Source organism: Malania oleifera, chromosome 4, assembly GCF_029873635.1.
Source record: "Malania oleifera isolate guangnan ecotype guangnan chromosome 4, ASM2987363v1, whole genome shotgun sequence".
Lineage (NCBI taxonomy): Eukaryota > Viridiplantae > Streptophyta > Magnoliopsida > Santalales > Ximeniaceae > Malania > Malania oleifera.
The window spans coordinates 116059429-116131517 of record NC_080420.1 but is presented as its reverse complement, the minus strand read 5'-3'; the positions used below and the strand labels follow the sequence as shown (position 1 = coordinate 116131517).

Below are 72089 nucleotides of genomic sequence, written 5' to 3'. Positions count from 1 at the left end.
ATTTGCTCCATTCTACTAATCACCCAGGTGCCATACTCATCTCCACTCTTCTCAATGGTGACAATTATCTACCCTGGAAGAGGGCTATGAAATTGGTCTTGAATGCAAAAAATAAATTTGGTTTTGTTAATGATACCCTTCCCAAACCAATGTCCCCCTTAGTAGAAACTCAATTGTGAGAACATTGCAGTGATATGGTCTTATCATGGATCTTCAACTCCATTAATCCATCTATTGTTCACAGTCTGATCTATCATGAATGTCCCCGTGATGTATGGATAGATCTTGAGAATTGTTTCTCTCAAATCAACAATCCTCAAATTTTCAAACTGAAGTGTGACATTGCTACTTTTATCCAAGGCACCATGACCGTTTCTATGTATTTTACAACACTTAAAGGTTATTGGGATGAACTCTCCATGCTTGCCTCCGCACCGAAGTACACTTGTGGTGCCTTAACCGAATTAATCCGAATGCAAGACACTGAGCGAGTTTTTCAGTTTTTGATGGGGCTACATGACTCATATGCTTCCATACACAGCCAAATTTTGGCCATGGATACTTTACCTTCAGTCACCAAAGTATATTCAATTTTGCATCAAGAAGAAAAACAGTGCCTTATTCATATCTCTAGCATTCCAACAGAATCTACTGTCATGGCGGTTCCTCATAATTTTTCTCATTTTTCTGATAACAAGGGGCAAGGTCGTGGTCATCCAAAATGTGACCAGTGTGGTCGTAATGGTCATTGGAAAGCACAATGTTATAAGTTGCATGGTTATCCCAACAACAAGTTTTCATCTCGTGGAACACCCGATAAAAAATCTGGTTCTTCAATGGCTGCAAATAATGTCACAGGTTCTTCACCTTCTTCTGAGATTGCTGTTTGTGGTCTCACCAACGAACAATACTGTCAACTTTTGGATCTCTTATGGCCCTCAAACGCCAACCCTGCCAACTTTGCCGGTAACCGCGCCTCTTGTCATTCTGTTTCTTTTTCTAATACTGAATGGATTGTTGATTCAGGTGCATCAGATCATATGACTTCCAATTTGTCTTCTCTTGACAATGTTCAACTCCTTACTCAGCCATGCCCCATTAAGCTTCCTAATGGTGACATTGTTCCAATAACTCATACCGGCACTATGCGTTTTTCTCCTAATCTCTCTCTTTCTAATGTTCTTTATGTGTCTTCATTTAAATTTAATTTATTATCCATCAACAAACTCACCACTGATCTTAATTGTGTTGCTCTCTTCTTTCCTACCTTTTGTGTTTTTCAGGACCTATCAACGAGGAAGCTGATTGGAACGGGTGAAGTATGGGATGGATTTTACCACTACAAACCTCTGTCCGCCTCAGTTTTCCATTCTCAGCATATTTTTGACAGCACTCTTTGGCATCAACGTCTTGGTCACCCTTCTATTTCATGTCTTTCGAAAACTTTAAATATTTCTTGTTCTCATTTGGCTTATGATGTTTATGCTAGAGTAAAACACACTCGTTTACCTTTTTCTTTGAACACGAATAAGAGCACATTTTGTTTTAATCGGATTTATTGTGACATATAGGGTGGGGTTATACTACAGTTTCACTTTCTGGTGCATATTATTTTTTAACAATCGTGGATGACTACTCACGTGCTACATGGGTTTATCTTATGCACATGAAACTTGATACTTTTACTTGCCTTTAAAATTTTTTACGCCATGATTAAAAATTCAATTGCACCATTAAGCATGTGCGAACTAATAATGGTAAAGAATTTCTATCCACTCCACTTCAAACATTTTTTCATAATCAAGGCATTCTTCATGAGCGCACATGTATGGATACCCCTCAATAGAATGGTGTTGCTGAGCATAAACATCGCCATCTTTTTAATATGGCTCGGTGTTTACATTTTCAAACTAATATTCCCATCTCTTTTTAGGGTGAATGCATTCTCACAACAACTTATTTAATTAACTGCACTCCTTCACCCAGTCTCAATCATAAGTCCCCTTATGAACTTCTTTTTCAGAAACCACCATCATATACACATTTGTGAGTGTTTGGGTGCTTGTGCTATACCCAAACCGCTCGCCAACATTGCGATAAATTCTCTCCTCTTGTTCTTCGATGTGTTTTCTTAGGTTATCCTACTCATCACAAGGCTTATATGATCTTGAAAACAAAAAAAAATTTCATCTACCGTGATGTCACCTTTGAAGAAAGTGTTTTTCCCTACCATCTCATCCCTCCAATCCCTCCATCTTCTCCCATCCTTCCTCTTCCTATTCTTGATATACACCCTTCCTACACTTTACCTAACCAACCAACCACACCTAACCCTAGCCCCTCATCTATCCCTCATTCTTCCTTGGTCTCCTCCCTAACACCCTCACCCCCTTCCCCACCACCCCCTCTGCCAATCTCTTCATGGCCCAAACGAGCTGTTACACATCCCTCTTACTTGGATGATTAGATCTGCCCAATTTTACCAAAGTCCTCCACGGCTTCACAAGTTTCAAGATCTTCCTCTGGTACGGTTCATTGTCTCTTCTCTTTTTTATCTTATCATCGTTTTTCTCATCCGCATTTGGCTTTTCTTTCTATTTTGTCCCAACATCTAGGACCCACCTCATATTCTCAAGTTGTGCTACACCCACATTGGCGTGATGTCATGACTTCTGAAATCCAAGCCTTAGAAGCCAATCATACATGGGTTCTTCAACACCTCCCCCCTAGAAAAAAAACCAATTGGCTACAAATGGGTGTTCAAAACAAAAATTCGGGCCGATGGATCCATAAAGTGACACAAGGCTCGCGTGGTGGCCAAGGGCTACACTCAAGTAGAAGGTTTGGATTACCATGACACCTTTGCTCATGTTGCTAAACTTATTACTGTTAGGTGTGTTCTTGCAGTGGCTGCATCTCGGAACTAACATCTCCTTCAATTGGATGTCAACAACACTTTTCTTCATAGTGACCTCGATGAGGAGGTTTATATGACCCCTCCACCGGGTTATTGCAAACAGGGGGAGACTCAAGTTTGTCGTCTTCAGAAATCCATTTATGGCCTTAAGAAAGCCTCTCGCAATTGGTTCTCTAAATTATCTTCTGTTTTACTTGCTGAGGGTTTCACCCAATGTCAGACCGATCACTCTCTCTTCACCCACTCTCAGGGTCAGTCTTTTACTCTCCTACTTGTTTATGTTGATGACATTCTCCTCGCAGGCAATGATCTCTCTGATATTAGTACTTTCAAAGTTATGCTAGCTCAAAAATTCAAACTAAAGGATTTTGGAAAACTGAAATATTACCTTGGCCTCGAAGTTGCTCGCTCTCCCACTAGCATATTTCTTAATCAATGAAATATGTTATTGACATCCTCAATGATAGCGGTCATCTTGGTGCTCGTCCTGCCAATTTTCCCATGGAACAAAATCTCAAGCTCAATAATACTGATGGTGATCTTCTCTCCGATCCAAGCTCGTTTCGGCGACTCATTGGACGTTTGATATATCTCACCATCACCTATCCCAACATTGTATTCCCAGTCAACATTCTCAGTCAATTTATGCATCAGCCCAGACAACCACATTATGATGTTGTTGTCCATGTTCTTCGCTACATTAAGGCATCTCCAAGCCAGGGCTTATTTTTTCTTACTACCAACACTCTTCAAGTCTCCGCCTATTCTAATTTGGATTGGGCTAGTTGTCCCCTCACTCACTGCTCCACCACTGGTATTTTCATTTAGTTGGGTACTAGTTCAATTTCCTGGCGCACTAAGAAACAACCTACAGTATCTCGCTCCTCTACCGAAGTTGAGTATCAAGCGCTTGCTTCTACTACTTGTGAACTTACATGACTCAAGACCCTTTTAAATGATCTCAGTGTATCGCATTCCCAGCCTATGCTCCTATATTGTGACAACCAAGCAGCTATTCACATTACCCAGAATCTTGTTTTCCACGAACGTACAAAACATATAGAAATCGATTGTCATATTGTTCGTGAAAAGTTATGGGCTTACCTCTTCTTCACTAAGCATATTTCTACTCACAATCAGCTTACTGATATCTTCAGAAAAGCCTTGGGTCATGAACATTTTCTCGACTTATCACACAAGTTGGATATTACGGATTTCCATGCTCCAACTTGAAGGGGAGTATTAGAAATATATATACATTTATTCTGTAATTATTATAGAGTAGATATTTAGGAGTAATTTTGGGATATTATTCCTGGACTCATGTATATAATAAATACACATTTGTATTATTGAATAATATAAAGAAAATTCCTTCATTCAAATTTACCAGCAATGAACTCAGAGACTATTTTTTTTTTTTTTTTTAAATTTCGTGCAGTTGCATCAAATTATCATTTTTGCTTGGCATTTGGCAACCATACCTAGTCTCCACTCGAGGAATTTGTGTCCATATATCTTGTTTGTCAGACCGTCTAAAACCTTCTTTACAACAAACATATTACCTTGAAGTTATCTATTGAAAATCTTTCTATTTTTGAATGCTAAATCTCATTGTTTTTTTTTTACCATACTCATTGTAAAAGCTATATAGGCTACTTATTAGAATTGAATGTCATTCCTTAATATGTACATAATCGTCTTTTATCCTAGAAGAATAACAACAAAAAATAAGTAGAATCACCCTTGACATAGACAATAATGTTTGAATATTTAAATACAACATATCATGATGATTAGAAATCATAAATTTAAACTAAAAATATTGCGCAACAATACTAATTCCCTTTCCTCAACAATTTTTTTTTTCTAATGCCTTTTCAATTCTAGAGTTTGAAATGTTTGACAAAACCCTAGATTAAAACATATAAGCACACAATACTTTAATGACATATCATGGATACTAGATATCATTCATTTAAATTAAAAAAAAAAAAGTGAATGACTTTACTAACCCTTATTGAACAAAAAATTTTGCCTACTTGTTCCCGATTCTCAAGCTAGAAAATTCCACTTAGCACTTTATTAATCATTCAATTAATACTTAATACAAATAAATAAAGTTACAAGGTTGGTAGGTTTACACTGATTAAATTCTATATTATTGAAGAACAGTTGATCACACTATTGAATCACATGCTGTGCAATATTAAGGAAAAACATTATTCACCAAACTTTTAATTTTTTTGTGTAGCAATCACCTAGAAGCTTCATATAAAAAATTTGTAGCCAAGCAAGAAAATGTCATCATGAAATCTATTCACCAAACTTCAAAATTCCTTGTGTAGAAATCATCCAGAAAACTTCATGAAAATTGCAACCAAGCAAGAACTTATTCAAGAACACTATTCACCAGACTTTAAAATTCCCTGTGTAGGAATCACCCTAAAAATTCATGGCTTGGTTGTCATGGTCGATTGATGGTTACATGAGTTGTTTGATTGATGATTTAATGAAAAATGAAATATGTTCCTAAGACACATAAATTCGAGAAATAATTTCCAGCACAAAAAATGAGATATGTTAGTTTGTTATAGCTAGGGACTAAAGGATTATTATTATTTTTTAAGTTAATGACTCTCATTAAGTTGAAGAAAAATAGAATTTAATCAGAAGATAAAAAGTATGTATGAATTTGAGATAAATGATCTCAAACGTTATCGATCATTCATTAGTTTCTGGATATTTAAATTTTGAATTTTCTCGTGATATTTATAATTTTCTCGTGATATTTATATTTATAATCAATAGGATAAAGAGATTCTTGTCGTGAACACTACTAATAATTTTATGTTTGTGAATTCAAAATTTGAATTTAAATTTATGTAAATTTAGATCAAATGAGGTACAATATTTTATTGAGTTTGACTCAAATCTATGCAAATAAATCCAAATTCAATGCATGAAATTCGTACTCTTAAACACAATTAAACTACTCCTAAAAGGCTAAAGCCAAATTTTTGGAAGTCCTTAGGTGACAAATTTCAAAATGACCAAAGTACCCTTGATTGCTCTTCTTCTTAATTGTTTTTTTTATTACATAAGAACTCCAGCCACTAACAAGCCCTTCAGACCCCCTAGTGCGACACCAAACTTACGGATCAGCGTCCTCCCCTTAGGTCTCGCTGATCAGGTAAAGTTTGGAATGCAGACACGACTTCCGTGCATTAGTTGGACGTTCGACCAACCCGATCCCCAGGACACATCTCCATTACCATCCATAGTCCCCGCTGACTCACAGAGAACTCTCACCATCAATGGTCCCCGCTGGCTCACAGAGCGAACTCTCACCATCCACGGTCTCCGCTGACTCACAGAGTAAATTCTCATCATTCACAGGTACCGCCAGCTCCGTGAGTGTATTTACCTGAAATTGAACCCCCGATGCTCCTTCTTACGTGCTGATATCTTTCCACCGCTCCATGCCCGTGGGACCTCTTCTTCTTAATTGTTAATCCCTATTTATCTAAGCAAATTATATACTACCCAAAATGTCCTTGTTGAACGTTTACCATTCAATTCCAATGTCATCCATATCAAGAAAACTTGAACAATTACATAACCTTCGGTTTCCCTCCAACATTTTAATTTCATAAACTAAATGCTACAATTATGTGTAGCACAATTACAACCTTTGAGCATCCATCTTTAGTGACATGTTTGTTTCATTCAACTATAAATTAATGCTCAATTCATATTTCCTCTGCAAGAGTGCAAGAGTGTTGAGGAATCTTCAAACCATTTGCTTACACATTGCATATTTACTACTTTGGACTTATTTTTTGAATTTTTGTAGTATTATTGGATTATCCTCGGTTTTATTTTAAATTTCTTGCGTAGTTGACATTTAAAGAATATTAAGGCCTATAATTGAAAGTATGATATTCAATTCTCCTAACTATTTTTTGGGAGGTTAAGAAGGGGAGTAATTGACATAACTTTAATGAAGATGAGTTCGACTCCCAAAAAAATATTTTTTTTTATTTTAAAAAATTTGTTTTCTTGGGCTCATTTAACCCAAGAGTTTGAATCTTTTTCGAATCCCTTATTTATTGTTTTCTCTTTTTATTATTATTATTATTATTATTATTATTATTATTATTATTATTATTATTATTATTATTATTGATTTTCTTTATTCTTGTATACCCTTTATGTGCTTGAATAACATTTTTACCTTTGACCAAAAAAAAAAAAAATTGATTTGGGCAAATAACTTAAATATAAGCTTGAGAATTTAACACTAGAAAAGATCCAACAAATGGTATGGTGTGCATTAATAATTTTTTATTTGTGATTTTATGATTGTGGTGTAAAAGTGATTTTTTTATTGACTTGTCTATAATTTATATTGGAGAAAAACAATCCTGTAAGAAATTAGTTAATTTTGAAACTTTTACATTAAGTAAAAATATGGATTAAATGATTCTACTAAAAAATTCAATTTCTTTTGATCTTCCATCAAATATACATTTCAATTCCAACTTCTTAATATTTCCCAACTTCAAGTTCTATCAACATAAACATTATTATATAATTTTCTAATTCAAATGTCTTCCGTTAACGTATTTGTTGTATATTTCAAAACCATGATATGACATGAAATGATTGATGCCTCTGGATTTAGAAACTATATAAACGTGTATGATTGTAATGTAGATACTTTCAAAAGATTCCATTTACAGTTTCGTTTACATAAAACTGTAGCCGAAATTACACGAGTTTGACAACTTTTGTTTTAAATTTGCATTAGTAGTCATTACTTCTGTAATCATTTTTTTCCAGTATGTTTTTTTCTAAATGCACAAATATTTGTGCTTAAACATTAACAAATACATACTTTTATATTCTAGATTTAGAAAAATTTATATGTGGTTGTTTCCTTGATTACAATTTGGCATTTGTAGGAGGTAAAATCCCAAAAGCTCTCTCATGTCATTCATATGATACAAAATCTAAAATAATTTTAGTAAGGTAGTGTTGGACCATGGATTTTGAAGGTTAGATTTGGATTTCTGTGGATATATTTTGAAGAAGTTTAATACAAATCTATACAAAGTTTTGTTTAAATTCACACAAATCTAAATCCAATGTCTCAATTCTAAGTGTCGAACATAAAGTAAAGGTAGTCCAATTGAATTTAATATTATAATAAGATAATTGAGTTTCTTGTAGGTTTAACAAGCCTATACAGAACAGAAACTTAGGGTTTGTTTGGTTTCATTGTTGTTTTCTATTCTCCATTTCTGTTTATGCACAGTGAAAAAATATATTATAAAAAATATATTGTCAATTTTCTATTTTTGTTGTTGGTTTTCAGCTGTTATTTTTTTCAATTATTTTGTCAAATTGTTGCCAAAATTTTTAACATCCAAAAATATTTTTTTAGACAATAAAAATTAAATGATCATATGAAATTAAATATAATTAAAATAAAAATATGCATAAATTTCAAAAAATAATAATAAAGTCAATTACAAAATACTTTTACTCTTTTTCAATTCTCATAAAATTTTTATTGTAAAACAATTAAGTAAAATAATTATAATAAATTTTATTTTTAGTATAGTAAATTTTTTAATGTGATTAAGTTTTTAATTTGTATTACTTTTGTAAATGTTAATCAAACAGGTTGCTAGTTTTTAATTTTTAACTTTTGTTTTTGATTTTTGGTTTTTGTTTTTCTAATTTCTGATAGTGATACCAAACAGTCCCTAAAATATCTTAATTTTCATATCGTTTATGACCATCAGGTTTACGTAAGTAAGCAAACCAAGTTTATTCTATATATTTATTATTTAAAAAAAGATTAATATTACAACAATAGTCATTTGTGTTGTGGGTGATTCCACATGAAATAAGGGAAAGAAACATGAAAGTCATGTTGTGTCGGACACCCCACTTGTGCCAAATACCAATACTACAACTATTGCTATTGAATATATAAGAAAATTAAAGCAATGCAGAAACTAATGATAAAACAATAAAAAGAAACAAGACAAGAAATTTACGAGGTTCGGTATAGAATTACCTACATCCTCGGACGCCGATGATCAATCCACTACTTCTTGACAAAGTACAACTTTGAGGTGTGTTTTACAAATGAAGAGTTGAGCTCTTTATATAACTTCAACCTCAAATCTAAAAAACACTTCTCTCCAATGTGGGACAAATATTATAAAAAATTCAAAACAACCTTTTATACTAATGTGGAAGTATTCTACCAATGTGGGACAAAAAACAACAAATCTCCACCTTGATGATAAATTCAACAAATTTTTTAGTCACAAATATTTTCTGGAGTTCCACATCATCGGCGCCTTCCAAAAATATTCAGATTTGCAGGATATTGATCAAGTCCAAACAATGTTTGAACTTGATTGTTGTCACAATCTTGGTCAACATATCTGTGGGATTTTCAGTTGTAACAATCTTCTGAAGAAGTATCTTGCCTCCATCAATAATATCCCGCATAAAATGAAACCGAACGTCGATATGCTTCATTCGTGCATGGTAGACTTGGTTCTTTGCCAAATGAATAGCACTTTGGCTATCACAGAACACAACAATATGCTTTTGAACAACTCCCAAATTTTCAAGTAAACCCTGCAACCAAATAGCTTCCTTAACAGCCTCTGAAGCTGCCATGTACTCTGCTTCTGTTGTTGACAAGGCAATGGTAGACTGTAAGATAGACCTCCAACTCACCGGATCATTAGCAAATGTAAAAATATATCCAATAGTTGATCGACATTTATCTAAATCACCTGCAAAATCCGAATCCACATATCCAACAACACGTTGATCAATAGTATTATTTTTCTCAAATACTATACCAATATCAATTGTATTCATAATATATCTCAAAATCCATTTCACAGCTTGCCAATTTCCTTTACCCAGATCATGCATATACCTGCTCACCATACTAACAGCTTGTGAAATATCAGGTCTAGTACAAACCATTGCATACATCAGACTACCAACAGCACTTGCATAAGAAACCTGTGACATATACTTACGTTCCTCATCTGATTTAGGAGATAAAGCAGCACTAAGTTTGAAATGAGGAGCAAGAGGAGTGCTTACTGGTTTTGACTGCTCAGACATGCCAAAACTCTGTACTACCTTCTTCAAATACTGTTTCTGAGACAAACTAACTCTTCCTCTCATTCTATTTCTGCGAATCTCCATGCCAAGTATCTTCTTTGCTTCACCAAGATCTTTCATCTCAAACTCTCGATTTAACTGACTTTTCAACTTGTTGATTTCTTCCCTATTCTTTGAATCTATCAACATATCATAAACATACAAGAGTAAATATAAAAGATCCATTTTTTAGTTTGCGAAAATAAACACAATGATCATGTTTATTTCTGATGTACTTCTGACCCATCATAAACTGATGAAATCGTTTGTACCACTGTCTTGGAGACTGTTTTAAACCATACAACGATTTACCCAGTTTACATACCTAATTTTCTTTTTCAACAACCTGAAATCCATCTGACTGAGTCATGTAAATTTCCTCTTCCAAATCACCATGTAAAAATGCAGTTTTTACATCGAGTTGAACTAGTTCAAGATCAAATTGTGCTACCAAAGTCAACAAAATTCGAATGGAAGAATGTTTAACAATTGGAGAAAATACCTCATTATAATCAATGCCTTCCTTTTGTGCGTAGCCCTTAGCTACCAATCTAGCTTTGAAGTAAATATTATTTGCATCTGGAAATCCTTCTTTCTTTACATAAACCCATTTACAACCAATTGCTTTCTTACCCTTGGGCAGCTGTGATAGCTCCCAAGTCTGATTATGATGAAGAGACTGCATTTCTTCATCCATTGCTTTTTTCTACTTGTTTGATTCATAGTTCCTCATTGCTTCTTTGAAAGTGTAAGGAACATTATCATCCACAACTGGAAGTGCATAGGCCACCATATCAGTATACCGAGCAGGTTTTCGAATTTCTCGTCTTGGCCTTTGAGAAACAATTGATTCTTGTTGCTGTGAAGATTCTCGAATTGAAATCTCCTCTTCTTGTACACTATTCCCCACCGTAACTGGAAAGTTACCTTGTGTAGTCTCATTTCTCACTGGGTTTCCCAAAATTGTCTCAACCTCCACCTGTTGTTGAGTACCACGGGTCTTCTCTTCAACTCGTGACTCCTTGCGTATTGTTTTCTTCATCATCGCAAGTTCATCAAAAGTTACATCTCTACTAAAAATCATTTTTTCATCTCTAGACACCAAAGACAGTATCCTTTGACTCCTGCACTTATCCCCAAGAATATTGCTTTCTTGGCTTTTGGATCCAACTTAGATTCTTTAACATGATAATAAGTCATAGTACCAAATACATGTAAAGAATCATAATCACTAGCAGACTTTCTAGACCATACCTCATAGGGTGTTTTTCCCCCTATTGCAGATGATGGTAAACGATTAATGAGATGACACGTATATCTAATAGCCTCAGCCCAAAACCTTTTGTCTAACCCAGCATTAGACAACATACATCGAACTTTCTCCAGCAAAGTCCAATTCATGCGCTCTGCCACCCCATTCTGCTGTGGTGTATTTCGAATTATGAAGTATCGAGCAATACCTTCATCCTGACATACCTTCATAAACGGGTCACTTGTGTATTCACGACCATTATCTGATCTGAGCCGTTTAATCTTTTTGTCAGTTTGAATTTCAACTAATTTTTTCCACTTAAGGAAAATATCACACACTTCATTTTTATGCTTCATAGAATACACCCAAACTCTTCTAGAAAAATCATTAACAAGAGTGACAAAATAATGCATACCACCCAACGAAGCCATTTTTTGTGGGCCCCCATACATCTGTATGAATGTAGTCTAAAATGCCTTTAGTCTGGTGGATTGCTGTGCCAAATTTCACTCTAGTTTGTTTTCCCAGAATGCAATGCTCACAAAATTCAAGTTTGCACACCTTTGCACTCTTTAACAAACCTCGCTTAGCTAATTGTTGCAAAGATTTTTCTCCTGCATGTGCTAATCGCATATGCCATAACCTGGTTGTATCTGAACCTCCATTTTTCTCAGAAACAACAGCTGCTGAGCCAATAACTGTACTACCTTATAAATAATACAAGTTATTTTTCTTTAGTCCTTTTGTGACGCCCCGATTTTCGTACAATTTTTTTTCTTTTAATAAATAAATAATCACGTCATAAATCCACCACATCCACAAATCGGCCACGTCAACAATCCTAGTACCATTCATACGACCCAACCCGCATTGGATATCGGGTAAAAAGTATTTTATTAAACAACCTAACAGCGGAAGCCAGTATATACACATAAGTCAGAATACAATACCCAGAGTATCAACATACATAAATACACAATACTATCTCATACCCAAAAATAATACAATCCTAGGAAACCACACCTCCCTAGTCAAAACTCACCCTGTATCTCAGGGTCCTAGCTCCCTATGATCACGGAGCTCTACCACCTGGCCTATCTCTGTTCCCTGAAAAATTTAGATAATTTGGGTGAGACACATCTCAGTAAGAAGGAATAGATTATTTACAATGTGTGGCCAAATGAGTACAATTATAATACACTTTACTTTTCAAATCACCATTTCATTTGAGAAAATACACTGATATTCACATACACATAATCATATAAATATACAACACAAGCTTCTATAAGCTTAAAAATCATTTATCAAATTTAATGATTTCCAACACATATTTACACGCGAAGTTCCTGAGAATAGGGAAGATTACCCGCTCATACAGGTAGCTTCCCTCTGCCCTAACATGTTATGTAGCCGGGTATAGCCACATCTGATACCCATCAGGGCACTCACCTTACTTAGTAAGCCCTCAGGCGGAGAGTTTCACTTCGCTTTAATTATTTATATTATTAACTCACACTGTTCCATTTCTCAATTTTATTATTCTTTATTTCTCAATTTCCATTTTTTCTTTCATTTCTCATTTTAGCCAATTTTATCATTCTTTCACTTTTCATTTCCACTTTACTTTCCGGCTCATGAGTATCCTCGGTATCAAATACCAACATCGCGTCTGTAACTCATGGCCACCCTGAGGATCTTTCTATACACCCCATGCTTCCCCCCATGGTCAAGGTTGTGCGGTCCGAAGGCTGGATTTAACCGCGGTTGGCCGACCCGGTTAGATCAAATATCATATCACATATCGCGTCTGTAGTACGACTGGCCAGCCTAATACCCTGATCCGGACTCAGGGGGCCCAACAACCCTACACAATGGCACAGTCGACTGTCACGCCACACGCTCCAAGAGTCCGTGTGGTTGCACTAACACCACTCGCAACGGTACCGTGCTAAATATCATAACCATCCAACAGGGTTTACCATCACATACCCGCAATCATTATGCGGTATTGGCATTTCATCAATTATATTCTAGTATATCACAATTCAGTTCAATATAAATATTCTCATCATTTTTTGTGCACATTTCATCATCTCGTAATATCATATATCATATTTCATACATTTTTCACATTTTCCAAAAATATTCATTTCTTATGTAAATAATTTTCACTCACAAATAAATACCACATTTCATTATTTTCCAATATCAATAATTCACAAAATCCCATTTTCCAGGCAAAACATTTATACTCATATAATAATACCATATTACATTATTTTTCACTAATCAGATCAGTAATTCTCATTTCAATATTTTCTCAGAAAATACACATTATTATATTTTACACTCCAAAATATCACAATTTACAATTACTCAAATGCCACACAATTTATCTAATATTTATATCATAATAATTTTCAGACAAAATATCATATGCTCAATTTCACATCTTCATTCAAATAATAATTCTAAAAACACTGCTATAATTTATTTCCCTTACCTGACTTACTGAGAGTCTCCCTAGAATCCCAAATTCTACGTCCTTGGCGTCTGAAATTCAACTCCTGCAATTTACATTTTTCCCAAATTAATTAATCTATTTTTTCAAAATAATACCCATCTAGCCTTCCCTAGACTCCATATACCTCAAATTAATATTTAAATTATTATTTAACACCCCCACTTAATTTTCTAAATTTTGCCTGCGGGTCCCAAAATTACACCCGTGGCGCTCACCCGGGTCCTAAATTCCAGAAATCCTATTTCAACCCAAAATGCTCAATATTTTAGCATTTCTAAATTAATGCTAATTAATTAAAAATAAGCCCCTTAATAATCGCTGCACCCCAAATTTGGAGTTTTGACCCGACACTCCCACGAGAATTCCGTCCCACTAGACTTGTAGAGAATCATCCCTAAATTCTCGTGGTGGTGTCCGTTCGTCAATTGGGCTTATATTTTATAAGAAATTAAAGAAAAATGGAGAAATAACTTACCCTAGGGAATACGCTTACGCCGCTCCTACCACCGATCCGCTACGGTAGAAATGACGGCAGCGGCGACTAGAGTCCACTGGTATCTTCGGATTTTCGATTGGGCAAAAATCCGTCATGAAATTGAAGAGAGAGGGAGAGAGAACGTGAGGAGAGAGAGAGAGTGTGCAGAGGCTACGCAGGATAAGTGAAAGAAAAAGAAAAGAAAAGAAAAGAAGATAAAGAAGAAGAAGAAGAAAGGAAGAAGGGGAGGGCTTGCTGCCAAATTCCTGAAGCTAGAAGCTTTAGGAATAATAATAATAATAATAATAATAATAATAATAATAAATAATATATATTTAATTAATATTAAAAATAATATTTTTATTTAAAAAATAAAAAAAAATAAATTTTAATTATTATTATTTTTTCTTATTTTTTTTAATATCCAATTAATTAATTAATATATATTTTTTAATAATTTTTTTTAAAATTTTAATTTATTTTTTTAATTTTAATTTTAATTTTAATTTTATTTATTTATTTATTTATTATTATATATATTTTTTAAAAAAAATCTATCCACTAATCTTTTATAACCCTTTTTGGGGTTATTACACCTTTCATCACTACCAGTGCACCTGATTTAATCTTTAAGGTTCCATCTTTCAAAGTGATAGTGAATCCTTTAGATTCTTAGGCACCCAATGAAATCAGATTCTTCTTTAGGCTTGGAACATACCTAACATCAGTCAAGGTCTTAATAGTTCCATCGTGCCATTTCAACTGTATTGATCCTATTCCAGTTGTTTTACAAGTATTATCATTTCCTATAAAAATAACCCCACCATCTAATTCTTCAAAATTAGAAAACCATTACCTATTGGGACACATGTGATAGGAACAACCAAAATCCAAAATCCACTCACCAAAATAATGTGATGAAGATGTTCCAACAAGAGAAAAATCTGACTCACTACCATCATCATTGGCTATATTGGCATTAGAATGTGTTTTGCCCTTATTCTTCTGTTGTAATTTAGGGTAATCTTTCTTCCAATGCCCTCTCTCACGACAAAAGGCGCATTCATCTTTAGCAGGTCTCCCACGAGATTTACTCCTCCCATGAGATTTACTCTTTCTTCCAGGCATACGACTCTGAGAACGTCCCCTTATTGTTAGTGCTTTTGCTGTTTTCTTATGAACCCTCTGATCCTTCTTTCTGCATTCAGTACTAATCAATGCAGTACAAACATCATCATAAGTAACTTTATCTTTCCCATACAATAAAGTGGTGGTCAAATGTTCATACTCATCAGGGAGAGAATTCAGTAACAATATGGCTTTATCCTCATCTTTCACCTTTTCATCCAAATTTAACAAATCGGCCAAAATTTTATTGAAAACATTTATGTGGTCATTAATTGAAATACCTGGTTGATACTGAAAGCGAAACAATTTCTTTTTCAAATAGAGCCGATTTTCCAAACTCTTGGTTATAAATGTATCTTCCAATGTCTTCCACAATTTCTTTGCAGATGTCTCCCTTATAACATAATATTTCTGATTTTTGGCGAGACAAAGACGAATCGTACCACATGCCTGACAATTGATCTTTTCTCAATCTCTGTCACCTATATCTATCGGTTTATCATCCAAAGCAATATCTAGTTCTTGTTGATACAAGATGTCCATCACCTCACATTACCACATACCAAAATTATTGGTACCATCAAATTTCTCCACCTCAAACCGAGCATTAGCTATCGTCTTCGATGATGATGTCGAAGCCGAAGGGGTTAGAGTTCGTGTGGACAGAGTTTCTTCTACTGCTGCACTAGTTTTTGCCATTTTCTATATATTCAATAGCAACCAACAAAGCAAAGGCTTAGGATGAATAGTACGTACCAACTGTGTCTACTCTATTTTATCCTATGAAATTCCACTTTGACTAGGCCGACCTCCAGGGAGCGACTGAGCTGCAATGATTTCTGAGCACTCGCTTAGACAAGATCTTTCTTAGGCATCAAATGTAGAATCAAGGATCCTAACAGAGGAACACCTTCGTATCAACATTATTCAACCTAGCTCTGATACCAATTATTGTACCGGGCACCCCACTTGTGCCAAACACTAATACTACAACTATTACTATTGAATATATAAAAAAATTAAAGCAATGCAGAAACTAATAATAAAACAATAAAAAGAAACAAGATAAGAAATTTACGAGGTTCGGTATAGAATTACCTACGTCATCGGGCGCCGATGATCAATCCACTACTTCTTGACAAAGTACAACTTTGAGGTGTGTTTTACAAATGAAGAGTTGAGTTCTTTATATAACTTCAACCTTAAGTCTAAAAAATACTTCTCTTCAATGTGGGACAAATAATATAAAAAATTCAAAACAACCTTTTATACAAATGTGGAAGTATTCAATCAATGTGGGACAAAAAACAACAAGTCAAATATCATTGATGAATAAAAAGAGGTTGATGAAGATAACATTTTTTTTTTTACTATCAAAAAAGGAGGAGGAAGTTACATTGTGAGCATAATAATTTGGAAGATATTATAATGACTCCCAATTGATTTGTTCTTTTATAGTCAAAATATAAAAAAAAATTAGTTATTTGACTATAAAAGTTAGTTTGGATTACCAAATAATATATTTTTCCATATTTTCAGTTATATAAATGAACTCGTGGTGTTGCCAACAATAATGACATTTATAATTCTCATTTCAAGATTTTATTTTTTATTTTTTAATTTTTGAAAATTTAGATTAGGTTTTTTATTGTTCAAATAAAACATGACTTCACGTGCAACGCACATGCCTCACACTAGTTTTATAAATTATAATATCATAATAATCTATACATAAATACCATGTTTGGGAGCTTAGCATATAACTTAACTTTAGGATCTGTTTGGAATTGCTGCTACCTTTTGTTTTGTTTTGTTTCTATCAATGAAAAAAAAAATATTACAAAATTATGTTTGTTTGAACTATCAGTTTTTAATTTTTGCTGTCAATTTTTCAATTACTCGTGAAAGAATTGAAGATCATATTTATAATTTTCATTTATTTTGACAACATCTTGTCAAAATATTTTAATATTAAGAATTAATTTTTTTAGATTAAGTAATTTATTTTATGCATACCCTTTAATCATAATTAAAATTAAATAATCATATGAATTTAAAATATAATTAAAATATTTTTTTTTCATAAAAATAACAACAACAACAAAACCAAGCTTATATGATCATTTTTTCGCTAATTTATACGATTATGGATCATTCTTTTGATAGATTCAAGGATATTAAATCCTTACTATCTCTTCCCAAGTTATTTTAGATCTACCCCTACCCCTTCTACTGCCCCCCACAATAAATATGTCACTCTTCCTCACAGGTGCACTATGTGGCCTACGTTGCAAGTGTCAATACTATCTGAGTCGTCCCTCCCTTATCTTATATTCTATAAGAGGTACACCTAACTTACCATGAATATGTTCATTCCTTGATTTATCTTTCAATGTTATACCACTCATCCATCTAAGCATTCTCATCTTGACAACTTTTACTTTTTTGGATATTATATTTTTTCGTCACCCAACATTCTGATCCATGTAGCATAGTTCGTCTTATAGCTGTCCTATAACACTTTCCTTCATAAAGACTAGAAAAAATAAAAATAATAAAATTTATTGGCAAAATATTTTTACTATTTTTCCATTTATCATGTACAATAAGATTATTCTTGTAAAGTCAATTTTGAAATATAATAATTAAGTAAAATAATTTTAATAATTTTATTTTTACTATAGTAAGGTTAATTTGCATACATTTTAATTGTTATCCGATTTAAGGGTAAAAGTGCTCATTTATTTAATTAAAAATTTAAATTTATTTAAATTTTAGAAATATTAGCTAAATTGGTTGCTAGTTTTCATATTTTAGTTTTTGTCTTTAATTTTTAGTTTTTGTTTCTTGTTTTCTATTTTTTTTTTTTTGAGTTTTCAATTCCTACAAGCATTGTACCTCTAATCTTAATTTGATTTGAATTTGTGCAGATTTGAGGAGAAGTAAAAAAAAACATTGTGTTGAATTTTTTCAAATACCAAAATATATGCTTTCAAATATTACATTACTATGAATTTGATTGATTAAATGCAAGACAAAAATGTACTAAATTTTACATGGATTCACATAAATTCAAATATAAAGTATTAAATTTATGTTCTTAAACATAACTAATAGATAGTGTCTTTGCCACATACTAATAGTTAAAATTTGAAACTTTCATATTAAATGTCTTAATTTTGAATCTTATGTCTAACAAAATAATATTATGTCAGCTAGTGAAGGATTACATTATGTGATTACATTTTATCAGAACATATTTGGTACATAAGATGAATAAGGGTTCATTTAATTGAGAAAAATAATTGTCATTTTTTGTTTTTAGTTTTCTAGAGAATTACAGAAAAACCAACTTATTTTTTAGTTTTACAACATCTATTTAAAGGAATAAAAAATAATAAAAAATTCAACACTATTCACTTGTGCAAACTAAATTTATTTTTTATTTTTTAAATAATTACAAAAATATCATCTTGTTTTCTCTAGATTTGTATGGATAATTTAGAAAAACATCTTCATATTCTTCTCTATAGTTCTACTTTCTTATATAATTTTTAAAAATTAAAAAACAAAAAACAAACAACAAGTTCTTTCTATAATTATTTGAAAATCAAAAAATAAAATAAAAAATCTTCCCTACCAAACAAATAATTTATTTTCATAATTTTTAATAGAATTTTTTTTTAAAAAAAAAACTACCATCTTTATAAATATTCTTGAAAAAATAAAATTCAAAATTTAAAATTGTCCGCTCTCATATAAATTTACAAGGTCAAAAGAATCCCTCATCCCTCCCTAAAAATACTTAAAGATTGTTTGGAACCACTTTTGCAGAAACACTTTTTTTTTAAATGCTAAATTTAATATATATTGATAATAAGTGCTAAACTAGAAAAGTTCTCAAACTCATAAGTGAGTTTAGTTGTATTAAAATAAGTGACATTTAGACACTTACTTTTATCATAGGGTGCTATATGATTATTTTTAAATATATTTTAAAATAAAAAATTAATTATTTTAATTAACAACTTCATTAATAATTATTTTAACTAGTTATAATTAAAATTTAAATATTTCCTATTAAAAATATTATAATAATATTATTTTTAATTAATAATAATTTTGCTATTAATGTATGTTTGTAACATATTGCAATCATATTAAATTATGATAAAAATAATATTATTAATTAAATTTAAATCTTTAATTATTAATGTTAACTTAAATTAATAAATAATTCTTATTCAATCTATAATTGAATTATAATAACTAATATGTATTTTTAAATATATTTTAAATAAAAATATTAAAATTTTTATAATTAAAAATTTAAATAATAATTATGTTATTTTATAATTAAAGTTTAAATAATTTTTATAAACTAAAATAATATATTATTATTTTTTAGTTAACAATAATCTTATTATTAATGTATTTATAACATATGATTATCTCATTAATTTATGTTAAAATTAGTATTAATAACTATATTAAAAATTTCAATTTATTTAATATTAGTTTAAATTTATAGATGATTCTTTTTGTTAGTTCCAGAATTTAATTATATTTTATTAATAATTAATAGTTTATAATGCCAAATAAAATAAGATATGATTAATTATTAATTAAAAATTTAATTATTAGTTATTTGAACTATTATATTTAATTAATATTTATATATTTTTATTAAGTAAAAAAATAAAATATTATTTTTGATTAATAATAATCTTGTTCTGAATATATATTTATAACATACAATTATAACATTAATTTATATTAAAATAATCTTATTAATTAAATTAATATTTTAATTTTTAATATTAATTTAAATTAATAGAGACTTTTTTATTTCAAAATTTAATTATATTTTATTAATAATTAATATATTATAATGCATAATAAAATAAAATATGATTATGTTTTAATATATTTTTAAATTATAAAATAGTTACTAAAATTTTTTATACGTAAAATTGATCTCACTTATGAACAACGTCACTTATAAATGATTAATTGTTATCTCGGATTATTTTTTAAAATTTGGTTCTTAAAAATATAATTCTTGAAAAATACTTATTATAATAAATATTTATTGTAGTAAAGTCAAATTTACTTTATAAGCAATTTTTTTAGGAAGAAGGTTCAAAAAAATGTGAAAAAGCGCCTCAAAGCCAGCTTTAACGGCCCATTCTCGTCGCTAAAGCTGATGACAACATCATCCGAGCCAAAGCCACTGAGCCAGAACCAGAGCCAGCCTAACCCACCATTGTCATCCATAATCAATCGTAGTCAACTCTCCATTTTTCTCTCTTGTAATTAAATATTAATGCTACAAATCACAATTATTATAATCTTCAAAATTCAAATAGTATAATTTGTTTTCATGCTTGTTTTCATTTGTTCACGAGATTCGAGCTTCTCACTCTCTGCACTTTTTAAAGTTCAAAGCTTACTTTAACTCATAAAGAATCGTGGGTTTGCAACTTGCAAGCTTAAGATTCAAGATTTCATCAAAGGCGAAACAGGGTCATGGGTTTTGTGAAAATTTTAAGGGAAATGGAAGTTTTCAATTCTTTTTTTTTGGGGGGCTGGATAGTATTTGAAGCTTTTGCGGGTTTGAAACCATTGTTTTAATGCTAGTTTGAGAGACCAGTGAGAGAAAATTAGTGTTTGTAAGAGACAGAGAGAGAGTTTGGATTTTTGTAAAGTTTTTCGGTGAGAAAATTGAAGAGAAAATTAGGATTGAAGCTGCAGAAGGAGCAAATCGGGGTTTTTTGGTACATGTATTGGGTTGTTTATTTACATAGGTATGTTCTATGTTTAATGATGTATACACTGATTCGTTGTGCTTTATTTGATTAATTGGACACTAGCTTTATTTTTGAGCGAATCTTCTGTTTGATGAGGAAAGTGTAGAAAAGAAACGCTCCACCGTGTACTGTTCATCTTTCTTCTTAATAATATTTGCTTTGCCTGTTGAAAAGATCTTTTTTTTTTTTTTTTTGGGTTTAAATCTCATGCTTCTGTCTGATGGCAGTGTTAGGCTTACAGGACTTTTTCTTTTTCTTTTTTCTTTTTGAATTGTCCTTGTTTCCCCTTTCCTGCATTTTCTCAGCAGCCAAAAAGGACAAAAACTATAAAGTGTTGATTTTTCTATGCTTTCTGGTTATCTAATTCTGCAACTTTTAATTTCTATCAGGCTAAAGATTGGGTAAAAGAGGAACCCGAATTAACAGTAAGTTGAAAGAAGATAAGCATTTTTATATTTAAGAATGGGGAGGTTATGCTTTCCAAAATGTAGGTTGTCAAGAATAATGGGTTTGACTCAAATTGTACTGGGAGGGCTTGTCATAATGGTAAGCATTTTGAATCTCTTTAGATTCTACTCTGCCGGCTTTTTCATGCGCACTGAGGATGTATGCAACCACTTTCGTGGGCCGAAGGATGCTTATGAAGGTTTCAATATACAAGTTTTAGCTGATCGGGTTGAGGAGGTGCTTGCGAAGATGGAAAACTTGCAGGACAAGCTCGAGGCCACCGTGCAACAAATGGAGAAGGACAAAGATGTTATGGATAAAACTAACATTTCGAGATTGGAGTACAAGAAGTTTTTAGAAGAGGAGGTTATTCATCCTCTCTATAGTGCCCACATTGCTCTTAGACAGATCCGATTGCCAAAGGTGGAAGGGATCGGAAACTCAACAGTGAAGGAGGAACCTTTGATTAATTACTTCATTATAGAGGAGATAAGGAAGTACATAAGCCCAAAAGAGAATCGACTTGGGAAGATCAATATATATGGAACAGAGAGGATATACAACACAATAGGGCATGCATGTGTGCTATTGAAGAAAGAACTGGAGGAGTACATGGACTATGACATTGGATCTTATTGCAAAGATGACTGGAGCTTAGCCCAGAAACTGATGATTAAAGGATGCGATCCTTTGCCCCGGAGGCGGTGCTTGACAAGAGCCTCTAAGCTCTATCACAAGCCTTACCCGATCAATGAGTCACTGTGGAAATTGCCCGATGGCAGAAATGTGAGGTGGAGCCATTACCAGTGCAGGAATTTCGAGTGTTTGTCTAGCAAGAATCCAAAGCGGGGCTACTCCAAGTGTACTGGTTGCTTTGAAATGGGGAAGGAAATGCTTAAATGGGTCACCAACAGCTCACTTCCTATTGATTTCCTGATCCGTGATGTTTTAGCCATCAAGCCTGGGGAGATGAGGATTGGTTTGGACTTTGGTGTTGGTACAGGGAGTTTTGCTGCAAGGATGAGAGAGCAAAATGTTACAATTATCTCAACAGCTCTTAATCTAGGAGCTCCTTTCAATGAGATGATTGCCCTAAGAGGCTTGCTTCCTCTGTATGTGACATTAAATCAACGCCTCCCATTCTTTGACAACACAATGGACTTGATTCATACAGCTGGGTTTATGGATGGCTGGATTGACCTGCAAATGCTGGATTTTATCCTATATGATTGGGATCGGATTTTAAGGCCGGGTGGCTTGTTATGGATTGACCGGTTCTTTTGTGATCGGAAGGATCTGGATGACTTCATGTACATGTTTCTGCAGTTCAGGTACAAGAAACACAAGTGGGCTATTTCTCCCAAATCAAAGGATGAGGTCTATCTTTCTGCATTATTAGAGAAACCTCCTAGATCTTTGTAATCATAGCATGAAGCTACTAATTATTTGCTTGGTATGTTGCTGATCTTAAGTATGCTAGTGATATACTTGTTTGAAATTCATGATGACTGGAAATTAAAAATATTTAAAATACCGGAATACCAGGTAATCTTTCACCTAAGCTTCATTGCATGTCCATGCTTGTCAAATCAATATAGTATTTGGATTGATGACATGCCCACATACATACATACATAATTCATAAATATTTTTATATACAGCAACAACAGTAAGAAGCCTCAAGTCCCCCTATATGGGGTTGGCTATATGAATCCTTTTCTGCCAATGCACATAATCGAAGGCATTTTTTTTCACTAACTTAAAAGCTATTAAAATCTTCCTCACCACCTCATTCCAAGTTATTTTAGGCATACCCCTTCCTCTTCTTGTATCATTTACAATGACTAGTTTGCTCCTCCTCACTGGTGCACTACTTGGCCTGTATATATATATTAATTTCAGTTTGTCCAATAGTGAGATTACACTTTTTTAGTACCAATGAGGATAAAACCTAAAAACTTTGAGCAGTGAGAAGCATAAATGAGTAGGATCATACAGTTTGTGTGGGAGGAGAAGAGAAGTCATGTTCTGTTAAGAAAAGAAGCATGTTCTGCTGTATAAAGAATAATGAGAACTCATTAGCGAATGCTTCCGAAATTCTGATTATGGAATTCCTCAGTAAATAAGGACTCCTATGGTCTCCCCCAGGGAACTGGTTGTATTCATACTCTATTGTGCATAAAAAAATACACACACACACATTCACTTGCAATTATACGTCTGTGTTGGTACAGTTGGGTCATCATTTTTACCTGCCCCATCCATTTGGGTGGGGGTCATGGAAGGAGATAGGAGGATGAATAGTTTTTGTGAAAATGAAACGAGTCCTCAAGGAAGTAAAAAAGAAGGATGGATCAATGGTGGTTCTGTCGAAGAGTGCATGAACTTTCCAAAAAGTAAGGGAGAAGAATGGTTGGATGATACATGAATTTTCTGCTATAACTCTCCCTTGCTCGTACATCTGTCACAATTAGCTGGTACTCAACTTTACAGACTGGTCTCCAAACAGGTACTCCCTCTCTCTTTTTCTCACTCTCATACAACAAGTGGATTCTGTATCTTTGATGGCACAAGCTAGATTCTATTTCTCTAGTGGATGATAGATTTGAATTGGTTTTAAGCATAGGCTATACATGATCTAGAATTTTTTTGTCTGTGAGTCTACAAGTGGTAATGTGGTTCATAGGCTTCTGTAACATATTTTTTTTGAAGTTCATTAAAGATGTAAGCGTGCGTCACTAAGCACTAGATAAAAGTACTTTATTATTAATTTATATTTAAGTTACTTCTTGTTTGATGAATTGATTTTAGGGTTTTAATGGTTGATCTGGGATCAGTCTTGTGTCCGGGGAGTTTTGATTTGTTTATATAAGACGACACATTTTGCACAAAAGGTAATTCTTGCTGTGTGGTTTGGCTATAACAGGTTTCAGGATTGTTGAAAGAGAAAGAAGTAAAAAGACTCATGCAGATTAATTTTTGTCCTTTGAATTTCATAAAGGAAGCTTTAAATTTGCCCATCTTTAAAGACGAGCATCGCAGAAGAGGTTTTAAAGTAGAAAAAAAATTTATTTTGAACCATTTTAAATATTTGTCTTTCATTTTAATGGCATTGAACTACTGCACTTTTTCACGGTGCCCCGTAGACGTTCTGTCCATCCTTACACGTGGACAGCATCAAAGTACTAGAAGCCTGCAACTACCACCTCTGGAAGCCCTAGGTTTTTCATCTGCAATCCAGCTTCCTAGCTGAGTTGGTTCAATAATTAGCAGATCTTCATACGCAAAGATGAAGCATAATATTGCTTGCAACAACTTTAGTTGTATGGCTCACGTAATAATTTATGCTAAAATGATATTGTGTTGCATATGTTTTTGTGCAATGTGTTCAATAGCTTTTCTAGACAGCAGTGAAGATGAATGAATGCTTGAGAATGGAATCAAAGATGAACGATCACTAAGACATCGTTGTTGAAAAACACACTGCCACTCTAGGAGCTGATTGCTTCTTGCAATAGGAAAGGCAGTCCAATCTGTAGCTTCTCTATCAAGGAGCTCAAGAGGGCAACAAGTAACTGTAGCAGATGTCACATTCTACTTGATCAAGCTGGCTAACTATACAAAGGCTCTTCTGGAGGCAACCTGATTTGCTTTAGAAAGTTTAAGATTGTGCAGTAAGCAACTCGGTTATTAATTACATTGTGGTTACATCCCAATTCCGAAGCTCCTATGATGCTGCTTCAAGAGCAAAATCCCCAATCCCATTCTTATATGTGCATTTGCAGAAAATGGAAACTCACCAAAAGTCTCTATGTACCTCGTGGAAAAAAGAGGCAGCCTCCAACATGAGAACAATGAGACAGCATTTGACATGAAATGCAGGTCAAGGATTGTGAAAGACATAGCAAATGCAGTTGCATACTGACTCGCTGCTTTTTCAAGGGCAAGCATCCTTTAGGATGTTAAACCTGACCCTATGTTTAGAGAGGCCTTGGATTTGAAGTTGTATTGGATTTGAATAAGATTAAGATATAATATAAAATTGTAATGAAATTTGTCCAAATCCATCTAAATCCAAATCAAAAGACCAAAATTTATGCTCCCGAACGCAGCATGAATACTTTTTTGACTTTGACACAATGTGGCTGAACTGTTTGATTTCTCATTTTGCATATCCATTCCTGAAGGCAAATTGCACATAGAAGTTGTATCATGTGGAACACTGGGAACTGTTGCACCTTTGTAATTGGATTTTGGTTATTTGAAAATTTGAATTAGAAGGCTGATGTTTTTTCTTTTAGCATGCTTCTTGTCGTATCTGGACAGAGGATTCATGGTCCGGAGCGTGGAAAATGATGATTATGTTATGTTATCTGGTTATGTTAAAAGCAACAGGTTTAGAAGAATTTATGGATCCCATTATGTGAGAAGAGATATTGTAGCCTTGGATGCAGCAGCAATTGCAAGATGTGAAAAGGGTAAACAAATGAAAATAAGTAACAAACACCAGGGATCTAAGAAAGAAACATGAAATCAGTTAGGTTGATGTGTGAAAATCTTGCTCTCTTTTAAGGAAATTTAAGTTCTCCATGGTTTAGGATTAACTCAGCAGGTTATGTCCCTGATAGTATGATCGAATTGTCTGGTCCTACACAAATGAAAGGGTTCAAAGTTCGACTACATGTCAAAAGGCTAAACTAAGACCTAGATTATATAGAAACATTTTTAAGTTCAGAACGAAGTGTTAAGGAGTGTTGATGCTAAGGAGTCTATCTATAAGCTTACAAAATAGATTGCACAATCATTAATTATGTCGCCTTCTATGTATTAGACACATCATCATCATCTATTTAATGGTGCCAAGCACTTTTAGTGGGGGGATTTTTCAAATGAAATGGACTCGTATAAAAGATATGCATGCACATTCATCAAAGGATATTTGTTACACCTATACAAGTGAAAATTGTTATGGAGTGTCAATGCTAAGGAGCCTCTTTATAGACTTACAAGATAGATTGCAAAATCCTTTGGGTGTGTTGAGTGCCGACTGCTTGGTATAACGTGCCCGATATTAAATAATTTCTTCGCAAAATCCTCTTTAATAAATGAAGGTAATTAATCTTACATGTACTTCCTGAAGGATGTTCGTTGTAATATTAAGATGCACCTATGCAAGAAGCAAAAATTGTTATGGAGATTGGAGTGTCAAAACTAAAGAGTTACAAGTTTGCAAAATTAGAATCAGAATCGAAATTAGAATTCACCGGAATTAGAAGCAGAATGTTGGATTCCTCTCTCATGTTTGATTCGAGGCGTTCGACATAGAATCGAAATCGAAATTGTATTATAGTGTTTGGTGTATATAGACATAAGAATTGGAAATGAGTCTAGTTAGCATAAAATATTTATTCAATTAATTTAATAAAAATAATAATATTATAAATATAATTATTATATAATATTTTTTTTTACAATAAAATCATTTTAATAATCATGTACAATTGTACAATGTACATGATTATACATTGCATACTATATTATTATTATTATTATTATTATTATTTTGTTTTAACTATATTATTAATATTGTATTTTATCTTATATTTTATAAGCATTATACTTCAATATGTAATTTATTAAATGTAAATAAAAATATCATATATTATAACACTATAACATAATTTATTATTTAATATAAAATAATAATATAATAAAACAACTACCATAGCATTATATTTTATTACACAATAGTATTTATTCTTTTTTTGTATACTACATAATTAGTAAAATTTACTGTTATATATTTGTAGTAATGATATTAATAATATCAATTAATAATATAATAAAGCAACTGTCATAGCAAATATTTTATTACACAATAGTATTTTATTCTTCTTTTTTTGCATATTATATAATTAGTAAAATTTACTATATAATAAATAAATAATCATACCACAATTACATCATACTATTTTATAATTTACTACCATTCAATTACTTTTTATGTGTTATAATATTATTATATATAACATAAATATTAATAATAATGGTTAAAATAATTTTTATATTATAATATATAATATATTATTATAATATAAACATGCCTACGTACATTTAATTACAATAATATTATATTTTTTCTATACTATATCATGACTAAATTTTATAATTATGTATTTATAATTGATGATAATAAATATTTTATTTTATTTTATTTTATTTTTAAGATTATAAATAATAGTATAATAAATCAATAGCCATACCATACGTTTATCATAATATTTTAACATCTAATATTGTTCTATTAATTTTTATATGTTATAATGTTATTATATATAGAAAATATTGATAATGATGGTTTAATATTTATATTAAAATATAAAATAATATTTTAAATATTAATAATGATATCAGAACATTAATATTATTTTTTAAATTTATGTAATATATATTATATTATATTATATAAATTATTATATTATAATAATACTATATTTTCTAGAAATCAAGATTTGATTCTATAGTAAAAGTCAAGAATCAAAATATAAGTAAAAGGAGGAATCTCATACCTGCATGGAATGGGAATCAGAATAAGATTACCGTAAAACAAACGTTAGGATTGGAAATAAACAATTCTAATTCCAATTCCTAGAATTATTTTCCAATTACCAAACACCACCCAAATGGATAAGGGTTTTTTTTTTTTCAAAATTATTTAAATTTAGGGATATGCTTGGTTATCTAAAATATGACGTGATTACACTGCCTACCTAATAATTTCTCGAAAAAAAGAGTAGCAAACCTCATTGATTTAGTACATTGATCCAGTATGAGTTAAGAACTTTAAGTTTGCCCAGTTTTTGGCCTCTAAACGTCCTTCGACAATAGATCTCTTGCAACACTAGAACTTCAATTAGGTAAGACCTTAAACAGATGAGTTCGAGAGGAGGTATAAGTGTCTCAAAAAATCAAATGTTAAAAGCCATGTATAAGATTTTTAAAATTTAAAGGAAGATTCTATATCTTTTTGTCAAACATCAGGAGATGTTGGTACTTGTTGCATTAGTCTTTTCCAAAGTTTGGCGAAAAAGTACGAACCTTTGAGGTTTCAACAACTCTATCAACTCCTTCGAGATTTTTTGGACAAGAGCTACTTTCATTTTAAAAAGAACATAATTATTTGTGTATGGAGAATTTATTTTTTTTATTTTCCAAAATTTTCTTCTAAGAAAATTGAAGCAATTTTTCTTGTGCGAATTAGTTGTAATTAGCTGAAAAATTCATCAAAACTTAATTACTTCAAGCACACACCAAATAGTTTAGTGTAAGGATCAAAAACACTTACGTCACTCAAAATTTTGAGGAAATAACATCTACCCCAAAATTTTTTTAAAAATTTTCGTATTACTATTTTATTTTTTTATAATCAAGTCTTCATTTTGTATTTTTTATTTTTTATTTTTCGCCTTGTTAAACGCATAATTGCCCACTCTAAATCTTCAAAGCAAAAAAATCCATTTGATGTCAGACTTAGGAAGCCTAGGATAAAAACTAAAGTCTGAATTCATATTTCATGTTCACTCTTTTTGATTCTTTAATATAACCAAGCTGTAGTTGAAATCTTACCTAAATAAGGTTAGCTAGCTGCCTGTCTTACAAGTTGACAAGTTGTTAACCAGCAAATTTAAAATGAAAAATGCTAGCGAAGAGTGACTCTTCACAATATGGGGCTCTAAGCAAATAATTTAATTAGGAATTCTTAATATTTTGTTTAATTTTTATTTTTATTTAAAATTAATTTCACCAAACACAATGATTTAATTAAGAGCTCTTAATATTTTGTTTAATTTTAATTTTTATTTAAAATTAATTTCACCAAATAGAATTCCATAAATAATATTAACATTATTATATTAAAAAAAAATTGACGGCTCCATAATTTTTGGGGCCCTAGGCAAGCACCTCACTTGCCTAAATGTTGAGCCGGCTCTGATGCTAGCTTTGCAGAGATTGTATTTCGGAGATGTTTAAGTAAAGTAGAGGGTTGAATGCAAACCCTACATTCAGCATAGACTTCGCATTCAATTTGTGTCTTATCGATATGCTTTCGAAAGGCGAAAATATAAACAACAAGATTTTTTTCAAAATTAGCAACCAATTCCTACTAAACTAAAGTTTCGAGAAAAAAAAATGCTAATGTAAATGAGCCAATTGCTTGAAGCCGATCTTACGGCACAAATCTTTCAAGCCAACCCGATTCGCACTAGGTTGCACCAAAGATTTGCACATATGATTTACCCTAGTTACCTCCTTTGATGAGCTTTCGTAATAATAATACATGCTTTGGAGATTTAGGTATCCCCACAATTTTTTTAGATTCATAGTATCGCACTCTCAAGAACCTTCAATTATCAAATAAAGAGTTTGTTTAAATTTGTAAAATAATTTTTTATTTTACTTTTAGATTTCAAAATAATCACAAAAAAGACAACTTGTTTTCCAATTTTTCAAAATTTATATTAGGCATTATTTGAAATCATAGATTTAGGGACTTGAGATATATTCAAGATCCGAATTTTATGCTCCCATATTCAAACTAAGGGGTCATTTGATTCCATAGTAAAAAATTTTTAAAAACAAAAATCATAAATAAAAATAAAAAATCAGAAACAAAAACTAAAAATCAGAAATGAGCGACCTATTTGGTTAATATTTGTAAATTTAAAATAAATTAAAATTTTAATTAAGAAATGCTCATTTCTATCTTTAAATCAAATAACACTATAAAAACCATGATTAAAAAGTAAAATTTAAATTAATAAAAAAAATAAAATACTATAATAAAAAAACAAAATTATTATAATTTTTTTGCATAATTATTATATTTTTAAATTTTACTTTATTATAACAATTTTTGTATTGACTCGAAGAATAATAATATTTAAATAATAAAGAGGGAGGGAAATAGAAACAATAATAGAATGAGGCAGTCGACTTCGTCGATGAACGCTTCGCACTAGTCAACGACGTTGCACTTTGGGGTATAATAACTCAAGAAAAAATAAGGCTCTCGTCGATGAATACAGGGCATTCGTTGACGATGATACAAGGGGGTCTTGTCGATGAGGACATGTTTCGTCGACGAGAAAATACCGAGAGGTTATTCCTAAGCTCTGAATTTTGTCGACAAGAAAATGATGTTCGTCGACGAACCTCCTTCTTGGCCTCATCGACGAGATGACGTGGCTCGTCGACGAATCTCGCAGTATAAATAGTCTTAAACGAAGATTTTTATGCAGAAAATTCGCTAAAACCCTCTCTTCTCTCTCCTTTATGGTCATTCCCCCTTCTCTCTTCGATGTTAGCCCCATCATTCGCCGGATCGACGATCTAAGACCACCACGACGCTCCTGGGGAAGTTCTCTCCAAGTCTGCCGAAGCGGATTGTCGGTGGGACGAAGTTGGATTTCGTCTCAGATTCAAGGTAAGGTATTTTTATTGAAATTTGACTTTCCAGCAGTTGTAGGAAATGCTGTAAACATAAAAATAGTGATATTTTGTTCTAGGATATATGATTTTTAAGGTGTTAAGTGGAGAACCCTGCGGGTGTAGGACCCATTATAATAGAGGATTTTTAGCAGGAATTTAGTAAGGGAAATATGTTATGTTAGGCAGTTTTAGAATGATTTTCAGCATGAAATGTATATTTTTACCAAACTATTATTTACAGCAGAACTTTATACAATTTATCATTTATGAATAATATGTTTTAAATTACTGTGTGGCTTGAGAATATAGTTATAGTACAGAAACATGCTTTACAGTATTTTCCAGAGTTATGTTTTACAGAATATACCGACAATGGATATGTTTTATAGTAATTACTGAATACCGTGATTATACAGTTTACAGTACCATAACATATAGTTTTACAGTTCATTTCAGAAATATAGTTGATACAGATACAATTTATCACAGCGTCACGATTAATACAGTTATTATAGAATCATGGTAAAACAAATAGTTGTATATAAAAATGTATTATATAGTATCGAACACTGATGGACATTACAGATATAGTTTACAGAGTACGGTACTGTTGCTATATACAGAATAGAGTGCAACCACCTATTTAGATAATACAAGGTAAGTAGGTTGATCACATGCCCACATGTAGACAGACTCCCCATTAGATATGAGTTGAGGAGGGCTAATCAGACTGATGGAGTATAGTGGTTTACCTTAGTCGATCAGCCATGTTAGATCCCGCCTACGGGCCACACAACTCTGTCATGAGGGGTTAAATCATGACATACAGCTATCCATCCAAAGAAGTTTTCAATTATTATTCTATATGTACAGTTTCACAGAAATAGGGAAAATATGTATATATATATATATATATATATATATATATATATATATATATATATATATTAAAAGTATTATGTATAGAAACCTAAAATATAGACATGTTAAGCAACATGGGAAAGGTGGTGATTATATTATTTGTACTATATTTACAGATTTAGTTATACATGATTATATAGAAACAGATCTTCATAGTATTGTAACTCATTTGCCTCACACTAGTAATAGCATATTTTGTCTTACTAAGCGTCGTCTCATCCAATTACTTTAATATTTTTCAGATGATTCAGGTAGGCGTGCAGATCAGACTTACAGATAGAGGGGCTTTAGTACTGCCCTACCAGTAGAGTGAGTGTTTTTGGAAGTATTTATGTATAGCCCTAGCCTGGTTGAGGGTATTTTGGGAAACAGTCATATATGTATATTTTGGAAAATATTTTAGCACTCTGGTATTGTATATTTTCTTGATTGTATTTATATGAATTCCGTTTCCCGCTATTTAGTTTGATGGTTTGGTTTAATCTAGTAGGTATTAGAGTATCATAAATTTTACAGTAATAAAAAAAAAAGAACTAGAAAATAAATAGCAGATCGTTACAATTTTATTGTACATAACAATTGAAAATTAGTAATAATATTTATAATTCAATTGCACTATTTTAATTTTTTTTTTGAAATATATATGTATATTTATTTATTTTAATTGAATTTAAATTCATATACAACAAGAACAACCAAACCAAGCCTTAGTCCCACTAAGTGGGGTCGGCTATATGAATCATTTTCCGCCAATTTATACGATCATGGACCATTTCTTTTGATAGATTCAAGGATATTAAATCTTTACTCACTATTTCCTCTCAAGTTATTTTAGGTCTACTCCTACCCCTTCTACTGCCCCCTACAATAACTAAGTCACTCTTCCTCACAGGTGCGCTATAAGGCCTACGTTGCAAGTGTCCACACCATCTAAATCGTCCCTCCCTTATCTTATCTTCTATAGGAGCTACACCTAACTTACCACGAATATGTTCATTCCTTAATTTATCTTTCAATGTTATACCACTCATCCATCTAAGCATCCTCATCTCGGCAACTTTTACTTTTTGGATATTATGTTTCTTCGTTGCCCAACATTTCAATCCATATAGTATAGCTGGTCTTATAGCTGTCCTATAAAACTTCCCTTTCAATTTTAAGGGTATTCTACGATCACATAGAACACTTGAAGCACTTCTCCATTTTACCCAACCTGCTTTAACTCTATGCATTACATCATCTTCAATTTCTCCTTCAGCTTGCATAATAGAACCAAGATATCGAAATCTACAAGTGCTATTTATTTCTTCATCATCAAGTTTAACTTTGTCTCCAATATTCCTCTTATTATTACTAAAATTACATTTCATATATTCTGTTTTATTTCTACTTATCCTAAAGCCTTTAGATTCCAAAGCTTCTCTCCATAATTTTAACTTAGCTTCTACTCCATCCCTGGTTTTGTCAATTAATACAATATCATCTGCAAACAACATACACCATGAAACCTCCTTTTGAATACTCTTAGTCAATTGGTCCATCACTAAAGCAAAAAGATAAGGACTCAAAGTAGATCATTGATGTACACCTATGGTAATCGGAAATTCTCTAGTTTCTCCATCTATAGTCTTTACACTAGTCATTACTCCATCGTACATATCCTTAATGACATCGGTATACCTACAATATATACCTTTTTTTTCTAAAACTCACCATAGAACTTCCTTAGGTATCCTATCATATGCTTTCTCAAGGTTAATAAATATCATATGCAAATCCCTTTTCTTTTCCCTAAACTTTTCCATTAATCTTCTTAAAAGATAAATAGCTTCTGTGGTAGATCTCCCAAGCATAAAACCAAATTGATTTTCTGAGATCTTTTCTAACCTTAATCTTTGTTCGACTACTCTTTCCCATAATTTCATCGTATGACTCATAAGTTTAATTCCACGATAGTTATTACAATTTTGAATATCTCCTTTATTTTTGTATATAGGTATTAAAGTGCTTTTCCTCCATTCATCTGACATTTTCTTAATTTTTCCAATTGTATTAAATAAATTAGTTAACCATATAATTCCGTTATCACCCAAGCATTTCCAAACTTCAATCGAGATGTTATCTGGTTCCATAGTTTTCCCATTTTTCATCTTTTTTAGTGTAAACTTAACTTCGTTAACTCTGATTTTGCACATAAATCTTATATTTTTAGTCTTTTCCTCATTTGACAATTCTAAGTTTAAGTCTTCTATTTGGTTTTCGTTAAATAACTTACTAAAGTAACTTCGTCATCTTTCTTTAATATCTTCATCCTTAACCAAGACAATATCATCCTCGCTTTTTATACATTTTACATTTCCTTAGTCCTTGCTCTTCCTTTCTCTAGCTTTAGCAAGTTTAAGTATATTTCTTTCCCCTTCTTTTGTACCTAATTTATCATACAAACTATTAAATGATCTATATTTAGCTTCACTAATGACCCTTTTTGCATCTTTTCTTGCCTCCTTATATTTTTCAAAGTTATCTCTATTTCTACATTTTTGTCACGTTTTATACCAAATTCTTTTTGTCTTTATGATTTTTTGTACATCTTTATCCCAACACCAACTTTCTTTGCTATTCGAGAATCTTCCCCTTGATTCACCTAAAATCTCTTTTACTATCTTTTTAATAGAGCTAGCTAATCTATTCCAAAGAGTATTTGTATCTATCCCATCCTCTAAGGTCCAATCCCCATCTTTGATCATTTTATCTTTAAATTTTATTATATTTTCTTCTTTTAGGTTCCACCATCTAGTTCCCCTACACTGGTTTATTTTATCTTTTCCCTTCCATTTTTTAATACATATATCTAACACTAAGACTCTGTGTTGTGTGGTTAGGCTTTCACTCGGAATAACTTTACAATCCTTGCATGATAAACTATCTACCCTCCCAGTTAAAAAAAAATCTATTTGACTTCTATTTTGTCCACTTTTAAAGGTTATTAAGTGTTCTTCTCTCTTCTTAAAGCAAGTATTCATTATACTAAAATCATATGACATAGCAAAGTCTAAGATCATCTCCCCAGACTCATTTTTGTCTCCATGTCCATATCCTCTATGTATCCTCTCATAATTTTTATTATCTTTTCCAACGTGTCCATTCAGATCTCCTCCTATAAATATTTTCTCCATCCCTGGTATGCATTGTATAATATTATCCATATTTTCCCAAAATTGTCTCTTAAGATTTTTTGCTTAGCCAACTTGAGGAGCATAAGCACTAATGATATTTATTATCTCTTGTCCTAATACCATCTTGATTTTTATAATTCTATCCCTTACTCCAGTTACATCCACAACACTATCTTTTAAGTTTTTGTCTATAATAATGCTTACTCCATTCTTATATTTTTCTTTTCCAATGTACGAAAGTTTAAATTCTAATTTATCAATTTCTCTAACTTTCTTCCCCACCCACTTAGTTTCTTGAAGGCAAATTATATTAATTCTTCTTCTAATCATTGTATCCACAATTTTCATGTTTTTACTCGTAAGTGTCCCTATATTCCAAGTTGCTAATCTAATCCTAATTTCCTGAACTAACGTCTTTACTTGCCCACGTCCAGAATGATGTAGGAACCCTCGCTTATTTGACACTATACTTGGGCGCCGACACAGCGCGTCGCTTCGGGGCGATGACCTAGCCCACCCTCACCCACTTTTCGCTACACCCGGGTGGTTCAAGTGCAATGCATCACTCGTAGGGGACGCCCCAGCAAATATTCGGTAAGGATTCATATCATAGTGATTTAACAAATTTTACGCTGATTGTCAGCTACCTAACGCAACCCTCCTCCTTAACCCGGGCTTGGGACCGGTTGTGTGTGGAAAAATTAGAACATTAAGTGCATCACAGGCGGAGTTTGAATTTAAATTCATATGATCATTTTATTTAAATTTCAATTAAAAATATGTATAAAATGAATTATTTAATCAAAAAAAATATTTCTAGACATTAACATTTCTAACAATAGGTTGTCAAAAAAAATTGAAAATCACAAAATATGATTTTCAATTTTTTGGAAACAACTAAAACAAAAAAAACCGGTAACATAAAAAAGTACATTTTAATAATTTGCTTCTTCACTATGCACAAATAGAAGCAAAAAACAATAATGATACCAAATAGGTTAGAAATCTATAAGTATAATGAAAAGATGTTTTGTAACTTTTCTAAAAAAAAAAAAAATGAAAATTGAAAACAAGGTGACATGTTGTAATTATTCGAAAAATTAAAAATCAAAACCATAATTGTTTCCACAATCAAATAGTATCAAACTATCGATTTTTCATTTATTTCATATAAATGTTTTAAAAATGAAGAATTACCTATATTTTTGTAATCATTAAAACAATTAAAATAGAAAATAAAAACTGTTTTTTAAAACTAAGCAGGCCCTAAAGTTTTCACCTTGATTGCTGATTATGCTAACTAAAAATCATTATGCAGGAGGCCTTAATTCAAAGTACCCATTAAGGAAAATGGGGAAGGGGAACTCGGGAGCAATGGATTGAAGAATTCCAATGAAGGCTCTCCCAACAACCAATCCCCCACCCCCCAAAAAAAAAACCTAAAGAAAAGATCTTACATTTTTTTAATATTCTGCAGGAATTATTCATGACGTAACAAAATAAGTACGCGCTAATGTTGAGTCAATGCTTTCTCCTAATAGACGTCCCAATAGTTAAGGTTTTAGATAATAGTAAATATAAGAAATAACACCTCATGTATGAGCCTCCAATAAATTTTTGAAAGGTTGGGCAGTGGCTGTGTTGGTTTGCCCAGATCCTCAATCCAACCGGTTAAAACATTAGATTAGATCAAATCGAATGCACCCAAATTGGTGTTGAAGTTTCTTCAAAATGAGAGTTTAGTTTTAATGTTCAAAGGAGGAGGCAGTGAGGATTGTCCTGAGCGAAAGAAGAAATAAACTTTGTCCATTGCAGAAGTAATCTTGGTAATTCTGTGCAAGGTTTACGGGGAATCAATCTTCACAAACATACTAATGGCTTCATTCTAACTTAAGAGGATATTTGCTCTAACCCATTGTCAGCTAAAGGAGGTGAATGAACTCTCAAGGTAAGTGGCATTTTTTGTCAGTTCCCTTAGAACTAGTTTCTGCTAAATCATAACTTATTAATCGGGCAAGCTGTAAGCCAACAACCGATGTCCCCCTAGCGGGCATTTGGCGTAGGTTCAAGTCCTCATCCTCCCATGCAGCTTTCCCTCCCTCCTCTCCCCATCCATGGACTCGCTTGAAAATAAAATAAAAAAAAGTTGCACAACCAGCAGTATCAAACCTTAAAATTTCCCTTCTAATGAATCTGTTCCAGTTGGGACACAGGAAAAATGCTCTCCAGAGCAGACATCACCAAGAATAATTCTCCAGAGCAGATTGAGAGCTTCCATTACGTATATAATAATATCACAAGGCTAAGGAAGTCCTACAAAGAAAAGTGAAGTAAATAAAGTGTGCTGAAGCACTGTTCTTTTTTTTCTTTTCTTTTTTCTATGCTAGGCACTTTCAAAACTTATACTGGACCTAGTCAGATGCCCAGATGAGTAAAGAAATGAGGGGAAAGGAATCCTAGAAAAGTTGGTTTTTGGCTTATAAAATGGGAAAAGGAAAGGGAGAAGTAAACATAGAAGATTACAAAGTAATAAATTTCCATGTACCCTGAAATTATAAAACTCTGAAGGATACATCTACTGTTTTTAGGGGTTCCTCATGGATTTACTGCCCATAAGCTTTTGTTCAGTGGTTTTTTTTTTTTTTTTTAATGCCCTAATTGTGGGGGAACCCTAACAAAGTTGTAAATCCCAGATATGCCAATATGAGAACCTTTGTACAGCTTTACATTTTTTTTTTCTAGTCTACTTTCTAAAACAGGGAACAAAGAATAAGGCGCCACCCTCAATAAATAAATATATTAAACCCTAGTGGATTCTAATTTCAAGATAATGCTCTTAGACCCCATGAGAATGCTTCTCCACCCAAATATGTGACTGAATTTGCTAAATTTTCACAATTTCTAGTATATGGTTGGGCTAAAATGATTGGACTCCTAACCCCTAAGTATAATGTTTCTGTTTTGCCACTACTTCAATGTCACCTTGTGTTTTGTTCATTCACAGGCACTTGAATTTTTGGAAGGCCGACTATATCCCACTTACTAGTTTTTAAGTGTAAGCATTACTTCATGCAAGGAAGCTAGAAATGCATTTTTTGAGTACGTTTTTGCTTAATTCTGAGCTTTTAACAAAGGGTTCTGCCCTTCTGCACAATAGAAGAAATAAGGAGTGCACTGGAACAGTTCTCTACATTCTGATAGTACATAGGTTGGCTTGAAATTGAAAGGCAAATTTAGGCCTTATAAGCATCTGACCATCTTAAAGTTAACGACTCTCCGAAAACCCCATAACATAACCTAAATTAAATTTAGTTTGCTTCGCTGCCTAGTAGAGTGACAAACCCTTGAGTAGATTAACCTAAGTATGTGGTAATCAAAAGGTAGCAGCTCAGGTTTCTTAATATTTCTTTCTAGGCACATAATCTTTGGCTGGATATCTACCCCAAAACATGCAAACGTGAATGAATGTACTCCCATCGTTTGGATGGCATGAGCAATATTTTAAACTAAAACTAGAAAACAGGGGAGCATTAAAGGTTAAAAGACTAAATGAGTGGTGGGTTCCCCGGGGAAAGAGGAGGATGGGGGGACCAGTGTTTGCACTGCGAATGGAACAAGTCTTTTTAGGGTTTCAGTATATCAACATTTCTTTCTCAAAACTCACCTTTATGTTCGCAAATAATAAGCCCCAACTGTAAAAGTAGGTATGCAGTTTGCCAAGAGAGAATAGAAATACAACATAATACAAACACACACGCACCTTACTTGGCCACTTTAACTCACAGTTGGTTTGTTAATTCTAGATAAACTGCTTGAGAATATTAGCCTACAGCCATATTGAACTATAGAACTGAGATTTTGTTTTATTTTATTTTTTCTATTTTTCTTGTGGTGTTTGATTTCAATTTTGCTTGTTTTCTGAATGTTTTTGCTTTTGCGGAATATTCTTACGCTACTTAATCTCAATTTATGAGTTAAAATTGTTCTAGCAGCCAATTTAACAGGCCTAGCTAGATTCTAGGTGTGTAGAGATGTCTTGGTTTTGAAAATTGATTATGCTGTCTAATTCATATTATATTTTAAACAGCTAAGATTATGGATTTTGGATAGCTATGAGACAGTTTATCAGATAATCACCACTTCATTCTGTAAAATGTGCCCTGGTTTGGCAGCCTAAACTAATATTTTCTCCTTGATTTTTATTTTTATTTTTATTACCTTCTAAATCTTGGCTCTTTAAATTGAAGCAAAATGGGATCTAACCGTTAGCATTAACACCAATGGTTCAACCTCGAGTATCGCAAACAACCAATAGGCGCGAACCCCGGCAGTGGCATATCCATATGTTGCATCTGCATTGCACGCATGCACATGCATATATACACATGCATACTTGCATCTGTATATAAAGAAGCAAGCTTGCAAATTAATGAGAAATGTGTTTGTGTTTAATTAAGAAGATCAATTAATCAAGCTCATTAGCTACTACCCAGCTAGCTACAAAAATGGTCGATGAGCATGACCAGTTGCTACCAATTGCCAACGTGGGCAGGATCATGAAGCAAATCCTGCCACCAAGTGCCAAGATTTCCAAGGAAGCAAAGGAAACAGTGCAAGAATGTGCATCGGAGTTCATATGCTTTGTTACTGGGGAAGCATCTGACAAGTGTCACAAGGAGAACCGCAAGACAATTAATGGAGATGACATCTGCTGGGCACTGAGCACACTAGGTTTTGATAACTATGCTGAGGCTATATTAAAGTATTTACACAAGTATAGGGAGTTTGAAAGAGAGAGAGTACTCAACCACAACAAGGCTAGTAGTTCTGAAGAAAGAGGAGAAGCAGCATCAGAGTATGGCAGTGATCAACTTGGGAAGCAAATTCGTGGTACTAGTACTACCACTCCTTTGGAATTCAGGTTCATCAAGCCTGGACAATGATGATGATGATGATGATGATGATGAACATGACACGGGCGGGAGAGCAATAACCCATACGAATGTCTTGAATTAATAAAGTTCTGAATGCCTTCATTTGATTGTATAAAGTGATCAGGATTCATAAGTTTTGAGCTAACTTCGTGTCTTCAATTCTCTTCTGCTTGTAGTTTCTTCTTGTGCTTTCCTATAAAAAGAAAATGGGAAGGGACGAGGAAGTTTCAAAAAATAAGATGAATGATGGTCATTTTGGATTCTACTCGTGTATAACTGTATATTTATGAAATAGACATGCAAAGAGTATTGAGCTGATCTTGATCTTGATCTTGATGTGGTGTCAATTCAATTGAAACTATCATACTTAATTTTGGGGGGGGGAACTACCTTGCATTCATATGAGAAACTAATTTCAGACTAAAAGTTAGCTTGCTTGCTTCATTTGTCATTTCTATTAATAACAACTAGAAGTGACTCTGATCTGACGGTCCTTTTTTTGGACAAGTTATGTAGTTTCATTGACCACTTCCCCTGATTTCTACTTAGAGATCTTCATAATCATTCCAAGAAAAAAGCTAGATACAAGAAGTTTTGCCATATATTCTATTTCAACATCAATGCATATAAACTTTGAGTTTCTAACTACTGCAATATTTATCAGAACTCCAAAAGGAACTGACAATTTCAGATGATAATTCTTCAGGTTGATTTCCTCTAGTGCAGTAAAAACATTCCTCTCTCTCTCTCTCTCTCTCTCATACGCGTGCACATGTACATTGCTTGTGAAATTTCAGAGTACCATTCATGGAGTAAGTTTTATTTTTTAGCTAAAAGCCTAAAACAACTGACTTGTTAGGCCAATTATGCATTTTCAACAAAAATATTCAGAGTTGACCAAAAGTTCCACATCCACTATAGGTTTGGGATTTTTATAATCCTAGCTACCTAGGACCCAGGACCATTATACTTTATATAGCATGGTTTCTTGGGGAAATCCCATAAAAATCTTAGGCATGCTTATATTTTACTACATGAAAATGGATAGGCTTCCAATAAAAGAAGGTGGCTAAAATCCTTAGCTTATTAAAAGTTTCTGTCAGAGTTCTGTCTCAGCATGCAACCTAGGCTTCTTGTAGGCTCTTAGGACCACCTCCTCAAATATCATCCAATCTACCCCTGTTTTTCTTTTCCTTTCTTTCTATTTTTTTTTTTGGGAAGAGTTGCTGTCCCAAACTTCATATTGAAGACCTCAAATCTCTCTCTCTCTCTCTCTCTACCAAAGATGCTAGAGACACACTTAATGCAAGTGCTGAAAGAAGCCCTCATTACAGCAACAACAACAACAAACCAAGCCTTAAGTCCCACTAGATGGGGTTGGCGGGTACATAAATCATTTTCCACCAATTTACAAGACCATGGACAATTTCCTCCAACAAATTTAAGGCTATTAAATCTTTATTCACTATTTATTTCAAGTTATTTTAAGTCTACTCCTACCCCTTCTATTGTCCCTCACAGTAACTAGCTCACTACTCCTCACTGATGTACTATTTGTCCTAAATTGCACATGCCTAAACCATCTAAGCCACCCCTCCCTCATCTTATCCTCTACAAGAGTTATGCATAACTAAACGCTCGTATGTTCATTCCTTAATTTATCATTTAACGTTATATCACTAATCCACCTTAGCCTTCTCATCTCAGTAATTTTTACTTTTTTGATATGATATGTTTCTTAGTTAGCCCAATATTCTAATCCATATAGCACACCTAGTCTTATAGTCGTCCTATAGAACTTCCTTTTTCATTTTAAGGGTATTCTACGATCACACAGCACACCCAAAGCACTTCTCCATTTTACCCAAAGCACTTCTTTTTCACTTTTAATCCATGTATTACATTTTCAATTTCTCCTTCAGCTTGCATAATAGGTGACGTCCAAGGTATCGAAATCTACTAGTCTATTGATTTCCTTACCATCATTTTTTATCTTTTCTCCAATATTCCTCCATCTATGACTAAAATTACTTTTTATATCTTTAGTCTTACTTCTACTTATCCTAAAACCTTTAGATCCTAAAGCTTCTCCTCATACTTCTAACTTAAATTCTACTCTACCTCTACTTTCATCAATCAAGAAAATATTATCTGCAAACATACACCATGGAACCTCATTTTGGCTACTCCTAGCACGTTCATCACTAGGGCAAATAGATAAATATAGAAAACTAAAAGCTACAGAAGGAAGTAAATTACTGATTAAAATGAGGAGCGTTCCAAGAATAGAAGTAGGGACCTCAAACCCAAAGCAAGAATTATACCACCAGGCCTAATGCCTAACTGGCCATAGAGCTTGCTTGGTTCATGGAGAGATCTAGAGAGAGAAAAGGAGATAAGAGCAGCATATCCAGATAATGGGGCAGCCTGTAAGAGACAAAAGCTGAAAATCTCAAAATATATTGGACTATTTGTTTGACATACCAATGCAGTATTATGGGGGGATTGTCTAGGAAGAATAATTTGCAACAGCTGAGAGGCCACTTCCCATTAGCTCAGACCTACCTTGAAATTAATCATTGTGTACATCAACACGTGGACCGACCTTTCCACACATCTTATCAGAAAGTGCCAACTGTTGCTTCAGCAACAGTGAACACCATTAATTAAAAGCGAACCAGCTGTGCACGGCATTGAGTGCACCCATTTTTCCTGACAGACAGCTACACACTCATCAACTCTCCATGTGACTGCAGGATCTCACATAGCACAAAGTCCACCTTGTTGCAATTTGCCTAGGAGACATCGAAACTAAAATAGAATTTGCTGTCATCATGCATAACTTCTGCCCCAAGTCCATGTGATTAAGAACTATTATGCAAGGTGTTAGGGTGTGACAATGTAATGGGGAAAATGGGGGAGTGAGATACTGCTATAATTGTATTCTTCAGGGATTTAGAATGAATATATGAATATCTGTGTTATCGCTTGTATGGTGATTCTTTTGTAGATGAATAATACAAGTAGTTCTTTTCATTGTGGTGTTCTGTTGCCTTGGATTATGATGTCTCTGATTGTTATAGTTTTATTCGGTGTATAAGAATATATTGCTCATGTGAAATCCTATTGTTCCTTGTTTTCCTTGAGTATTGAGACTCACCTGGTGCTCGTGCTTGCAGGCTTGAACGTGTGAGAGTTGGCTGACTTGTCGAGGGAGAGCTCTCAACGAGTGCCACACGGCCCTTACTTGAGTCCCATTTTGGGGGTCCGTGACAGTTGGTATCAAAGCACAGTGTGTGCGAGCACCATGCGTGGGATTAGGAGAAATAAGTCAGGAAGAGTGAAGCGCATTGAGGCGCTTGAGACAAAACTCGCAACCCTGGAGACAACGTGCGGTGACCTCCAAGGGTTGGTGGCAACATTGATAAAAGAGAAAGGCGGGTCAACAGAGCTTGAGGCCGCTGAAGAAAACCCTAGAGAAAATCTCTATGGGGTATCAAAAGTCGTAGAGAGACTTGAGGAACTTGAAAAATTCATTCCAAGTGTGAAATCCCTGGAGAAACGGCCAAGAGAGCTTGAGGCCTTCCAGAAGAGTATCGAGCAGTTGGAAGCCTTTGAGAGTAGGCTACAACATATTGAGGGCATATTACCATCTCTTTCATCCCAACGGGGAGAGCCAATAGAGCTTGAGGCCTCCTTACGGGAGCTAACAGATAATCTTGATTTCCTTATAGAAGATGTTAAAGTGTCCATTACTGCTTTGAAGGAAGATTTGAAGGAGATGGGCAATGTCCAAAGTGCAGTGGTCCAAGTCCAGAGGGATTTGCAAGAGATCACTGCGAAAGTGAATGCAGTGGCACAGTTAGCCCGATGGCCAGTTGCACATCCAAATGAGAGTTCTCGATGGAAGGTACCGGAACCTAAAAGTTTTGGGGGTACACGAGATGCAAAGGAGCTAGACAATTTCTTCTTTGATATGGAACACTACTTCACGTGCTCCCGAGTGGATTTAGAAGTGGACCGGGTCAATATGGCAACAGTATACCTGGTTGGTGATGTAAAATTGTGGTGGAGAACTAAATGGAATGATATTCAGCACAATAGATGTGTCATTAACACATGGGAGGGGTTGAAACAGGCGTTAAAGGCCCAATTCTATCCAGAAAATGTGGAGTATATAGCGAAGTGCAAAGTAATGGAATTGCAACAGACGGGCTCGTTAAGGAGTTATGTAAGGGAATACCAAGCCTTGATGTTGGACATTGTAGACATGACTGAATCGGATAAACTGATTCATTTTCTTCGGGGTTTGAAGACATGGCCAAGAAATGAAATACGTCGGCAAGGTGCTGGTGATCTCTCTTCTGCCCTCGCTGCTGCTGAACGGTTGGATGATTTTTCAGATACTTCTGGGAAGCGAAATTTCCCTACATCCGCCAATAATGATTCCCGTCCCAACAAAGTGTATAAGCCCACAAATGGGGGAAGGGATAAGGAGACAAATAGTTCTTGGAAAGATAAAAGAGCGCCCATGAATAGGGAGTGGAGGGGCGGAAGAACAGGGGGTGGAGAGCGTCGACCGATCTCTTGTTTTCTTTGCAGTGGACCACATCGAGTGGCGGAGTGCCCCGATCGTAAGGCTTTGAATGCTATGAAGGCCCTTCGAGGGGAAACCGAAACCTCGACAGCAATTCCAAAAGAACAACCGAATATGGTGGGAGCCTTGAGGTTTTTGGGGGCATTAGAGCGTCAAGTAATTAACAACAAGTCTCAGGAGAAGGGACTAATGTATGTGGATCTACTTTTGAATGGAAAGAAAATCAGGACCATGATTGATACAGGGGCCACCCATAATTTCATTGCTGATTCTGAAGCTCAACGGTTAGAATTGCAAGTAGATAAAGATGTGGGTAAGATAAAAGCAGTGAATTCTCCAGCGTTAACTACGGTGGGGGTGGTACCTAAAGTGGCATGCCAAATGAGATCATGGTCTGGAACAGTTGATTTCACCGTGGCACCCATTGACGACTTTGATGTGGTATTGGGGATGGATTTTCTTAAAGTGACACGCTCAATGCTGATCCCAGCTGCGGATTGTCTTGTGATAATGGGAAGTGCACCTTGTGCGGTCCCCGCAGCCTACAACAATTTCGATGAGAGGAAATTGCTTTCAGCCCTCCAATTCAAAAAGGGAGTAAAAAGGGGAGAATCTTCTTTCGTGGTTTTACCAATAGTCTCAGAAGATGCAGAAGTAGGGAAATATCCACTTGAGATTAAGGAAGTTTTAGAAGAGTTCAAGGAGGTGATCCCGGAACAGCTACCCAGGGTTTTACCACCTCGACGACAGATTGACCACGAAATTGAACTTTTGCCGGGAGTAAAGCCGCCAGCACGTGCCCCTTATCGAATGGCGCCGCCTGAGTTAGCTGAACTTAGAAGGCAACTGAATGATCTTATTGCAGCAGGGTTCATCCGGCCTTCAAAAGCACCTTTTGGGGCCCCAGTGTTATTTTAGAAGAAACAAGATGGTAGTTTGCGCTTGTGTATAGATTATCGGGCTCTTAATAAGGTGACCGTGCGCAACAAGTATCCTATTCCACTGATTGCTGATATTTTTGACCAGTTAAGTACAGCTAGATATTTCACGAAACTGGACTTGAGGTCGGGATATCATCAAGTGCGCATTGTTGAGGGAGATGAACCGAAGACCACTTGTGTCACACGGTATGGAGCATTTGAATTCCTTGTCATGCCTTTTGGGCTAACAAATGCACCCGCTACCTTTTGTTCTCTAATGAATCAGGTTTTTCGGGACTACCTTGATCAGTTTGTGGTTGTTTACCTTGATGACATACTGGTTTTCAGCGCATCCTTAGAAGAACATAAAGATCATCTTCGAAAGGTTTTTTCAAAAACTCAAAGAAAATCAGTTATATGTAAAAGGGGAGAAGTGTGCTTTCGCTCAAAAGCGTATTAAATTCTTGGGGCATATCATTGAGGAGGGCCAGATTCGGATGGATTCAGCTAAAGTAAAAACTATCAAGGAGTGGCGAGCACCTACATCCGTTAGAGAACTGCGATCTTTCTTGGGTCTAGCCAACTACTACCGAAAGTTTATAGAGGGGTACTCTAGAAGAGTTGTATTGTTAACGAATTTATTGAGGAAGGGGGTACCATGGGGGTGGTCAGAAGAGTGCCAATCAGCATTTGTTGAATTAAAGGAAAAGATTGTAGGAGATCCTGTGCTAATCTTTCCTAATGTGACAAAACCGTTTGAAGTGCAAGTAGATGCCTCAGACTTTGCATTAGGGGGAGTTCTCTTGCAGGATGGGCATCCAGTTGCTTTTGAAAGTAGAAAATTGTTGGGTGCCGAACGGAACTATACAGCACAAGAAAAGGAGCTTCTCGCAGTGGTACACTGTCTTCGGGTGTGGAGGCACTATCTCTTGGGGTCCAAATTTGTGGTAAAAACCGATAATGTAGCAGTTACTCATTTTTTGTCACAACCTGGACTGACGTCAAAACAAGCCCGTTGGCAGGAGAAGCTAGCTGAATTTGATTTTGCTTTTGAATATAAAGTGGGGAAGACGAATGAAGTGGCCGACGCTTTAAGTAGAAAAACTGAATTGGCAGCATTGAAAATCATCAGTCATCTATCAACTAGTAGGGTGGCGCTATCTTTGAAGAATCTTATCAAGGAACATTTAAGTACAGACCAGCAGGCGCAGTCACTAAGCAAACTAATAAACGAAGGGAAGACACGACAATTCTGGGTAGAAGATGGACTGATAATGACTAAAGGCAGGAGAGTCTATGTGCCTAAAGCTGGAAACTTGAGGAAAACCTTACTAAAAGAGTGTCATGATACGTTGTGGGCTGGTCATCCGGGATGGCGAAGAACTCATGCTTTGATTACACAGGGGTACTATTGGCCAAATATGCAAGATGATGTGATGAGTTATACTAAAACGTGCTTGATCTGTCAACAAGACAAGGTAGAAAGAAAGAAGACCTCAGGTTTATTGGAGCCATTGCTAGTTCCTGCTAGGCCATGGGAGAGTGTCTCTTTGGATTTCATTTCCTCGTTGCCAAAAGTAGAGGAGTTTGACACAATTTTGGTGGTGATTGACCGGTTCTCAAAGTATGCAACTTTCGTACCAGTCTCGAAGCCGTGTTCAGCAGAGAAGACAGCTCAGTTATTCTTCAAGCATGTGGTGAAATATTGGGGTGTTTCAGAAAGCTTAATTAGTGATAGGGATGTTAGATTCACGGGGGGATTTTGGGGTGAACTCTTTCGCTTGATGGGTTCAAACCTTAATCTTTCCACGAGCTATCACCCACAGACAGATGGTCAAACTGAACGTTTTAATGGGATGCTGGAAGAATACTTGCGACATTTTGTTCACTCCAATCAGAAGAATTGGGTTACTTTACTAGACACGGCACAATTCTGTTTTAACTCTATGAAATCTTCTGCAACTAATAAAAGCCCTTTTGAGATTGTGACAGGTCAACAACCTACTCTTCCACACACTCTGGATGGTCCATACAAAGGAAATTGCCCAAAAGCCTACCAATTCACGAAAAATTGGTTGCAAAACATCGAAGTCACCCGAGCTCAGTTAGAAAAAGCATCCAAGCGCATGAAGAAATGGGCTGACAAAGGGAGACGACCACAACAATTTGAAGCTGGAGATCTGGTTCTTGTAAAAGTGCCGCCGGAGACATTTCGCTTTCTTCGTGGCAAGGATAAAAGGCTGTTACGTCGTTACGAAGGTCCAATCAGAGTAATCGAAAAGGTGGGACATGCATCTTATCGGCTTGAGCAACCCGAGTGGATGAAAAGCCACAGACGTCTAGTTCATCCCGTGTTTCATGTAAGCAATTTAAAGCCATTCCACACAGATGAAGCAGATCCGCACCGACAAAAATTAAGGAGATCAACAATTTCCAGAAGGCATCCTGTCACCAAAGAAGTCCAGGAGATCATTGCAGACAGAGTCGTCAATCTAGACGGTCGTCAACAACAACAATTTCTGGTTCAGTGGTTAGGACTGGGGGAAGAAGAGAATAGTTGGGAAACAGCAAACAACCTTCAGCATGCCATACAGAAGATTGAAGATTTCAGAAATTCGTAGTCAACGACATCTACATCGACATTAGAAGAGTGAGAAGGCCGTCTACAACACATCGACGAAGACGTCGATAAATTGAGTGGGGGAGGATGTTAGGGTGTGACAATGTAATGGGGAAAATGGGGGAGTGAGATACTGCTATAATTGTATTCTTCAGGGATTTAGAATGAATATATGAATATCTGTGTTATCGCTTGTATGGTGATTCTCTTGTAGATGAATAATACAAGTAGTTCTTTTCATTGTGGTGTTCTGTTGCCTTGGATTATGATGTCTTTGATTGTTATAGTCTTATTCGGTGTATAAGAATATATTGCTCATGTGAAATCCTATTGTTCCTTGTTTTCCTTGAGTATTGAGACTCACCTGGTGCTCGTGCTTGCAGGCTTGAACGTGTGAGAGTTGGCTGACTTGTCGAGGGAGAGCTCTCAACGAGTGCCACACGGCCCTTACTTGAGTCCCATTTTGGGGGTCCATGACACAAGGCACAACATGGCATATTTTCACAGCACTTGGAAGAAGAAAAAATGCAGTAAAATGGCCCAAAGTTTTCTCTTACAAGGCAACTATACTTTGGCACTGGCTTAGTTTGAATCTCATTAAGAAAAAAAGTCACTTATCACCACCACAAATTATTATGAATTTCACTTAATATTAAAAACATGCATAAATTTTCAAGCTATCTAAATCTTAAGTGTTCAGGGTAATGTAAATAAAAAGATATGATAACATTTAATCCAAGAGTAAGATAAGAAGATAAGTTCAGATTTTTATTGATCATTCATTCACCATAGAAACTACAGGGAACTTTTCTGTTTTCCCTCCTCTACTTCATCTGTTCAACTGATAAAGAAGAAAAAAGTTGTGAAGATGTCCAAATTCTCTTTTACTTTCTGCTGCCTACCAAAGGATCATCAAGTTTCTTGTGATTCCAGCATATCTAAATTACAATTAGATTACATATATCAAAATTATAATTAGCTTAGAGATATTACCAATGCGTTGCCACCACTGAATTTCAAATATGAGCTGTATAATTTAACTGCAGCACCAAATTAAACTCTCAAGTTATATACACATTTGGAACCGCTTTGCTTTCTGTTTTGTTCAACAAAATCTGCAGAAACAGAGTTTTGAACTTTCTAATATTTAAATTTATTAAACAGGTAGGCAAGATGTTTAGAAATGCTTTTATTCAAACCAAAAAAATGTAGAACAATCTGTACCAAGTGCTATTTTTTTTTTTTTTTCCCAAGTAGAACACTCTCTACCAAATACTTGTAGTGTTTTTGTTTGCTAAATAATAATAAATAAATGAATGAACTATATAAAACAATAAGTTACATTTGACATGAGCAGTTCCTAACTTGACCTTATTTATGGTTATTTGGTATTTTGTATGAGAGATGAGCAACTCCCCAAGCAAAGGGGCAGTGTAGTATCACTATCAAAAAAGATGGAAACGAAAAAAAGATTAAAAACTAGAAACAAAAATTAAAAACTGGAAACTTGTTTGCCAAACTAAACAAATTAAAAACCAAATTGAACATATATTCATTTTTGTTCTTGAATCAAATAATGATTGGAAAGTATGATTACAAAAAGGTAGCAACATAAACAAATGAGTTATCCTAATTTGTTTTTTTACCATATTCCAAAGAAAGCATAAAACGAAAAACATGAATAACAACCCATAAACTGATTAGGGCAAGACCATCCAAGCTAGCCAATTAACCCACAATGTTAAGCTAATTTATTTGGTAATAGGCTCTCTTGAGTTCATCTATAACTCTTGTACCGTCATATCCTAACAATGTGATACAGCAAAGTAGCACTTGATCCCCCCTCTCCTTCCCAAAACAAAATACAAAAAATAAAAAGAAAAATAGGCTACAAAGAAGCCAAAGTGCCCACACATCCAGGGTTCCACCATGCTTCCGCACATTAAGAACTATGGCATGACAGTATTTGCTGGATTTATTAATTCAGGTTGACTTATAACAGCTGGATCAATGAATGGTCTTCAATCACACATTACTATTTTTTAATTTAAATATATCAATAAACAAATTTGCTGATTTTAATACTTCTTTAGATGCATTTTTATTATTTTTTATAGTATTTAATTTGTATATATTAATTTAACACTAGTACGGTGCAGAAGGTGTTTTTTCAGACAGCAGGAAATGTTTAGGTTGGCTACATTCTTCTTGCTGTGACAAAAAAACAAAAAGTTCTGTTTACTAAAGGAAAGAAAGATTGCCCAGCATAAGGCTACAGATGGGGCAACTCGGCCCACCAACATTACACCAAACATAAACTCCAACCATTCCCCATGGCCAGCAAATGATCCTATTCCCCCTGCTTATTGGAGGGCTTTGCTAGCTGTTGCAGCACAAGAAAGCACGACGGAGTTGAGAAAATATTTTATAGATAAACTGGTGCACACAGATGAATTTGTATCTGTAGGAAGTGACAATAATTGTACATAGATATGCTGATTTATTCTTGACAGCTTTAAAGTGTATCGGAGTTCAACATAAAAAACAATCAGCACTCATATTTTATACATTCTCAAGATCGATACCACCTGAAGTACAAGGTGAACCAACCTGCTTACCCACATTGATCCCATTTCGAAACAGGCTTAGGTTCAAGGAATGTGAGTCATCATGTGAGGCACCAGTTGACTGATTTTTTTTTTTTTTAGCAGTTAATTGGTGAAATTATTACGTAGGCCTTATTTCTTAAACTTACTGGTCACGCAAATCCACTTAATGGACAAAAGCATTGAAATGAAATAGGTATTACCGTATTACACTTCCATGTTCAAGCGGGATTGACTGCTCATCCAATACTTGAAGTTCCTCCAGTCGATTCCCAATTTTTATAGGTTTGGTCGTAGTTAATAGAAAACGTTAACACACTAGTGAACTACGAATTGGTACAGATGTCTCAAGATAGGGTCCACTTTCATTCCAAGACACTAAATCAAACAATCCAAATTTTAATTCAATATTGTTCACATTACATTTTTTTTTTTTTTTTGTCAAAGTAGGGAACCCGGGTACCCTTTTTTGGCACTACTAAAGCAAAGAGTCAGTATCAAACAACTCACCCTCCAAAAACACCAAAGGTGTGCTCAGCTTGATGATTAAGAAATTTTCGCCCTACCAAACAAAAGAAGTCATTATCAAGTATCAAGCATCTCACCCTCCAAAAGTGCCAAAGTGTGCTTGGCTCCATGTCTAAGAAATGGGTTTGTGCCTAAAATTGAAGTGATGGGATAGTAAAGAGGGAATAGGTCCCTTTTGACTAAGGGTTGGTTCTTAGCTTTCCTTTAGAATGAAAGTAGCTATAAAACCGCTACTACTTTGATTCAAACCCTGAGCAACTCCCATTACACATTTTCCACCACATAAGTATTCCCCCTAACATTCCACATTTTAGAACACGTGACATACTGCCATTCTGTACTTGGTTCATCTAGGTCATTGACTACACACAACGAGGAATAAACCCTGTTCCATAAACCCCTCCACACCCCACCTCATTTGAACTAGGATCTTGAAGGAGGAGTTCCCAATTAAGGTGTCCCCTTCAGGACCACTCACAAATTCATGATATGGAACCAGGGGACAACATGGGAGAAAATATAGGAAATATGAGCAAAGAAAGTGATGAGGACAGCTGCATGGGGACCTAAAGATATAATAATACTACCTGCTAATCATTTCATGAACCTTCGGTGTAAAACATGCTGTCAGAAGACATTTGGTGTCAGAAATTTACGTATCATGCTAGTTCTGGTTACCAAAAACCCGGTTTCCCTCACCACAAAAAAGGATGATGAATAATTTAGTATCAGTTGTATATTTTGCACTGACCTATGCATCCGTGCTGGCAGTTACACTCTGAGATCCAAGTTAGGAAACATAAAGCATGCAAACCTTACTAAGAACCTTCAAGAATCAAAGAATTTGATTTACAAAAGCTTCTACAAAACCCCAACCATCTTCGAAATCTGGACCAACCCAATAACCATATATTACAATGTTAGTACCATTACTTACATTAAAACAACAAGAAACAAGTCCATAGAGATGTCTTGAGGGTGCCATAGAATGGTGACAACAGCTCCAATTTGCAGAAAATGTGCTCCTACTCAAGCTGCTGGGGTTAAGTTTGATTGCTGCAGATGCGATTCGAACTGTCAGGGAGCGAGGAGAGAGGAGCTGCCAGGCACCTGTGCGGACAAGAAGAGGGGATTTGATGTCTGGTGTATAATGAGTCAACTACGTCAAGTTTATATTTGCATCTGAAACAAGTCTACTTTGATGAATCTACATTGACCTTTTAAAAAGAAGAAATAACATTCAAATATTTATTACTTTTCTTGCAAACTACAATTTATGATGATTATTTTTTTCACAATGATGCCAACTTACTTCAAACATTATGCTAAACAATGAACTTTATGCGATTTACATGAAGTATAATCATTTTATTTCAATGTGGTTCAATAGATATTCCATTGTGCTCCATTTAGATATCTAAATATCTCAAAGTCTAAAACTCAGACTCAATTAAAATCCACTTTTGTTCAAAATCCCAACTTATTATAACTTTAAAGGCCATAAATCCAAAAAAAATAAAACAAACTAGGGCAACATGATAGTAATGTTCATAGCTTTCCAAAAGCTAATTTTGATCATTTTGGATGTTATTTTTGCATTACACCAAGAAAAAAAATATTATTTAAAAATTTAAACTCATGTCAAGAGAAACTTTACATTCAGGAAAGGTTCTTCAAGTTTGACACTTGTGTAGATTTCTAGAAATATTTATTCCACAAAATTTATCCCTTTGCAAGGAAGCAAGGTTCTAAAATGAAGTTGAAGTTTGAAAATTTTCGAGAGTTCACATGATGTTCTCATTTTAAACTTTGATTAACTTCCATTAAAATACATGAATGAATTGAACTTTAAGTATAAGTGAACTTTATTTGAAAATGCTCTCAATCAAGTGATTTGGCAGAAAAGGATTCATGCGGTCGACCCCGCCAAGTGGGATTTAAGGCTTCTTGTTATTATTGTTGCAGTAGAAGTGAACTTTAAGCATGTGCTCATGGTACATATGTGCGAGAAGGAAGACTTTGCATGTAGTGCACACACACGTGCAGAGGTTTAATAAAAAAAACCTGTTCCAGCGGTTGCCTGGCTTGAAAACATTTCCAGATGAGATCTTCTCACATGCATTTCCTGCAGGAAAGGTACATCAAATATTAAGCCTAATTTACATACATAAAACATGAACAGCAGTCTTATACTCCTATTTATAAAAGTTGTGGGAAAGCACTAAGAATTGCACAGGTATGGCACATCAAAAGATTCAAAACTGGTCATGCAAGGCCAAACCTATAATATTTTTTGAATAATTTTGGGTAAACGCAAACTAGGCAAGTCCGTGAGTCAAAGTAAAAATCGAATACCAAAAGGCAGTTGCTTTGCTTCCCTTGAGCCCAAAGATTTGTGTGTGTGTGTGTGTGTGTTATATTGGCATTTTCCCCACATCTCCACCTCCATTGCAAAGGGTGGTCCCCTGCAATTCTTCTTGAATATCACTCCTTGCACCTAAACCTGAACTCCTAGTGATGCAACATAGCTAACCATTGATATCTGCAAAGTTTTAAATTAGTTTTGTGGAAAAAATAGTTATTCCAAAAGCTTGAGCTTTAGAGAACAGCAGTTTTATTCCTTTTATATATATTCCTACAAGCTCATGTAAAGCGTAAATGTGGAAAAAATTTATATTAGGAATCTAGTTCTCAACATTTAAATGTCAAAATGTCTAATCATACGGTACAACAAGAGAAATTTTTAGGTATTAAAAGGAGTTTCAAGACATAATGAAAACACGTATAAGAAACCATGCAGATTTAATTTTATCCCCTTTCTCTATTAAAAGGAGTTTCAAGACATAGTGAAAACACATATAAAGAAACCAAGCAGATTTAATTTTATCCCCTTTCTCTATTAAAAGGAGTTTCAAGACATAGGGAAAACGCATATAAGAAACCATGCAGATTTAATTTTATCCCCTTTCTTGTTCTTTTATTTTTGTTTCCATCATTTGGAACAACATGTTTGAAAGTTAAGACATGTAAGCAGATGGAACAACCATAGAGTTGAGTAACAAAGAAGTTGTTCTAGGGAAAGGATGCTAGGCTGCACAAGAAGGGCAGAGGTTATGCAGTTCAACTGTTGGATCAAAATATTTTCCACCCTCCTACTTTTCTAGAATTTGAACCAAACAAACTATTAGCCATGCAGAATCCACATTATTATCTCTTGTCAATCCCCACAATCAAAAAGCAGCAAATATTGATCACAAATCCATCATAATAAAATCTATCTAATAAGCAATTCTCCACCATCCTTGAAAATTACCAATAACTACCTCAATTTCACAACTTCACACAAACATGCAAGCCATTTCCACGATTTTTTTCCAAATTTTTTTGGCGAGGAATCCCCATTAATCAGAATTCTTAATAAGTCTCAAAAAAAGTTCCTCTAAAATTTGTTACCAGATTTTATTAATACTACACAAATTTTGTCTGCCCATTGACTATTAAGCAATTACATGAACTGTTTTGGAAATAGAAAAAGGAACTTGTTCACTCCATTAGTTTTGTTTAATACAAAAAAAGAGTAAAGTTGATCAATTTATTGAGAAATTCAGTATGATTATACAAAGCATTCCATTTCACTACAGTACAGACTAATGACTTCTCAAGCACTTAAACAATGCACTCACAAAATCATCCTGAAAAATTACCCTCTAAAATTAAAGTATTAAACTATAATACACCTTGTGTTGCATTTTGTCCTCATGATCCTAAATTCCAAGTTCATAATGTTGGCCTTACAAGACTTGAAATCTTGTTTTGATGCTAACAAACAAATGGAACTTAACATTTTTGGTTGAGTGGTGATATTTCAGAACTCATAAGGATCACATTTGTGAAAGCATGGTCAAAGTGCTCACAAGGATCAAATGAAACTTAAAAGAGTCAAAACATGGATTTAAAGAGGATTTAAATAAAGCTTGAAGATTATGAGAGCATGCATATTAAAGTGAACTTGCTAAAAGCCTAAAGTACATTGAAAGCTTGAAGAAAAGATGGACTCAAAGCAAGGACATACATGAAGACTTCAAGAGTTGAAGGAATTTTAAGGAAGTTTTATGTAAGTACTTCAAATAATTTCAATATGCATACATGAAACTCTTAGGTTAATTTTTTGGACTTAAATACCTTATAAATACTTGAAAAATATTTTTATAAGGTGAAAAAATATTTCAAAAAGGTTAAAATTATTTTTGAAATGAAAAACACTAAAAAGAGGTTTTTCCAAATGCTGTCATTTTTTCTACATCCGCATTGAGGTGCATTTTTCTCTATCAAAAACTCCTTATTTTAAAAAGTATTCAACATGAAAGTTGTAGGATTTTCTCTTAGCTTTCTTTTGACACCAAGAACACCTAATTTGGAGTTGTATGAAAAAAGTTATGACCAAAATACTGAAGTGGGGTCGAAGCTGTCAGCAAACTGAACACTGTTCACAGCTAAACTTCAGAAGACTGAACAGTAGACAAAACAACCTCAGGCGACTAACCCTGTGAGTTCAGGCGCCTGAACCTGTACTAACTTCGAAAATTACAGTTTTCTGAAACTTCAGGCGACTGACTCCAAGACTTCAGGCGCTTGAACACTGTTAACAGTCATATTTTTTAAAAGTTTTTAAATTCAAACTTATATTTCTTGTACTCCAAACTTTCTATAAACTTAGGAAACACTCCAAGCCACTTGGGGAACACGAAATAGACTTGATTTATCATCTATAAATAACCCCCCAAGGCTAAGGATTAATTAAACCAAGAAAATACAGCAAACAAGCCTTCTTGCTCTCAAATCTTCCAATTCTCTCAAAGCTCTCTTGTGCAATAAATTTATGAGTTTCACTACTAAGATTTGCTGTGAATTTATCAAGAAAATTCTGAGTCTACTCTTAATTCTTTCAACCTAGAAAGAAAGCTTACGGTGATATCTTCTTGAGCTTCATATTTCCATATTGTGAATTTGATTGAAGTATATAGATTTAACTTGTACTAATCAGCTCTTTGTGTGAGCATTCTTTGTACACATCTATTTGATTTGTATCTTGTAGATATTGGCGGTTCAAAGTTATTTGGATCGTTGGCTAAGCGTGGGGATATCACTTAGAGAGGTGGGCTCTAACCTAATTGAATGAGTGACCGAACGAGGGTATATCGTTTGAAGAGGCGGACTCTAGCCTACTGAAAGAATGTGTAAACGGTGTTGTTCCGCCCAGCAAAGGAACTAATTTAGTGGAATCCTTTGGTGGTTTACCAAAGGCGAGGACGTAGACTGGGTATAAGCCAAATCTCGTAAAAATCCCGATTTCACTCTCTCTTTCCCTTACTCTTTATTTTCAGCACATATAAATTGCGTGGATAATTTAATTTCTTAATTATATATACTACGTATATTTGGAAATCAAGTAAACTTAAAGTCTAATTTTGATTTGGGTTGCGAAAACCAAAAGGGAGTACGTTGGTTAAACCATACTTTGCGAAAACCATACGGGAGTACGTTACTTGGTTAACACCCAAAGATAAATTAACTAAAAATTTATTTGAATTCTGAATTTTGAGAAGAGTGTGAATGTTTTGTTGAAAATTACTTTGAAGCTAACTCATTATCAAAGGGATTGCATTAACAACAAGGTTGCACACAAGTTGAAAAAGTTGAGAATTTCCATTAAGTTGCAACGTATATCTTGATTGAATGTTTTATAATTGATTGATTTGGATAGTGTGGTTGGTTGAAAGGTCGATTGGTTACTTAATTGGTTAAGTACTTGTATTGTGGTTGTGGATTGAATTTTGTTTTAAATATTTATTGTGTATTTGATAAAATAACAAGAAAACAAGAATTCATTTAAAAAAGACTTACAAGAGGTTAAGGATTCTTGAAGAGAATTAAATAAATTTTAAAACCCAATTCACCCCCCCTCTTGGGAATACAACTTACTTTTCACATAAATTTCATTATACTTAACAAGCCCTCAAGTGGACAAAATTCTGATATGTAATTAGTCTTCGTTTAATCTCAAGGTTGAGAGTGAGCCTTGGGTCAATAGTAAGGTTGCTCCTTTGTAACTAGTTGGTTAGTCTAAAGAAATAGCCTATCTAAATAAAAGCAAGGGTAGGGCTGCGTACACTAGGGTGACCTCCCCAAACACTTGCAAAAGTGGGGAGTCTTGTGCCTCAGGGACACCTTTTTCTTTTTTCTTTTTTCTTTTTTCTTTCTTTAATCTCAAAGATGGCATAACGTAAACCCCATGCGAATCTTAATTATCCAAAGAGATAACTTGACAATTTTTTTTCTATGGAGCAGCTGGAAGAAGGGGGAAAAAGGTTAAAACTGGGACCTTGAGTTCAGCAGCTATAAATCATCAGATAATGCGCAAGACAGGTAACATAAAATGGATAATAAAGAATCAGTAGCCATTTAAGAGAACACATCAACAATTGGGTTTTTCCAATGTGGGAAATAATTACAGCTTGTAACTTCAAAGCAAAAGAAAACTCCCTGTTTGGTTGCCGAGAAATCAGAGAAAAGACAGGAAAATTTCAAGTCTATTTTCTACTATTGCCCTTTCTACTTATAAACAGCGCAAAACTCAATCAAATTGAACAAGTAGGTGTGCTTTGGTCAGTGCAACAGAGAAGTCGAACAGTCAAAAAGTTACTACATTTCTTGTTTTCCTCCGTTTTCACAGTTACCAAACAGGGCCTCGAGGTTTTTGGGGAAGATTTGGAGAAGAAAAATAAGGGTTTTAGTATACCTCGGTTAGGGTTTCTGAAGCGCCGACAGGTAGAGAGAAGCACACCGGGACGAAGCACGCCATGTTCGCTTTTTCTATTGCTGGCGGTAATAAAATTCCATTTTCTTGCAAGAAGATTGAGCCTTTGCTTATTACGCTGTTTAAATTCACAAAATTCGTTTTCGAAACAACTTTTACGAATCTGAAATTGTCTATTCTAAATACGCTTTCTTTTGTTTAGATTTTAATGGTTTTAATTTATTTTTCCATAGTAATTCTAAAATTTACATTCGTAAAGTAAATCATTCTGTAAGTCTTTTTTTAAATAAAGATGTAAATAAAATTTGTGTGAATTTGAATTAAATTTAGATTAAAACACTCCCAAATATTTTAAATTTTTTTAAAAAATAAGGAAATCATATAAAAAAAATAGATTACCATTTTTTTACCACCATAGGCAAGGTTGTTCTTGGAGTAGTAAAAGCTGAAATTCAAATATAATTATTAAGTAAAATAGTCATTACAAATTATTTTCTTATTACAATATTTTTTATTTTATGTATTTTTTTTTTTTTTGTCTTCATTATCATTATTATAGTTTAATTGATTTAACTTTACATTTAGTTTTAATATATGATTAATGAGTTTTAACCATACAATAGTCTCAAGTCTCAATAGGTGGAGTTGGCTAAATGAATTAATTTTTGTTAATTTATGCAATTATAAAATTTTTTTATATAAATTTAGGGTAATTAAAATTTTTATTCACTATTTCATTTCAAATTATTTTAGGTCTAAACATTAAGCCCTTTGATTTTGGTTCAGAATTTTGTTATGTGCTCAAAGTTTTATTACCAAAAATACTAATTTATGTATTTTAATTTTATTGTTCATACAATATATTTGACCACTCGAACCTAGATTCATGTTCAATCTTATAAAATATAGCATGTTCTTTACCTTAATCCCGACAATCGAATTTTACAAGCAACCCAACAAAGCCAATCAAACCTCCTAAAATTTTCTCCAAATTTTGAACTATTTTTTACTACTTCCTAGCCATTCAAAAGAAAGTATTAACTATGAATAGTGTGAAAAATAAAAGAACATTAATCAAGTATTTTATTTTTCAGTTGGTAGTTAGCATATAAACTTTCTAAGCATAAATTGAAAAATAAATTAAATTTTTTTGGTGGCCTGGTTACGAATTAATTAAACTACTTCAATGAATAAGTTATTTTAGTTCAACCAAATTTTACATAGTTTTACTGATACACAATACAATATTTTTTATCTTTTGATGCATCTAATTTACATATTGTGATAGCAAATGGAGGGTATATTTGATATTTGATATTTTGCAAATTGAAAGGTAAGGATTGTGGTTAAATTTACCAAATAATTTTTAAAAAAATTTTAAGATTAAAAATTACATTTGATATTTATAACCCTACTTTATATATACTTTATTTTCGAATTAAGTATGTTGGAAAGGAGGAGTGTAACAAAACCGATAAAAACCAATGAAAATTGACCGCACCAAATTGAACTGAACCAAAATTAGTTGGTTTTGAAGGTGAATTGGTTCGGTTTGGTTTAGTGAATGGAAGAACCAAAACTTTCAATTTGAGTGTTTAAATTCGTAGAAAAATCGAATTGATCCAAACCATATATATAGTTATTTATTTAACTTATTTGCGCTTAAATTTTTTTTCAAAAAAAGTGGATATTGATTTGTTATGCTAGATTAGTAGATTCATTAATTCAAGTATGAAATATTCATTAATTCAATATTTCTAAATAATTATAAATTCAAATTGCAAATGACTAGAATCATGCATATCAATTGTTTGATAGAAAATTTTTTTAAAAGCATTCTCCTAAAAATTCAATTAAAAATTTCATTATTTAAGAGGCATATAATAAAATTTTCGTTGGGCAAAGTTTTTGAATTGACATAGTTTTAAGAAGGTTGGTTTTTAATTTTAACAAGCATAATAAAGGCCCAATAAAACGCCACCAAGAGGTCCAAATCGACCAACAAAACCAAACCAAACTGAGAATAGTTGGTTCGGTTCAGTTTGGTTTTTAAGCAATTTTGGATTAGTTCGATTCAAAAAATTGTAACGCTCCAACCCGACATGTGGGCCCGGAGTGCTACTTTAGTGATGTCTGAGTACCTGATACCATCCTATCACATACGATATGCAGTGGAGTAAATGAAACATTCTCAACATTCTATTACTAGAGTCTAAATCAACATATATATATATATATATATATATATATATATATATATATATATATATATATATATATATATCAAGGTTCTGTCCATACACATATTACATTCAAAAACACGAGTTCACATACTCGGTCCACATGACCAATGATACAAGCTCTAAGGCATACTACAATAACTACTCACATCCAAGTTCTTGAAGACACTCACACAAAACTATTCTATTCTCCACCCCCTGGAATCAGCTAAACTCGATCTTTGTGATTCCCTGAAAAGATACATTGTATAACTGGGTGAGACACCTCTTATAACGACCTGCTTAATTTCTATATATATTTTTTTCCTATGATAATAAAACCAATATAATAAACCAAGTAGATTATAATTCACCTGTACCTGTGGGTACCAAGGATACATCAGACACATAAAACGGAAGACTGTGCAGCAGGAAATCATAAAACCATGTACATACCTTTATATCATTTAGCACAATACCAGAGTTTGCTATATTCATAATACATGTCCCAAAGTAAACCAAAGACCAACCCTAGGGTCTATACCCAAAAACCCACCATTGAGCCCTCGCAAACGACTTACCCTTCAGAAAGGGCAGGTTAACTGTATCTACCTCAGCAGAGCTTTACGCTCCTATCCAGGACTACTGAAAAGTTCATGAAATTTTGGGGTGAGACACCTTTCAGTAAGGGAAATAAACTAATACTAGTGTGTGGCAACATGAGTATTCCGTGTTATACATATACCATATAGAAACATATTTAGTAAATTGTTATGTCATATCTGGGAAAACATATATATCACCGTAGCATGGCAGAACATACTGCATTTTCATAAACATATTTGATCTCATATAATAATAATAATAATATGAAAACAATCCTGGTAGGTTAGTTGGTTGTTGTCATATATTACCCCCACATGATTAGGTTGTGTGACCCGAAGGTGGGACCTGACAATGGCTGGCCGACCACTGCCAAGTCAAAAGTACAGTCTGTAAGTCCAATGGATCTACCAGACCTAATCCGTACACCAGGGGTGTTCACACTCCTTAAAACCACATCGTCCATCCAACCTCACGCTACTCCGTATAACAGCGTTAACACAATATCATGATCATGATGACCATGGACACATAGTAGCGATACTGTGCAAGTGCTACCCTAAACTAAGCCAACTAGGTTCTGATAACATATAACATATATTGAAACTGTGATACATGGATATTTCATACCATTTATTATCAAATCAATATCATCATATTGTTTTGCATGAATATATATATCATCATGAAAATCATCGGCCCGTACGTCGGTATTTCATATTTTTCCATAACTCGGCCCGTACACTGGCAAACATATCAATAGCACAGCCTATACCCCGGCAAACATATCAATAGCACAGCTCGTACGTCGGCAAACATATCCATAACATATTCCATAACATTTCACATTTCCTAGAAAACAGTATTTTACCATAAATTTTACTCATGCCACACAAAGTAGGTTTCTTGTATAATTTGAACATATCATCATTCACAGCAGTTTTTCCCAAAATAGTGTATATATAAATATATTTATTTTTCTAAAATCCAATGCTGTAATATCATATATTTATATTTCATAAAAAATTAACTTAGTTTATCCCCTTAACTGATTCTTGAAAAGCCCCTAAGATACTCAGTCCTGCACTCGCAGGATTCCCCCACTCAACAACCTGAAAATCACATCTCTCAAAATTAAAGTTCAATATTTCTACGCGTACTACGCTTTCTACAACTATCAAGAAACCAAATACTGAGTAGAAAACCTTACCTTAGATTTGGGATGGTTTCCAACTCAGCCCCACCGACGATCCGCCTCGGTAAACTTGGAGAGAACTTGGCCAGGAGAGTCGTGGTGGCTTCAGGTCGTCGAACCGTCGAGAATCCGGCCCGAGATCGTAGAGAGAAGGTAGGAGGGGCGTAGAGGAGAGAGAGAGAGAGGGAAATGTTTGCGCGAGATTTCAGCCAAAAATGAAAGTTGGCCCTATTTATACACTGGGTTTCGTCGACGAGCCACGTCATCTCGTTGACGAGGCCAAGAAGAAGGCTCGTCGATGAACTCTCTCCTCGTCGACAAGCCCAATTGTAAATTCTTCGACGAACGCACTGCCCCATTCTTTTCCTTCCAACTCCTATTTTATCCCTCTTTATCATTATTTTTAAAAAAATGCCACAATTTCTCTGGGTCATTACACCTCTCAGTATGGAAGAATAAGTTAATGACAGTGTGTAGGGTTAGCATGCGTCTTACTGTATTTCAAAATCACCATACATGTCTCTATTATTGAACATAGTATATAAATACTCATTTATCATAATATAAAACAATTCTGGAAATAATAATATCATTACATAAATATACAGATATGCATAAAAGATACATCCTGGAACTACTCGCCATGTATAAACCCACGTGGTCAGGGTTGTGCGGCCTGAAGTGTAACGTCCTGCTTAATAAACTGGGGTTCTTTTTTTTTTTTTTATACTATAATAATCTACATGCTCTGATACCATATGAGGTAAACCCAATCATCAACCTAAGCAGCGAGAAGCAGAAATCAAATAAACATATTCATACATAATTATATATAATACCACACAATACCAGAGTACTAACATGTTTCCTAACATATACACATATATCTGTTCCCCACTATACCCTCAACTATGCTGGGGTATACAAAAACGCTTCCAAAAATATACTCACTCTATACTGACAAGGCAGTACAACAACCCCTCTACCTGCAAGCCTGCTCCACTCGCCTAACTGGTTCACCTGAAAACAATTCAACACTGGAATAAGCCAACACTCAGTAAGACGAAACATGTTATTACTAGTGTGTGACCACTGAGCTATAGTCAGTAAAAATAACCTGAATTAAAAATAATACGAATAATTGAATTTGGAAATGCTGATATTGCATAACTTATAATAACACCATCAACTATGTTATTTAACATGTCAATCTGTATGAAACTACTTTTCATACTAATACTACTATTTTTGAAAATCTACTTATACTTATAATATTTGAGAAATTCCCTTGGATAGCTGTATGTCATAATTTAACTCCTCATGACAGGGTTGTGAAGCCCAAAGGCGGGACCTATCCTGGCTGGCCGACCAGGGTAAGTCAACTGAACTCCGACGGTCTGGTCAGCCCCCCTCAATCCATATCTGATGGAGAGTTTGTCCCGACGTGGGCACGATCGACCTCATACTACTTACTTTCTAAGTAAAGTGGTTGCACTATTGAACTGAATATCTGTAGCTACGATACTGTGCTCTGTTGTCTGATTTATCAGGGTCTAATAATATATAGATATCTAATACCTATAATATACTATTTTTTTTGCTGTGGTTTTTAAAACAACCATAACCCCATAAAATTTAACTAAAACTTCTACATAAGCTGACTGAAAATCTGTTTTCTATATAACTGAACTACTATCTAAATAACAGTGTATTGGGGCATTATGGTACTGATAAACATGTTATTCTAAAATTACTAAAAATGCGTATTTCTGTGTATACTATTCACTGAAAAATTCATCATTCTATATTGTGTAAATATCATGGTATTTCTGTTAATGACTATAAACATAGTACTTGCAAATTCTATAAATATAATATTGTTTCTGTTATCGACTCAAGCCACACAATTACCTACTAATATTATCAAGTCCTGGAAACTATAATGTATATATATAACCTGAATAGTAATTTGATAAAATATATAATTCATGCTGGAATCATAAAAGAGTTCCCTAGCATAGCATGTTTCCCTTACCTAACTACTGGTAAGCCCCTATGGTATTTTAGCTTAACACCCGCAGGGCCTCCTATACAACACCCTGAAAACAACATTTTTCAAAACAAAATATTAGTATTTCTTCGTCTACATTATTTCATATAATTGTCGTAAGGCCAAAAATAGACTAAAAGACCTTACCCTGGATTTGGGATGAAATCCAACTTCGTTTCACTAACGATCCGCTCTGGCAGACTTGTAGAGAACTTTGCTAAGAGCGTTGTGGTAGCTTCAGATCTTCGATCCGGCAAGGAATAGGCCCGAAAACGAAGAGAGAAAAAAATAGTGCGGAGAGAAGAGGTAGAGAGAGAGGAGTAAGGACGGCGAGAGAGACGAAATGGAGGGAGCATAATGAGAGAGGAGAGAGGAGAGTGACGGAGAGATGAGTGGCGTGAAATGGATTAAAAATTCGATTTTCCACTATTTATAGGGGCAGATTCGTCGACGAGACAAGTCACTTCGTCGACGAATCATTCAGTAAGTCGACGAAACCCTGTATTCGTCGATGAAATTCAGAGGAGCCCGATTCCATCTCTTGGTATTTTCTTGTTGACAAATCTTTTGTATTCATCGACGAAGCTTGGCAATTTTTTGAAATTATTATAATTATTATTATCTCCAAAGTGCGATGTCGTCAACGAAGTCTACGGCCTCCTTTTGTTCCTGTTTCCATTTTCCTCCTTCTTTATTATTAAAATAATATTATCCTTTGGGTCACTACACAAAGGCTGGATAAAACTTGGGGGATCAACCCAAGCCAAGTCAACTCAACTCCCTGTATTTGCCGACGGCAGGCTTCCGCAATCACTTGCGGGTCCATTTGCCCCACCACTTCCTAGAAGGGTACTACCTCTAACAAGGGCAATTCGGTTCGGACCACCCAACACCACTTTTGTAAATGTGGGCACACACGGTCAAATGGTGCAACTATCTCTAGCAACGGTACCATGCTCACAACACTAAGTTCTCGGGTTTCCTAAAGCATTTTGTGCAATTTAGGTTATTAAAACTATACTTTAAAACACATTTCATAAAACCTAGGCTTGGCCATTTAATACAAACTCGACCTCGGTCCTCTCATAAAGTTCCTACAATTCCCAAAACAGTTCTAGTATTTTCGCAAACAATTCAGCATTACACAAACATACCCATCCTGATATATCCATCACTCTAAAAATCATAATCACATGCCACACATTTTTCCATATTTAAAACATAGCTCGTAGGCAACCACAGAAAACAATGAATAAATGCTTTATAGGATCAAACCAAACTTTCCAGTGTTCATTTTTATACAAAATATCATATCGTATATCCTAGGTTCGAAAACAAGCATTTCGAACGATTGGTTTTCAAAAGAATAACTGAAAACATAAAAACTCCATTCCATAACTATTTCCATCGGATAAAAAACATTAAAACACTGCATTAAACATAATCCCCTTACCTAATTTCGAAATAGAAACTGAAATGCTCAAAAACCAAATCCCGACCTGTTGACCCTATGTGTCATTCCTAGTTTTGATAATGACAAATACTTTGGTATTTAATGTCTGTCAAGTTTGTGTGCAGGTTCATAATAATAAGATCATTTGATGGCACGTGAAGACTTGAAGGTTGAAGACCCTGAAGACTATTTTCTTGTTGTAATTTATATTATTTGGGTCTGTAATAGTGATATAGGGCAAAGGTCTGTAATAATCTTCATTGCATGCATGTAGGAACTTATAAGTTCAAGACCTTAAAGAATACCTTAGGGTCGACCGACGCCAAGTTTTTTGGCGTACTTAAAAAGACCTTAGAAATACCCTAGGTCCCAACACCTAGTGTACAAAGTCCCCAATATCACTTATAATATAAGGGAAATTAATTAAAGCAAAATTTGGACTAATTGAAAATATGTGAGAGGTCGGGCGACCTAACCCCAGGTGTTCAAAACACCTTGGGTGCCTGAACCACTGAGAAGTCAGCGGATTGATCAAGTTTCGGGCAACCAAACATGTAATAAACGTATCGCCCTCAAGCGACCGAACCCATGTCAAAACACTTTTCACCAACCCAGGCACCCGAACCTCTGCTTTCAAAAAGGCCTTGGGCGACCAAACTTGCTGGTTCTGTTAACCAAACTCAGTTTTGGGCACCCGAACCGCGGACAGAAAGTTTCTGTCTTTGGTTCAGCCAACCAACCCTGACATCGGGCACCTGAACCTTTAAAAATTGAATTTCTGACTAAGTCTATTCGGGCACCCAAACCTCAGACCGGGCACCCGAATCTCTCGAGTTAAATTATTTTTTACCGCGGTTAAAATTAAGTAAACATGGTTAATTTTTTTAATAATTTTCAAAATAAATTTAATAATACCCTTGGTGTCCCCAACGGTTATAATTTTGTCATTCTTTATATATAGGGGTTCATTTGCAAAATTAAGGTGAGATTAACAATACAATTAGTGAAAATCCTCTCAATCTCAAAAACATAATTTTGCCTATTCCACTCCAAATACTCTCATATATTCATTCCCTTGATACGTCTTAGCATTGTGAGTATATTTTGTGTGCTGGATTTAATATTGTACATCATATTGAAGAAGCAAAACCATTAATATAGGGATTTATATTAGCAAGTATATATTATCATTCTTTACAGGGCTTGGTTCAAATTCATATCCACAAGGCTTATATAAACAAAAACCAGGGTGTAGTCCCAAAAGGGGTGAATTGGGTTTTTAATTTTCTTTTAAATCTTTTTAGGAATTCTTAACTTCTTGTTAATTCTTCAAACTTTTAGTAAAAAAATTATTTCTTTATTTAATCCACAAATCAAACCAATCAACCACAATTTGAAAGCAAACAACCAAACCAAGATTAAAGTATACAACACTTTAGTAATGTAACAACTTAAGATGGTTGTTTGTTTATATAAGCCTTGTGGATATGAATTTGAACTAAGCCTTGTAGAGAATGATAATATATGCTTGCTTATATAAAGCCCTGTATTCATGGTTTTGCTTCTTCAATATGATGTACAATATTAAATCCAACACTCTTTCAAAAAGCTTAGACTTCAAATAAACTTTCAGTTAAAGAGTCTTTGGGGGTGTTGACCAAACAACGTACTCCCTTGTGGTTTCCACAAAGTATTGATCAATCAACGTACTCCCTTTTGGTTTCCGCAAGCCCAAAAACAATTTACACTTCAGTTTACTTAATTTCCAAACTACGTTGTATTTATGATTAAGAATTTAAAACATCCACGCAATTTATATGTATGCTGGAAATTAAAGAGAGTAAAGGGAAAGATAGAGGGAAATTGGGTTTTTACGAGGTTCGTCTTATCCCCAACCTACGTCCTCGCCTTTGGAAAACCACCAAAGGATTCCACGAAATTAGTTCCTTTGCCAGGTGGAACAACACCGTTACACACTCCTTCAGTAGGCTAGAGCCCGCCTCTCTAAGTGAGACCCCACACTCAGTCACTCCTTTAATAGGCTAGAACAGCACCTCTCTAAGTGTACCTCATGCTTAGCCAATGATCCAACAACCTACAATCATCAAAAACACTACAAGAATACAAAATAATAGCTGCGTACAAGAACACTCTCAAACGGACTAGATTAGTACAAATTCAGCACTATATACATCAATGTAATTCAATATAAAGAAATTGAAGCTCAATTGAATTAAATCACCAAATTTTTCTTCCTTGGATTGAAAGATTCAGACTTTGAAGACACAAATTCAAGCTAGGATCAACAGCAACACAGTAGTGAAAGCAAAATGTGAACAAAAGAAATTTAGAGCACTTTGAGAATTCTTGATTGCTGAAAGATTTTCTTGGTTGAAAAAAATCCTTGTCTTGTGGGCTATTTATAGATGTTTAAAAGTTAATTTCTTGTCCCCCAAGTTTGCTTGGAGTATTGATCAAGTTTACAAAAAGAGTAGAGCCCAAGAAACCATATTTAAAAATTTACCCACTGGTATTTTTAAACACACCGTTCAAGTGGCAGTTGCCTGCCGCGATTTGGCAGTCGTCTGCCATAGCTTAATCTTGGAGCACAAAAAGTAGGCAGGCGCCTGTCAAAACACAGCTAGGTGCCTGTCTTGACCACGCAGAAGCCTAGCAGGTCATAGGCAGTCGCCTAGAACCCTACTGTCTGCCATATTTTAAACACCTTAAAATGAGCAGTCTCCTACTTGAATTGGGCAGGCGCCTGGCTGTCAGAAAACTATATTTAATTTAGAAAATTTCTCCTCATTTGAGACTTTTATCATTTTTGTTGACCCTATGGGTCATACCCTGTTTTGATTATGACAAATACTCAGGTATTTAATGTCTGCCGAGTTGATGTGCAAGTTTGTCTTGACAATATCATATGATGGCACTCAGAGACCCGGAGGAAAATGAAGACCCTAGTTGAATATTTATTGTTGTAATTTATATTAATTTTAATTCAGGTCTGTAATATTTAATTAGGAATGGTCTGTAATAATTGGTGCACATCATGCATGTAGAAGTACAAAGCTCAAAGACCATAGAACGACTCTAGGTCCTTACACATCACTTGAAAATCAAATGATCTTAGAAAGACCTTAGGGATCACCCTTCGGTTGACCGATGCCGAATTTTTTCGGTGTCCTAAAGAAGACCTAGAATGATCCTTGGGCACTCATACATGCACATATATACATGGTCATATGAAAAAGGTGATCACATAATCAAATTGAACCGAAATGTATGAAAAATACATGTTCGGTCAACCGTACTTGAAAGTACAATATCTTTCGGTCGACCAAACCGGGACTGGGTCAACAATTGGTCCACTTCCCGATCGACCGAGCCACGACTAGTTCAAAACCTCCCCGTCGATCGAACTTCCTTAGAGTCAACCGTTTTACCTTACGGTCAACCGAGCCCAAAAAGTAAGCCAATGCCATGGTTGACCGAGTTCCCACGTGTGAGAACTCAACGCTCTGGTCGACCAAACTACTCAATTCAAAAGCTCCCGGTCGATTGAATTGCGCGAAAATGACAAATCGCCTTTAGGAACCTTACTCCGATTGACCGAACTACTCAGTTCAAAAGCTTCCGGTCGATTGAACCACAAAGAAAAGAAAAATCGCCTTTGGGATGCCATGTCTAGTCAACCAAACTGTTAGTTCAAATCATGTCCGGTTGACCGAACGTGCACAACTTGGTCAATCGAACCTTGCTTTGGTCAACTGGTGCTTGCGGGTTAGCCTAATATTTTTACCGTGGTCAAAATAATAAAATAGGGTTAAATGTGTTAAAATGTTTTAAAACAATAATAATAATACCCTACATGTCCTAAATGGTCATAATTTGCCCAACTTCTATATATAGGGGCTCATTTGTGCAAATTAGTAAGAGATTAGCAAGATCATTAACGAAAAATCCTCTCAAATTTAAAAAGCCTATTTTGTCAAATACTATCCCAAATACTCCTCTACCTCATTATCTTTGATCATCCAAGCCTAGAGAGAGTGTTTAGAATATTAGTGCTTCATTCTAAATAGCTCTATACTCTCATTGATATTTGTATTGTTTGATTTTTGTTGAGAGTTTGGCTAAAGTTCTTCCCACGGATTTAACTTGATAAATCTTGTGTTAGGAAAACTCTTTAACTTGAGGATCTTTGCTTTGTCATTGCAAGATTTCTAAAGTAATTATTTTTGTGTGCAAAACATTTTATAAAGCTTGTTTTCAAACAACTTATGTGCTTGATACAATTTGAGAAAATATTTTTGAGTTCGTTTAAACAATATTGCTAGCATCTTTGAAACATTAATCTGATATTGAGATTTCATATATTATGTTTTCAAAGATTAGCTTGCTTGAACACTCTTGCGTTTGACTGAGTATAATCATTATATTAAGTGTAGATTGCACATATACACGACTGAGCTTACAGTTCTTACATGTTTGGTGTGGATTGATTATTAGTTGCACATATTGTAGTACATATCTGCTTAGTGTGAGAAGCATATTTCCGTGTACTCAAAAATTGTATTACACATTTGTTGTATTCCAGGCACGGGCCTGAAAAGGGAGACTAGCCCTGTTGAATAGTCTCGGACTGGCTTAGACCCGGTTAGGAAAGTTAGGTGCGTCATCCTAGTATGACGTGTTGGTTGAGGTCAGCCCTACTAATTGACCTAATTGTAACCAGTGCCACTCCACTCGTTAAATGAGCCTTTAGTGGAATCCACGGGCTTGCGAACTAGAGGTGGGGACGTAGGCACAGTTGGCCGAATCCTGATAACATATCATGCGTGCATTTTATTTTTTCGTAATTTACTTATCGCACATGTATGTTATATTGTGAATGTCACGCATTATTTAATTTCCGAACGTTATATTTATCTACGCATTTGGAGCTGTATAGATAAACCCTAGGTTGCGAATATACTGCTGTTGGATTAGCTAAACTTAGGAATAAATTTTAAAATTCCAATTCACCCCCCTCTTGGGAATACACCGAAACTAACAATTTTAATTTAAAAAAACATATTTTAAGGCTTTCAAAGTTGGTTTTCTTAGTTTCTTTTTGAAGAGCTTTAATTTAGTTTATATTGAGCTTTACATGAAGTAATTACATAAAGATGTCATTATGACTCTAAATTCTTCAACTTCTTAGGTCTTTATGCAACTCCTTACTTTGAGTTCTTTCCTTGATCATTAAGCATACTTTGAGCTTTCAATAATCTTTCATTCTTTAAGCTTTTATAGAATATGTCCATCTTGAGCTTTATCATTCCTAGAGTTTAGCTTTGAAACACTTGAGTTTTCTTTTATCTACTACCTGCAATAGTTCAACTTGAAACCATATCAAATTTATCTTGATTTGTTATCATCAAAATAAGAATTGTAAGTCTTGTTAGGCAAACACATCTCATAATAATATATATCTCATTTCACGTATTTCAACATTTCTCAATAAAAATATGGATATTTATTATTTCCTCATTTATCATAAAAAATATTTGTGCATATATACTATTCCATCATTTTCTAGTAAAATACACATTGGTATATCACAATTCATCGTTCTCAATAAAATAATTATGTATTCCACTTTTCATCATTTCCCATATTTCAAATCTCATATCATCACCATTCAATATATAAAACATAATTGGTTTCAATTATCTTCATTTCTGCATAAAACATTTCAATATATATATCATAGTCTCTTTATTCTCAGTGCAAATCACATAACTTAGTTTCAAACACATTTCTAGTATAACTCATATGCCACACAATTTAATTTGATATTCGTATCATAATAATCTCAAACAAAATATCATATTATCCTTTTCACATATTTATTCAACTAGTAATTTCAAAAAATAACTGTTATAATTTATTTCCCTTACCTGCTTACTGAGAGGCCTGCTAAAATCCCTAAATCCATGCCCTCAGCGTTCGGAACTCAAAACCCTAAAATTACGTTTTTCCCAATTCAATTAACTTAATTCTAGAATTACAATTATTTTAACATTTCCTAGGCCCCCACTCCCAATACTAATTAAACTTTAAAAATAATTAATGGATATAATTCCACTATCCTTACCCTAGCCTTGGAGTGGTGCTTAGGAAATCCAAATTAAAAATGTAACGACCT

General features: G+C 34.2%; 3 protein-coding genes across 5 annotated transcripts; 2 read left to right on the top strand and 1 right to left on the bottom strand.

Annotated features, from left to right (window-relative positions):
- The first annotated feature begins 20713 nt into the window (after positions 1-20713).
- Positions 20714-23304, top strand: LOC131153337 (probable methyltransferase At1g29790). Of its 3 annotated transcripts, XM_058105571.1 has the most exons (3): positions 20886-21315; positions 21708-21805; positions 21888-23304. In XM_058105571.1, exons 2-3 carry the CDS (start codon positions 21792-21794, stop codon positions 23185-23187), a joined length of 1314 nt encoding a protein of 437 aa, XP_057961554.1. In that variant the 5' UTR covers positions 20886-21315; positions 21708-21791; the 3' UTR covers positions 23188-23304. The 3 variants fall into 3 exon arrangements, with proteins under 3 accessions (XP_057961552.1, XP_057961554.1, XP_057961553.1); XM_058105569.1 differs by lacking the exon at positions 20886-21315 and adding an exon at positions 20714-20793 and having other exon boundaries at positions 21708-23304; XM_058105570.1 differs by having other exon boundaries at positions 21708-23304.
- A 16486-nt stretch (positions 23305-39790) lies between these two features.
- On the top strand, positions 39791-40548 carry LOC131154297 (nuclear transcription factor Y subunit B-4). The gene has a single exon (XM_058106977.1). It carries the CDS (start codon positions 39857-39859, stop codon positions 40292-40294), a length of 438 nt encoding a protein of 145 aa, XP_057962960.1. The 5' UTR covers positions 39791-39856; the 3' UTR covers positions 40295-40548.
- Positions 40549-52346: 11798 nt separating this feature from the next.
- Positions 52347-58544, bottom strand: LOC131154296 (uncharacterized). The gene is made up of 3 exons (XM_058106976.1): positions 58356-58544; positions 53621-53681; positions 52347-52666 (listed from the first exon to the last, which is right to left on the bottom strand). The coding sequence occupies exons 1-3, from the start codon at positions 58416-58418 to the stop codon at positions 52392-52394; spliced, it is 399 nt and encodes a 132-aa protein (XP_057962959.1). The 5' UTR covers positions 58419-58544; the 3' UTR covers positions 52347-52391.
- Positions 58545-72089: the final 13545 nt, after the last annotated feature.

Excerpts from the sequence above, each read along its gene's own strand:
- LOC131153337 (XM_058105569.1), top strand. The coding sequence starts at position 21,781 with ATGGGGAGGTTATGCTTTCCAAAATGTAGGTTGTCAAGAATAATGGGT.
- LOC131154296 (XM_058106976.1), bottom strand. The coding sequence starts at position 58,418 with ATGGCGTGCTTCGTCCCGGTGTGCTTCTCTCTACCTGTCGGCGCTTCA. Across the intron at positions 53,682-58,355 it reads CTTCAGAAACCCTAACCGAG|GAAATGCATGTGAGAAGATC; the intron begins GTATACTAAAAC and ends CCTTTCCTGCAG. Across the intron at positions 52,667-53,620 it reads CCAGGCAACCGCTGGAACAG|GTGCCTGGCAGCTCCTCTCT; the intron begins GTTTTTTTTATT and ends TTGTCCGCACAG.
- LOC131154297 (XM_058106977.1), top strand. The coding sequence starts at position 39,857 with ATGGTCGATGAGCATGACCAGTTGCTACCAATTGCCAACGTGGGCAGG.